This window comes from Vicia villosa, linkage group LG7 (assembly GCF_029867415.1).
Source record: "Vicia villosa cultivar HV-30 ecotype Madison, WI linkage group LG7, Vvil1.0, whole genome shotgun sequence".
Classification (NCBI taxonomy): Eukaryota; Viridiplantae; Streptophyta; class Magnoliopsida; order Fabales; family Fabaceae; genus Vicia; species Vicia villosa.
Genome location: NC_081186.1, coordinates 44268202 through 44340290, shown reverse-complemented (window position 1 = coordinate 44340290; position 72089 = coordinate 44268202). Strand labels below are relative to the sequence as shown.

Here is a 72089-nt window from a genome sequence, read left to right as displayed (position 1 = left end):
GCCATGGGACCAATTGCATTTGAAAGATAATTGAATTTCCTTCAAAATAAGCTTTGGTTTAAATTTTTTGGATGAAGGATGAGAGAGTTATGACCAGTCAAAGTTCAGTTGACTTTTTAGAAGAAAACCCTAATTTTGAATCTTAGGGTTTTGTTGATTTTTGATCTTTCCTTGATGAATTATGATCATCCAATGATCAAATGATGAATCCTTTGACAAAATATGGATGTTGACAAAAAATTTCATTTTTGACTGTCTGTTGACTTTTTTGGTCAAACGGGTCGTCTGTTGACTGTTTGAGCTGCTGACGGTGCGTCTGAGCGAATTGAAGTTTGAAAATTTGTATGATGGTGCCTTGAGATATATGGAGGTCCATGAAATCCATTTGAGGTCTCAAGAACTTGTTTCTCCTGAAAAAAACAATAATCCCTAATTAGGGATTGTTTGTGTAGGAGACAGTTAAGCGTACCTGATTTTTGTGCAGTGCTGAGTCTTTGCTAATCATGTGATATTCAGAAGACTTCTAGAAAAAAAATCTTGGAATTTTTGAAATGCAAAAAGTTTGATTTGATTGATGGTACAAAATACGGAGAATTGTACTGTCAGCAGTTTGACTGTCAACTGACTGTTCAGGTATTAATGTGGCAGTTAGAGTGAAAAAATCAACAGTCAAAGTTAATTTTCTTTTTGTTGTTTTTGCTTTATAATTTATTTACATGACTTGTTAAAAAACACAGACATAATAAATAACTAATATTTACTGTACGCGAGCAAAATTACCGATAATAACCCTGAAAATCATTTAATGCACAGAAAAATAAATATTTAACTGGCAGAAAACACAAAATATTATCTGAATAATTAAGCAACAATATGACAAATAGTACAACATTTAATACTGACAGTACAAATATTACATACTATAACGAACAGTACGACGAATAAACGGTACATTTAAGAAAGTAATAGATACGACAAACTTTAAGAATGACGATTAATAACCCAAGCTACAAACAATAACATGTAGATGATTGGGAATACAAGCATCCCAGGTCCACAGTTTTCAGGGCTATGTAGACAGAAGAAAGACATGATTACCACCACAACGGTGATGATCATAAGAAAACACGTTTCTATCCGCTTCGCCATTTTGTCGGGGAAGAAGAAAGAATGAATATGAAGTAGAAATTTGAGAAATGATTTGGAATTTGATGTGAGATTTTATGGAAAAAATGAGAGGTATTTATAGAATGAAAAGAGGGATAGAGACGTTGGGGAATGAAGTGATTCCGTACAAAAGGAAGATTTGAGTGGAAGTAAGATTTGAAAGAAAGTGTATGATAGTGTTGGAAAAAGAGAGAGATGTGTAGAATAAAGTTAAGATTTGATTTTTGAAAAAGAGATTTGAAAAGAGATTTTGAAAATAATGGAATATAGTACAAAAGTTATTGAGAAACAAAAAAATTAATAATAATTTACTTGTTACCAGTACAGTCTGAATCCCGGACTCTGTGCCTGCAAAAGATTTATCTCTGTACCAATTGTGTCAGTACTACTTATCTGTAAATAAATATCAAATAAATAGCGTGTGTGTAGTGATAAATAGTACTTGGCGTTTGCGTAAGAGTAAATCCAACAGCGAGCCAAAATACTGTATTAGAAAAATTCTAAAAAAACTAAGTTTTTCATATGTCAGGATATTTATGAAATAAAAATCCATGATTATATGAAACTCCTAATTTTTAGATTGGAGTTTTCTTGAAAAAATATGCGGGCAAATTTTGGGGTATAACAGACGCCCTAAGTCATTGATATTAGAGAGAAATTAGGCCTCTAACTTGTGATTCAAAGAAAATATTAAAAGAAAGGAGTAGAAGATGAGTTAGAACCAAGAACAAGTCAAAAAAGGCCAAAAACCACATTTTGCTCATATGTAAATCGATTTGCACAGAGTGTAAATCGATTTACATAACTCTGTTTTCAAATCTACGCAGTTTTCTAGTTATGTAAATCGATTTGCACCAGATGCAAATCGATTTGCACAACACAGTTTTTCAAAAAAACAACAAATAAAGAAAAGAAAACTTGTTTAAACATAAAACCAAACACCATGTGATCTTGGATCAATTTGTGCACGAAAATGTATCAATTAAGGAAGCCAAATTCAACAATGTAGCACCAAAGGTGCATCAAACATAAACAATAATGGATCACATCTTGAATTATGGAAAGGATCTAGAATTTTACCAAATCTTTCACAAACTTTGAATCTTCTTCAAGAACACACAACCACAAGCCTTGATCTCTCACAATTGATGAAGAAAATAGTGTTTAGATGGAGGTTTAGCTCTAAGTTAGTGAGGTTTAAGATGTAACTAACTAACTTTTATGGAAGAAAAGAGCTTTGAGTGAGGGGTTTGGGAGAGATGAGGAGAGAAAGAGAAAGAGTTTCTTTGGCTTTCAAAGCTTGAGAAATGAAGAGGGGAAAGCCTCTATTTATAGGATTTAGGCTTGGGATTATTGGTGGTTTGGAGTTAGGATTGGAAAATAGATTTAGGTTTGGTAAATGAATTTGGAGCCAAAATTATGATCCAATGGTATTGATGTGATCACATGAGGGTTTATGATAAAATGATGTAGGAAATCAAATGTAAGAACTAAGTCATGCTTCCCACACTTGAAAATGATGTCATAACCTTCAAAAGCTGAAATTTGCCTTCATTCTTCAAAATTCGCACTGGTGCAATTGATTTACATCTTGTGTAAATCGATTTGCACTGCTGAAAAAGGCAAAATCTGGGGCAAAAACAGCTATGCAAATCGATTGTTGTCTTGTGCAAATCGATTTGCACTGATGGCAGAAACAAATCTGGTGCAGAAACAGTTGTGTAAATCGATTTACACCTTATGCAAATCGATTTGCACAGTGAAATTGTTGAAAAATGCTCCTTTGATGGATATTTTGACTTGGTACCTACAAAACACAAACATACAAAAGCACAAGGCAATATTTTTGGTATTTTTGTTAGTAAAACAATATATACAAACTAAAACATGGGTGCTCGATGATTCCTTTGCCGATGAATTGAGCACAACTCCAAAAATAGATTTTTAAGTCGAAACTTCTTGATTGATGATTGATATGCGAATGATGTATGATCTTAGGGTCAAAAATTGGGGTATGGCAGATACAAATAAACTTTGAGCCATTATCCTTTATTTCTTATACCGTGAACCAAGCCACGTCAGAACCCTTGAAAGTCCTAACTGAAGCATGGTTAGTTCGAAAGCATATTGTCACCCAAAGGGTATCCTGACTCCTTAAGGTTTACCCTAAATGCTAAGTTGATATCACGTTCTTACAAATTTCACGCTTTTACCTCTTTTGTTTTAATGTTTTCAAAAAATCTCAAGACAGACGTATGCATTGCATCTTATGAATTCATTATTAAACATATTCTGCTACATAATTTCAAATGTTAGCATCAAGAAGAATCTGCACAGGGTTCGACTAATGACTAAAAGTCATCCCGATAGATGAAACCACTTCAGCAGCAACATCTCCTACGTCTGACTCAATGAATACAAGGGGCTTGACATGCTTTGTCCAATCAATCCGGGGCAATCATGTCAAGATTCAAAGAATCTCTCAGGAACGCCAAACAATCAGGGGCATACACCCAAGTTGGTCTGAAGTTTCTTCCCGATCAGTCAGGGGCATCATACTATGTTTATGAGTACTAGGGGCATGTCACTAATAGTACACATCTCATAAAGTCCTCACGAGGAGAATCTATTCAAAGTCCCTACTAGTTGGGGCAAAGCTATGCAAGTCTTGTTTGACACTTCAATCAATACTCATTGGTGTGTCCCAATCAATACAAGTCTAGGAATGACAGTTACTATAACCACTGGGGGCAATGTTCAAGGTATCCGTGTCTTCCCACAAAGCCGGTTTCACAAGATCATATCCCCACAGGGTATTCCTCAAATAGCTATCTTCAATCCCTCCTCCAACAGGATTTATTCATCTCTTTTATCCACAGTCAAGGTGCATCATAGATCAATCATTCAAATTGCTTTCGTCCCCAAGCAAAAATCATAAATCCCCAGCTGTATATCTTTAAGACAAGATCAGGCATCAGAACCACAATACATCAGATACAGTCTAATGTATGACTCATTCTGGCCTTCATATTATCCAAATCAGATGGCATCTTTAAGACCATCTCATACATTTTTCTGTCAACATCTGATGGCATCTTTAAGCCCATCCCCAGAAAGAGTTCCTACATCAGCAAGGGCAAATTTCTAGGTATTCTATTATTCAATCCTCTTTCACCTTCAGATTTCGACAAGCACACAAGCCAATCTACATCCTCAGGTTTAAGAAGATAGAACAGGGGCAGCTGTCATACCCCAAAATTTACCTCTCATTTTTAAAGACAAAAATCTTCAAATGCGGAAATAATTGAAGAGGACACCCATGTTTACCAACACGAAAGGGCTTCCACCTCTTGCTAGTAACCTCATGCTTAATTAAGTGGGAAAGTTTATCCATACATAAGACAAAAATATAAGGTGATATAGGATCTTCTTGACGAGTGCCTCGTTGAGGCTGAAAAAACTCATTTCTATTACCATTCCAGTCCAAACTAGTAACTCCATGCATGATGAGGTGAATCATATTCTTAGGCAACTTAATTTCCTCAAAATTATCCAAATAAACTCCCAATTAAGTTTATCATAAGTGTAGCTACCTGCCCTAAAAATTAAATTTAGAGTCGCCACCTATTCTGAAGGGCGAATAGGAAACCCTACGCAATATAGAGATCAGGGTAAGATACTATATTCAGGTCGAGGGAAGGTGTTAGGCACCCTCAACCCTTTCCAAAAGGCTAACATGTCAAAGATAAAGGTTTATGGCAAGGTTTATAAAGAAAGGTGACAGAGAGTAATTATAAGGCTAATTATATTGACATGATTAGAATTTAGAGGAAGGGGACTCGCCTTGGTTATCCAAGTGCCTACGTATCTCCTTATGGAGAATCAGAGTCAACGTAGTTCGGGCACAAGGTTGTACGCCTTAGAATTGATTATGGAATGGTTTGAAGGCTTTTTGAATGGCCTATCGTAGTTTTGAATGAGGATGAAAATCCGCAGTTTGATTTGAAATGTTTTGAATGTTTTAGATTTGGGAAGTGTTTTAGGATTTGGGCGTACAACCCTGATTTTAATTTGTACTATTAACCGCGATGATCGATTGATTCAATTACCATAGTTAACAGATTAATAGTTGTATCATTACCAATTCTAATTGATTGATTCAATTGTCACTAATAATGAATTATAGTATTTTTTAATAGTTTTTATGATTTAATTTGTATCATTATCCCTCGTAATCGATTGATTCGATTGAAAATGATAATGAATTAGAATAAGGAGAATAGGCTAATCATCGCAACCAATAAAAATGGTTGAAACCCTTTAGCCAAATAAATGTTATTTTAATTTATTACATTGGATTTGATTAATTAAATTAATCGATTATTAATCATTGCGACCAATAGGTTTAGCCGGAACGAATAACAAATTAAATCCTAAAACTTTGGCTAGAAAACTAATGGGATTGGACAAACCCTAATGCCTTGATAACAATTTTCTAGGTTTTTATGGTTTTTATAATTAAATAAATTAATAATAATCGGGGAAATAGTCCTAATATTAATTATATCTAATTATATTATTAATATGATTTTAAAACCAAATTATATATATAATAAAAATAACCAAAACCAATTATAGTTATATAAATAAATAACAAATAACTTAAAGGATTAATTCTAACAATTTAAAAAAAAACAATAAAAAGAAACCTGGTTATGATACTGTATGTTGAAGCCATGAGGTTCCATGGTATGCCTCCAGTTTTGTGTACGTTAGATCAGGCTTGTAGGAGATCGTGTGATGAGTAGGCGAGGGTGCATCATAGAAGCACATGATATGGCACGCACCGGATCCCAGATTTGTAAATCATAATAAAAATATGTCTTGTGCCAGGATCGATCCCAGCACCCTCGGCTTAGGAGCAATTGATCACACCACCACGCTGCAATTGGCTAGTTGTTAGGATAATCACATGAAATCAATAAATAATAAAAAACCTGGTGGTCGGTTGAAGTCAAACGCAAGCTTCAAGGTGTTCACATGCGGCCAATTAAAGAGGAGAGAGAATCCATTATTTATGACTTGCGAATCATGCATAGACACGCAGATGGTCAAAGGTCAGCATCCACCTCATCATCTCCTACCTCCAGCCTTGCGGAATTTGCTGCGGAATTCCCCATGGAATTTGCTGCGGAATTCCCCATGGAATTTCCTGCGGAATTCCTCACATGCGCGCAGCCACCTCCGGCCACCATGGTTTTCTTGCGAAAACGATCGTAACACCCATACAAACTGCCCAGATCTTCTTAATATTGTCTCCTGATTCAGAATATGTCCATGGTTTGGCCTAAAAGCGCCTTCAAGCATGAACACGAAGGAAGAGAGAACTCTTGCCCTAACAATGGTGGAGATTGCCCCGGCCACCAGTAGTTGCGAATCGACGGTCAATTTGACTCTAAAACACTATATAAGCATGTTAGCGGCATTAGTTTTAATTGAACACATCTGTAGAACAGAAAACGAATCATGAACATAATTCTTCAAAATATGAACGTATGCATGGTTATATAGGGTGCATGGGGCTCTACCAATGGTCCTCCTTACCTTCACTTACCTCCAGAACAAGACTCTATCCTTGAATGGCTCTGAGAACGTCTCCAAATTAGGATTTCGAAATCACAAGTTTATGTCTAATTTTGAGTTTTGAAACCCTAGCTCCTTTGGCCCCTATTTTCGTCCTCCCCTTCTTTTTGAGTATTTTTAGAATATATATCTGTCTCTTAGGGTTTCTTTGGGCTTGGATCTTAAGAGAAAGAATTTCATTAAAAAAAAAATCATGAAACTTACTATTTTGATACCCTCCTCTTTCTCAACCAAATACCAATAACTTTGGACCCTTTCACAATGTCATTTGGGCCTTTAGATGATTAAAAATGGAAACCCTATGATTTAATTCATATATCTTGTATTTTATTTAATTTATTTTGCATTTATATGAATAAAATTCAAATAAAATATAAATAAAATACCTAAAAGGATGAGAATGGTTTTATAGGCCCTTATATATACCATGGATGTGTTTGAAATATAAATTCTAGGCCCATTGGTTAAAAAACCAAGTTTTGAACACTTAAGGTTTCATGCACATTTTGAAAATTGCCCAACTTTAACCATGCGTATTTCTCTCAATTTTAACCCTATGGAGGTGTTTTTAATCAATTTAGAAAGCTTAGAGAGTCCTCTAAATGATGTCTTTGGTTTCATCTCAATTAAAGTTTCCATGCTCAAGTTATGAGCTTTGACCCAAAAGGTATATTTCATTGACTTTTTGGAAGACCTATAATGTTTTGCACCATATCTGCCAAATGAAGCATTTCTAGCCTTGGCATGTGAGAGACAAAATTGTAGAGGAATCAATTTCCTTCAACATAGGCTTTGAGTGAGGAATTTCTGATACTCCATGTAGAAGTTATGGCCAGTCAAAGTTGAGTTAACTTTTCCTATGAAAAACCCTAATTTGAACCTTTGCATTTGTTCATCTCTGAGTTTTTTATTAATGGATCATGATCAACCTTTGATCAAATGATGGATATGACCTCACATACTTGATGTTGACCAAAAATCTTGAAGTTTGATTGTATTTTGACTATAGTTGACTTTCAGGTCAACACAGTCGATTATTGGTCATCTGAGCCATTGAGTGGGAAATCCTTGGGATTAAAGCTTAATAATTGTCATGGAGATACATTGAGACATATGAGACATCTTGAGATCCATTTGAGGCCTTTAAAAATTCAAAATCCTTTGATAAAGTGCAAACCCTAGCTTTGAGAGACCCTCGATTAGGAGAGTGTTGTTTTGAACAGTCCCTTGAACTTTGAGCCATCGAAGATGCATAGAGGAACCTTTGATTGAACATAGGAGGGCAAATTTTGGGGTATGACAGTAAGCTTTAAATAAATCAATTTTCACTGCAAAGAAGCCTTTCTTCCCTTTCTTTTGATTCATATTGTGCATGACTTCATTGGGAATAATAATATTCTCATGTATTGCTCTGCCAAGAACATTATTCATCTCCAATCTAGAATCGATGAAATCCATCGAAGGAAATTCTTTCATTGGAGATTTTATCGTCGAACCAATCTCTACAATTGATGGTGACCAAAAAGCATCGATTCTAAAGAAAAAGAAGAACCACCGACCTTCTTCTTCACCTCTTGCCTAAATCACAAATTTGGTATCTTTAACAAATCCCATGGTCAAACCTTGTTCCAATAATGGATATTGTCACAAAATTCCACCAGAACCCCTTAATGCTATTTTAAAGATAAAAAGAACACACACCTGAAACATTTACGAAATTATGTGTAATACCCCGTTATTTCCGAGTATGCATGACGCCTTACTGGACGAGAAATTAATGGAATTATATTAATCTAATGGTGATTAAGATAATTGATTCCAATCCCTTATTAGTTGGACTAAGTGGTGGATTAAGAAGTTATTAGAGATAATAACTCTAATTATCTAAGAGTGGCATCATTAGTAAATATGTATTAGAGGCAAGGGCAATTGAGTATTTGAGCATGGAATTATATAAACCGAAAACAAGACCAAGTCTCAATATATTTTCTCATTCTCTTACTCACCAAAATTCAGAATTTGGAGGAAGGGTTGGAGGAGAAGAGAGAAAATCAGAATAGAGCAAGAGAAAGAGGGAAAGAGAGCTCGTGGAAGAGGGAAAGGAAGAGAGAAGTGAAGAATCTTCATCAACCTTGTCTTGCATGCAAGAGATTGGTGCTTTTGGAAGGAGGACAAAGAATTAAGCTTGGATTCATCATCATCTTCATCACTCAAGTCAGAATCTTCATCATCAATAAGGTGAGTTCCATTAGTTAGGAACTTGGGGTAGGGTTTGGGAACCTTGCATGAATAAGGGTTTATACTGTTATTAATGTCTTGCATGATGATTTAATCGGTCAAATATTTGTTCTTTTGATGCAATTGTATGATATGGAATGTTGAAATAGGATGGGATTCGTATTTGGATTGTTGGGGAACCTATGGATGAGTTAGAACACTTTTGGAACTGGTTTTATGCAAGAAAAATGTGATTTTTGCTTCTGGTTCAGTAAGCAATCGATTGCAGGGGTCAAGCAATCGATTGCACTGTGAAAAATTGACTTTCTGCGCTTCTGGTTCAGCGAGCAATCGATTGCACACCAGTGCAAATCGATTGCACCTGACAGAAAATCATCCTTTTACTGTTTCGACCATAACTGGAGTTCCGTAACTCAGAATTGGGCGCCGTCGGAGGCATTGGAAAGCTAACGGAAAGGGCTACGAGATGTCTAAGCTTCCACAACCTTAGCATACTTTTAAGTACTAATTAAACACATGTGAATATTCTTGTATCGTGGTTACTAAACGATAATGCTCGAATAATTGATTTGTTAATCATTCTAAGGGCCTTGCTGCCCAAGTATTCCTTCAATTGGGTTGTAGGGATCATGGAATGAGTGGTAATGTAAATCAAGTCATCCACGTACACTAAAGATGTTGAGGTCTTAGAGCTTGTGAAGCTAAGCATGTGAACCAAGAGGCGAGGAGGCCTTACAACTTGGTGAAACTTTTGTACGTCGATAAACAAAATATGGATATGGTAAGCTGAGTCTTAGGATACCTAAACTAAGATATATGAACATATTCTAACCTGATATTCCTTTTTCCTATCAAGCGACTTCTTCTGAAATTCTACAATCTAATGGTGTAGTAAGTATGTGACGAGGGGTTAGAGGACATACAAAAGGACAGTAACTGCGAGTAGGCACGTTACATATATGTTGGCTACTTCTTGTGAAGAAATTCCAAGGATGCCCCTGTGCCACATATATTGCAGGCATTCTCGGGCTTTGGTCTCGGGAATGGGTCGACTCCTTAGTTCAGGAGTTATTCTTCGGGGATGAACTCCCGGGGATGTGTACCCCACCTTCTCCTTTTGTTGTTTCCTTATGGGTGAATTTCTATGTGAGATTTGGACCCAGGAAATTGGACGAGTTGAATCGTTGTAGCGATTCAATGTCGGTTCCATGGTTCTCTATAGTCATATGAGTTACTTACCATGTAGATTGAAAAGGTATGTTTTGGGGTCTTGTTTCGAGGGCAGATAGGCAGGTAAACCCGGAAGACCAGACCTTGAGGGTAGCTCCCGACAGAAGGTTGGCAGGTAAACCCGGAAGACCTATTCTGGAGGAAACATGTACCTAATATCCGAACATGTGATATGTTCTCAGAATATCTAATCGGATGGTCAGTGGACATTCAATCGTAGTGCTACGAGTTGACATGCTTCCCTGTACTGGATAGTGAGGAAACCTTAGGATCTGTCATGGATCTGTAGTTGATGTATGTACCCTGTAGAGCCGAGAGAACCCATAAGATAGGGGAACTCACTGAGATTTAGTAATCTCACCCCATTCATCTTATTATTTTTCAGGTACCGTGCAAGATCGAGTTTTGCTAGATGCTTGGATCAAGAGCTTTTGACTAGATGCCGTGAAGACTGTGCCTGATCTTTTCTTCCGCTGTGTATTATTATCATTGTGTAGATATATTCATTGTATCCATCTTCAAGATGATTTTAAATGTATACATCTTATGTTATTATTCCTGACTTTTGTATGTACTCAGTACCAGTTATTAGTAGGGTGTTAAAATTGGTATCAGAGCAGGTCGACCCTCGACCTAGCTGTGAGGCATCATTAACAAACTTCTTTCTTCCTCACAAGTGTGCGTTGCTGGCTCGATTCTATTGTCATGTTATTCAGTTGTTGAACTTGATCAACTCACCAACTGGATACGTGATAGGCAGGATCGCGGCAGAGCCGCCACGAGGACGCGTTATCCCTAAAGTGACTCGTGTGGCAACAGAATTCCAGTAGTAATTATGGAGAAATGTTGGACTTGGATAGTGTCACGTATGTAAGGTAGATGCGATGACAGTCTACACGGGAGAAGCTAAGGAAGTTGGTAATTTCCAAAACACCTTTTGGGACAAAGTGATCCTTTCAGAGAGAGTGTATGTTAGAGGAGTTTGTTGAAGTGGTAGAAGTCGGTTAAGTTGGGAGTATGTTAGGATTGTCAGATGTAAGAGGAGAAATTGTCACAGAATAGTTGACAACCCAACTGTCGTGATATGGTCTAAGACGACTGGAAGTTCCAAGACTTCGAATTGATGTAGTGAACCTACTCTGGAATCTCGATAGTAGTAAAGTAGATCCATGAAGCACCTGAGTAGGAATGGAGTAAGGGAATTCTGTGATGGAGCTGAGCTTGAAGCTGCTAGGAATTCGTTACTCGAACATGGTGCCAGTAGCAGATATGGACAGAGAAACAGTTGGATGGAAGACCTTGGGAGTTGAACCGAGATATTGGATCTTTCTAAATACACTTGCCTAGGAAGTACGTGAAGGGGCAAGATTATTACCTCCGACTTGTTCTGGTATACCTTAAGATATGAGTAGTTATCTAGTGAAGGGTTGGTAGAACGAGTGGGAGTAGTGACCTCCAATTTGGAAATCTGGGATATCTGATTGGGTGAAAAGAAACTATTGCATCTCGTTGTGTATTCTGAAATGCGTGAGTCCTAGAACTACGCTAGGCGGAAACTGAATGGAGGGATATGCAAAGGGCATCAATCCATGTTCCCTGCTAGTTATGAATCATTTAATCCCGAGTGAAGCCATCAAGCTACGATATGCATTGGGTACTTAGGTGAACTACACTAGTGGTTGTCTGAAGCATCGGTGAGTTGACCGCAGTAAGTGACTTTTATTTGTAACCATGATATTCCTATATGGTGGGAGTTAACATTGAGAATCTCTCGTGAGTTCCCTGTGTGAGTGAGTACACACCTGGCATAGGAACTCGAACTGGATTTGTAGTGAGTCAGATCTAATTTGTTATGTTCAGTGGAGGTTAACCTTAAACGTGTGACTAGAAGGATCTGAGTAGAGATGACCTCAGTTGAGACATGTTTGATTAGTCGTTCATGGCTATAGGATACAGGTGGAGATTGTTATACGCTACTGGGTAGGTTACTTGAGTGCATGGCCTCGGATTTGGACCACCATGTTAGTACTACCAGACAGGTATATCGCCACAGTATCGCTATCTTGCACGAGGCGCGTGAGTCGACCTTTCCTGACAGATGTGGGACATGATGATCTGGAACTCAAGGTAGGATGATATTGGTATTCGTGAGACGTGGATCCAGATTCTCATAAGGTAGGTGGGATAAGAATCCACATGTTGCACTCGATGATTAAGGATTATGCGAGTAGGCGACGACAAGGTGGATTAGATTTTAATGCTACACTTATGAGGAGAACTTGGGTGGTCGAGACCACTTGAGAATTTTTTGGATTCTACAATGTGGACGCCCCTTGTTTTGTTTTAGTTAGTTAACCTTTATGCGTAATATTCGAGATGGATGTGTGTGTGATCGTCATATTCCGACCAGCGCATTATGCGACTATTCTTTAACATTGATGATTAATGTTAGAATGGATTAAGTATGTCTTGGGTTATCTCGATATGAGAAGTATCGAGGGGGAGTATCTGTAGATCCTAAGAAGATAAATAAGGCCAGTCTCGGTAAGCAGAGACATATTGGTTTTGGAAGTGTCATGGAATTTTAAAGGAGAATGTCCAAGGCACGAAGTATGATTCCTTGCATGGTAACTACACTTTTTCCGTTAGAAACGCTACATTGGGTAATACAACCAAGGAAGTTAGTTTAGTGTCAGATTCGGAAACGAAAAAGGCACTAGATTACTTTGTGAGAAGTGCGGCTATGAAAGGATTGTTATATCGGTTAAGCCATATGAACTATTGGGAGTGTTGTCACACCAACGGTATGAAGTCGTATGGTTGAGAAGAAACTGTGGAGAAGTTGGGAAGAGTTATCGTAGTTGTAAGATGTGGAAGTTGGTAAGGAAAGACAAACTTCTGTTCATTAAGTATCCAGGTGTAGATGTTCTGTAACCGAAGTGTGCGACCAAGTTATGTTTAAATGGACCTAACACAGAATAATGAGGCAGTTACTGATCTGATTTTGGGAAATTACTCAACCTCGAGGAGTAGCTGGCGATTACTCTGTTGAGGACTGAGCGTGCGTGGTTTGGATGGACATCGTGGAAAGATAATTGATATTGAGAGAGTAAGGGTAAGAAAGACTATCATTTGAGTCTATCAGGGAGACTAAGATGACACTCGTATTGGTTTAACCATAGCTTAATTTTTGGCGACCTAACCTTGGGGAAGACTTGATCAAAGTTGTTCGGTGGATAAAGCATTAAGTATGAACTATCGGTATCAAAAGGAACAACTAAGACCAGTAATGGAGCGTAATGGTTATAGAGAGTAGACTCATTATTGTTATATCTTGTGCACTTATCGGTGTGCATGAGGACTTGGACGGTCATAGCAGGTTAATTGTTTGAGTTCGCCTTTCGGCGGAAGGAAATTTTTTTGTAAAGTTGTTGGATATAAAGACTATTGTTGTAGAATTGTATACCCTTGTGGATTGCGATGGCATTTATGTCATTTGAGACTGAAGGACAAATCGAAGTAAGAAGTCTGATAGTACAAGAAGGTAGACATGGAACAAGTCAATTTGAGCATCAGGGAATTAGAAGTTAGGGCCAAGGAATTCAACGAGCCTTGTATGATACTGTATGGGATCGTGTACAAGCGAATCTGGAGTGTCGTCATTAAAGAGAGACATTGCAGTAGAAATGTATGAGTTTGAGATAATGCAAGGAGAACTTCTCAAGTATGTCGAGACAGAATATCAAAAGGAGTATATGCTTGGAAAAGTGGTCGAGCTTGTATTATGTGAGTGTTAAGGTTTTCGGTCAAGAACGTTAGAACACAAGTAAAATTTCATCCCTCGTTGGAAGAGATATGAAGAGTTTTATTTCTTGGTGATTGGAAGGAATTCGAGGGCGAATTCTATTTAAGGGGGGGAGAATGTAATACCCCGTTATTTCCGAGTATGCATGACGCCTTACTGGACGAGAAATTAATGGAATTATATTAATCTAATGGTGATTAAGATAATTGATTCCAATCCCTTATTAGTTGGACTAAGTGGTGGATTAAGAAGTTATTAGAGATAATAACTCTAATTATCTAAGAGTGGCATCATTAGTAAATATGTATTAGAGGCAAGGGCAATTGAGTATTTGAGCATGGAATTATATAAACCCAAAACAAGACCAAGTCTCAATATATTTTCTCATTCTCTTACTCACCAAAATTCAGAATTTGGAGGAAGGGTTGGAGGAGAAGAGAGAAAATCAGAATAGAGCAAGAGAAAGAGGGAAAGAGAGCTCGTGGAAGAGGGAAAGGAAGAGAGAAGTGCAGAATCTTCATCAACCTTGTCTTGCATGCAAGAGATTGGTGCTTTTGGAAGGAGGACAAAGAATTAAGCTTGGATTCATCATCATCTTCATCACTCAAGTCAGAATCTTCATCATCAATAAGGTGAGTTCCATTAGTTAGGAACTTGGGGTAGGGTTTGGGAACCTTGCATGAATAAGGGTTTATACTGTTATTAATGTCTTGCATGATGATTTAATCGGTCAAATATTTGTTCTTTTGATTCAATTGTATGATATGGAATGTTGAAATAGGATGGGATTCGTATTTGGATTGTTGGGGAACCTATGGATGAGTTAGAACACTTTTGGAACTGGTTTTATGCAAGAAAAATGTGATTTTTGCTTCTGGTTCAGTAAGCAATCGATTGCAGGGGTCAAGCAATCGATTGCACTGTGAAAAATTGACTTTCTGCGCTTCTGGTTCAGCGAGCAATCGATTGCACACCAGTGCAAATCGATTGCACCTGACAGAAAATCATCCTTTTACTGTTTCGACCATAACTGGAGTTCCGTAACTCAGAATTGGGCGCCGTCGGAGGCATTGGAAAGCTAACGGAAAGGGCTACGAGATGTCTAAGCTTCCACAACCTTAGCATACTTTTAAGTACTAATTAAACACATGTGAATATTCTTGTATCGTGGTTACTAAACGATAATGCTCGAATAATTGATTTGTTAATCATTCTAAGGGCCTTGCTGCCCAAGTATTCCTTCAATTGGGTTGTAGGGATCATGGAATGAGTGGTAATGTAAATCAAGTCATCCACGTACACTAAAGATGTTGAGGTCTTAGAGCTTGTGAAGCTAAGCATGTGAACCAAGAGGCGAGGAGGCCTTACAACTTGGTGAAACTTTTGTACGTCGATAAACAAAATATGGATATGGTAAGCTGAGTCTTAGGATACCTAAACTAAGATATATGAACATATTCTAACCTGATATTCCTTTTTCCTATCAAGCGACTTCTTCTGAAATTCTACAATCTAATGGTGTAGTAAGTATGTGACGAGGGGTTAGAGGACATACAAAAGGACAGTAACTGCGAGTAGGCACGTTACATATATGTTGGCTACTTCTTGTGAAGAAATTCCAAGGATGCCCCTGTGCCACATATATTGCAGGCATTCTCGGGCTTTGGTCTCGGGAATGGGTCGACTCCTTAGTTCAGGAGTTATTCTTCGGGGATGAACTCCCGGGGATGTGTACCTCACCTTCTCCTTTTGTTGTTTCCTTATGGGTGAATTTCTATGTGAGATTTGGACCCAGGAAATTGGACGAGTTGAATCGTTATAGCGATTCAATGTCGGTTCCATGGTTCTCTATAGTCATATGAGTTACTTACCATGTAGATTGAAAAGGTATGTTTTGGGGTCTTGTTTCGAGGGCAGATAGGCAGGTAAACCCGGAAGACCAGACCTTGAGGGTAGCTCCCGACAGAAGGTTGGCAGGTAAACCCGGAAGACCTATTCTGGAGGAAACATGTACCTTATATCCGAACATGTGATATGTTCTCAGAATATCTAATCGGATGGTCAGTGGACATTCAATCGTAGTGCTACGAGTTGACATGCTTCCCTGTACTGGATAGTGAGGAAACCTTAGGATCTGTCATGGATCTGTAGTTGATGTATGTACCCTGTAGAGCCGAGAGAACCCATAAGATAGGGGAACTCACTGAGATTTAGTAATCTCACCCCATTCATCTTATTATTTTTCAGGTACCGTGCAAGATCGAGTTTTGCTAGATGCTTGGATCAAGAGCTTTTGACTAGATGTCGTGAAGACTGTGCCTGATCTTTTCTTCCGCTGTGTATTATTATCATTGTGTAGATATATTCATTGTATCCATCTTCAAGATGATTTTAAATGTATACATCTTATGTTATTATTCCTGACTTTTGTATGTACTCAGTACCAGTTATTAGTAGGGTGTTACATTATGCGAATTCACCATTTCCCTACCGCCACCGAAACCTTCTTTCACATCCATAACAGTGATTCCCACAAGGGTTTATTAGGATTTTGATTTGGGAAATATCACACTTGAGGAAGTGTTTGCAGAATCAAAATACTCCAGATAAGACCTTTCTCCTAAGACAAAGGTTGTTAAAGATGGCAAATGGAGTGAGAAAGAAGCTGGCAATTCTAGTTGGGCTTTGTTTACTCAAATATTTTATGTTCATGGGACTGATATCTTCAACATATCTTGTCAAAAGAATTGCTCGAATAATGCAAGTAAGGTGTTTGATACAATGCTAAAGATGGCTGTCAATTTCATCTATCCTCCTAGAGAGGATGTTATCACATTAAGCACAAATACATGGATCCATAATCAAAGGAAATTTTGTTGGCACCTTATCTTTTCCTAGCTATTCTTGGTAAGTTGTTTATTGTGAGTGATGTTGGTGATGCTTCTTGGAATTTTTGTTTATTTTGCGAGGACAGGGAGCACTTTTATATATCCCAGGAAACTTATGTTGCTTACAAGATTTATACTTATTGTGTTTCTTGGTTATCAACTATTGAAAAAGTGTGTACTTTTTACTTTTATTTATGGATTCTCCACCCAAAAGGCCACGAGATAGATAGTGATATTTCATGTGTTGTGATGTTCACCTCTACTGCTAGTGATGCAATTATGTGGAAGAAGCTACAATTGTTGGCACCTAAACAAAATTGTGTCCATATTTTACACTATTTATATGACTTTTATCATGGTGCAGCCAAGGAACTTGGAGAATTTTTCATTGTTACTTTTAAATTGATATCACGCAGCCGTATTACATATCCTGGGTTTCCTACTCAGAAGGTGATATTAGAAGGAGGTATGCACTACAAACAATGGGATCCAAGGGGTTATTTTCATAAAAGACTTCATGTTCAATGTGTTGAAATAATTGGTGCAATGTTGTCTTCAATTGATCAATCTAAAGAAAATGTTGGTATTTTTTGGACTTTTGCATCATCTCTTTGGTTGAGATGGAAGCAACCATCAATATTAAGTTCAAATATAGCCTCACTCATAATTGGAGGGTAACCGTGTGGGTTACTTCTAATTCCTTAGTAGAAGTAACCCACACGGTTACTTTCTCCTAATGAGTTGGAAGGTAACAGTGTGGGTTACTTCTAGTTCCTTAGTAATGTGCTCCATTCATAACCAAATGGAGTAAGTTTATATGCAGTTAAAGAATAGGAACTCAGAGTAAAACTGCAAGTTAAGATACTATCATGAAGTTGTCCCCATGTTGTTTGAGTATTGAGTTTCCTGCTACCGCTATTATGAAGTTGTCCCACTTATATTAAAATAATCTCTAAATTTTTTTTCTGTACCTTGAGGACAAGGTTTAAGTAAATCCGATAGCAATGATAGAGCGGTATAATATAGTTCTAGTTTATAATATTAGTTATTAGTATTATTATTGGAATATAGTTATATTTGGACTTTTAATAGTTGTTGGGCTTTTAGGTTTATCATCCCTTAATAGTACTATATAATGTAGTGTCTTTGACACATTTGGAGTATAAAAAGAAATCAATGAAGTTTATCTTTTTAATTAGTTTATCTCCTCTAGTGTAGGGTTCTAAATTTAGCATCCTATCAATATAAGTCACTTTTTCAAAGATCAACTAAGTATACAATTTATCAGAAATGATATGTTTACACTATAAATGACACTTACGCCGTATTTCTATACGATTTTGTTTTATTAAAATGTTTAATAATTATTTTTACTTTTCATGACACACACATCAAGCCATGCACGTGTTATATACTATACGATGTAGCTGTAATTTGTTTGATTTTCTGTGTATAGATAGCAAACAATTTATAGGCTATTTTGGACGTTTCTTTATCGTGCATGTTAATAGTTATTTTTCACGTCCAACGACGTCAAGTGCAACTTATTCACAGTTTTCACTTCAAGCTACTTTAAATTAATTTCTCAAAAACCTCTCTCTCCCTCACGTTTAAAGAAAAGAAGGTAAATTGAGCTGCAACGCCCATTTATTCTTTAATATATCAAATCACTAATAAAGGAAAGAAACCCATAGTATTTTAGAATCTGTTTATTTTAATAATATTTTTCTTTTATACATGGGTTACCTAAATCACTAATAAAAGAAAAGAAACCCATAGTATTTTAGAATCTGTTTATTTTAATAATACTTTTCTTTTATATATGGGTTACCTAAATCACTAATAAAGGAAAGAAACCCGTAGTATTTTAGAATCTCTTTATTTTAATAATACTTTTCTTTTACATATGGGTTACCAACACATATAAAAATATACTTTAGCTAGGGCAGAAGTATTGGTTATTCATTTTTGCAGACAACATGGCATGTGAACCAAGTAAAGAATATTGAAATCAAATCTATTAAATACCACACATGTTAAATTTATTAACCATATTTGCATAGAACCCCATATCTGTCACACTTCACTCAAAACTTATAGTATCAAACATGACCACAGAAAACCTTGACCAAGTGACGGGTTCAGCTTGTTTAGGCAGAATAGGTGCACTCTATGCCGTAATTAAAGTGGATCCATCTATTTTGGAAAACATAGATAAAAACCAATTTGTACAAACTCCTTTGCATATCGCTGCCGTTATGGGTCAACTCGAGTATGCCATTGAAATTATGAATTTGAAACCTTCATTTGCTACGAAGTTAAATAATCAAGGATTTAGTCCCATCCATTATGCTATGCTCCGCCAATATAGGGAAAGCACCACTCCTCTTCCTATGGATAATCGCCAAATACTGATGGTGTCTTACTTGGTTGGCATCAATAAAGATCTTGTTAGAGTTAAAGGAAGAGAAGGCTTGACTCCACTTCATTTAGCAGGTAAAATGGGGGAGGTTGAACTTGTAGCTAAATTCCTCACTGTTTGTCCGGATTCCATTAAAGATGTAACTGTGAAAGGTGAATCTGCATTGCATATTGCTGCCAGGATGAAACAATATAAGGCCCTTGAATTTCTTCTTACGTGGCTCCAAGAAAATTGTGGAAGAGGTGCTAAAAAGCTGAAATGGGAAATACTGAACCTGAAAGACTACAACGGCAACACTGCTTTGCACATTTCAGCCCTTAGTAATGAACCAAAGGTATTCTCTTGATTAAATTCACATGTCTCCTTCATATATGTAACGGGTTAAAAAATCCTTTTATAATGAGACTAAAATATATTATTTGAGTATGTTTTTTAATTATTAAATAATTTTTTTTATAATATTTATTATAAAAATTCTATTATTTTAATTATAATACTTTTTTTTATTCATACTATATTTTTTAATATGTTTTTTAAAAATTAGTACAATGCAGGTTTAAAATTGTTTGAGCAATTTTTTATAAAATTGTCCACTTGTTTTTAAAATACATTGTAACTGCAGTTTGATTCATGGTGGAGGACACCACATTAGCAATAGTGTGGTTGGAAGTTGGAACTGGGTATGAAGAGTGCAATTTAAAACAAAGAATGTTACATTTAAAAAACAAAGTGTCGCTAACTTTTAAAATATTTTTAAAAAATATATATGTGATAATTAATATGGGATGGAGAAGTAATTGTAACATGAACTATCTCTAACAAGTTGTATTATTCATTTATAATTACTTGGTAGCACAGTCTCTTGAATATCTGGCAAACACTGGGATGAGCTTGGATGAAATGAACTCCGAGAAGAAAAAAGCAATTGATTTTGCAAGTACTCCAGAGATGAAGAAAATATTAACAAGTGCTAAAAAAAGACGTCTCTCAATAATGACTAAGGTCGGCATTCTTGATGCCATAACTTGGATAAGTAGAATTAGAAGTGATATAACAGAGGAGCAGCGTAACACTTGGTTGATAATTGCAACTCTTGTTGCAACTATAACCTATGAATCAGCATTGAGTCCTCCAGGTGGAGTTTTCCAGGTAAGTGCAACTGATGACCACAATATGAAAATCAAGTCTGCAGATATGTATTATTCTACCCGAGGAAATGCTGGAAAATCGATCTTGTCAAAAACTAGTTTCATGGGTTTTTCATTAGCGAATATGCTTTCCTTTTCTTTATCAATTATAGCAATAGTAATTATGACCCCAGGGGGAGTACTAAGGCCCCTCGTGTTAGCTCCGGTCACTTTTTTTACTCTTTGCTATCTAATTGCTATGCCAGCAATATCTCCTACTCATACCAACACTATTATTCTCAGCATCCCTATGTATTCAATTTTTTTATTGGCGGGTTTTATGTTTTATTTCTTTGGGGACCTTATTATTATAAAAAAGAGAATAATCTCTTGTTACAAATGCATGAGAGCAACTCAAAGTCAAACCTGCATGAGAGCAACTCAAAGTCAAACCTCTATAACCCGTGTTTAGACAATATAATTTCATTGTCTATTTGAAGTTTCCAATATATTATTTGGTTCAATATTAGCAAATTATGAATAAATGTATGTGTACAAGTATGGAACCCATGTGTTCCCGATATATTTAATATGTAATTGATTGTTTTTTTCTTCGATAAGCACTTGTATTAAACGCACAAGGGGTGCAACCCAATACAATAGGAAACGGATAAGAACAACAACAACAACGACAAAAGAGAAAATAAAACTATCCTACACGCCAACATAAGCACAAGGATTGATAAGCCAAACCTCCTTCGTGCTATTTCCCCTACCTTTAGCAAGGATAGAAAATCAATCCCACCCCAAATTCTTAATGACAATCAAAATTTCGGTAGGATTCCAAATACAATCATTAAAAACCACTTTATTTCTTTCCAACCAAATGCACCAACAAACCAAAAGCCAAAGAAAAGCAAAAAAGCACGGTTTGATCAACCCCCTTAACATCGCACCAATATGCTCCACCACACCGAACCCCATCTCATCCTCCAATGCATCATCCATCGCCCCCACATCCAACTCCAAATCGGAACCCAACCAATTAAACACCTCCTTACAAACATTTCTCGTATGGATACACACAATAAAAAGATGACCCGCCGATTCTTCCTTCAAACCACACAGAGGACATAAAGTATCACTAAGAATTCTTTCCATACCACGTAAACAAAGAGCCCGACGAGTAGGTAAAGAATTAAACAACAAACTCCACCCGAAAACTTGCACTTTACTAGGAACTCTAGCTTCCCATAATCTTTTTAACTCTACTTTGCTCCCATCATTCAAAACAACTTCCAAAGTCCTTAACGAATAAATCCACCGAAAACAATCTTTAAACTAAAAACCATTGACATGCCTCCACCAAATCCACTTATCTTTCACCCCCGAATTTGGCGCCACCCCTTCCAAAAGGTTCATCAAATTACTCCAATCACAAGCTACCTCCCCCTCCAAAACCTCCTCCAAAAACCCAGATCCCACTTCCAAACATTATCCACCCAACCACCCATATTAGCAACACAAGAAGAAGAGGAAGAAGAAAAAGAGATAGCGGAGGAACTAATATTAGACATAGAATAAAAACTAAAGAGATGAGGAAAAAGCACCTTAAAAGGCGTAGGCCCCAACCAAGCTTATTCCCAAAAGCGAGTTCCTTCACCATCCCCAAGTCTCCTTGAAATGCAATTAGAAAACCACGGCATATCGTTAACTTCAAACCCGTAAACATTACGGACGTCCCTCCACCACAACGAAGATTTCAATAACATTCTATCTGGCATCACCCCACAAAGAGCCTTCATCCCCACACCATACCTAAACTCCATAAATTTGCTCCAAACCGCCACCCTATCCGACAAAAAACGCCAACCCCATTTACTCATCAAGGCAAGATTGAAAATCTCAATATTCTTCACTCCTACCCCCCCCCCCCCCTTTTTACACGGATGACAAATCTTCTCCCAACTAACCCAACACACCTTCCGGCATCCTTCACTTCTTCCCCATAAAAAGTCCATTTGAATTTTTACAATCTCATCCAAAACATTCCTCGGAGCTTTAAAGAAAGATAGCATAAAAATAGGGATACTATTAAGAACCGAATTAAGTAAAGTAACTTTACCTCCCAACGAAAGGTGCTTGCCATTCCAACCACTCAACCTCTTTTTAAGCTTAGAAATTAAACAAGACCACAAATCCTTCCTTCGATATGGTTACCGCCAACTGGAATGCCCAAGAACAAAAAAGGAAACTTCCCCACTTGACACCCCAAGAATAAAGAAGCCGCTTCAAGAACCTGCTCCTCCAAATGCACACCAAAAAGCTTACTTTTATTCAGATTAATGCACAACCCTGATACCAACTCAAACCCACGTAACAAAGCCTTGACACACCATAAATTTTCCTTAGAACCATCTCAAATAAGAACAATATCGTCCGCAAACTGCAGCATCTCAAAGGATATATCAGAAGAAACCTGAAAACCTTTGAAACTACCTTCGACCACCGCATTACGCATCATACCTGCTAAACCTTCTGCCACCAACAGAAAAAGGAACGGGGAAAGAGGATCCCCTTGACGTAATCCTCTAGAAGCCTCAAATTCCCTCATAGGAGAACCATTAACCAAAATAGAAATAGAACTAGAAAAGGCCGTACCTTCCATCCAAGATAACCACCTAGGACCAAAACCCATGCGCTTCAAAACATATCTAAGAAACCCCCAAGACACATAATCATATGCCTTTTGAAAATCCACCTTCAACACAAAACACTTTTTCTTACTCCTCTTAGCAAAATCCATCACCTAATTGAGCACTAGAACCCCATCAAACATTTGCCTTCCTTCAATGAACGCCGATTGAGACTTAGAGATCAACTTCCCCATCACAACCTTCAATCTAGCTGCCAACAACTTTGAAATTTACCGATACAAACAACCGACCAAACAAATTGGTCTAAACTCATCAATTCTTTGAGGACAATCCACTTTAGGAATAAGCGCCAAAAATGAAGCCGTAGCCGCTCTAGGAAGAGAACCCCGTTTATAAAACTCCTGAACAAAGTAAAACAACTCCTTATTGACAAATCTCCAAGTCTTCTTAAAGAACCCCAACCGAAAACCATCCGGACCCGGACTTTTCTCACAATCACTAAGCCAAATGATGTTCTTTATTTCCTCCATGGAAAACAGCTCCTCAAGAATCTTACTTTCCTCCATCGACAAAGCATTAAAACCAACTCCATCCAACACCGGCCTACCCATACAGGGCTCCGAAAACCGATGTTTAAAATGGTCAAACACCTCATCTTTGATCACATCGACATCCTCTAAAAGGCCACCATCCGAATTAAGACTCACAATATTATTCCTCCTAAATCTTCCACATTTAAATCGAGAACACCAAACACCTCCCTATTCCAAGATTTCAACTTAGCTTTAAGAATACAGAGCTTCTCCTTAAGAATGAACCCATATTTTCCACAGATGTCCATGGCCTTCCACTCCTTCTCCACAAAGGGAAGAAACTCCTCATGATCGAACCAACACTTGAACATCTTAAAAGGTTTTGGCCCCCAATCCACAAAATTACCCGCCAACCAACTCAGACAATGATCCGACAACGACCTCTCACCTACCATAATACCTTTTACTTTCCACAAATCAAGATGGGAATCCGAAATCAAAAAAAGATCCAACCTACTACAAGCACTCCCATTAAGATTGAACCAAGTAAATTTATTTCCCATGAGAGGAATATCAACTAAATCCATCCTTGTCAAGAAAGAATGAAATTCATCCGCTTCCCTTAGATTAAAGGAATTTGACCTTCCTTTTCTCTCCTCCACACAATGAATAGCGTTGAAATTACCCCCCACACACCAATAACCATCCGAAAACGATTCCTTCACACGACAAAGATTGGACCAAAAAACTCTCTTTTTATCAATCATACAAGATCAAAAATGACATGAACACCCACAAAAACCTCCCCCACGAAGCTTGAAATAAGATCAAAAAGACCTAATTTCCAGAAAATAAGAAGCCCACCCGACCTCCCCACCGCCCACTTAGCACTCCACCCCACCAATTCACCCATCCATAAAGACTCCAACCCAAACGAATCAAGATTATGCAATTTTGTTTCTTGAACAAAACACACATCGGCATTAGCCACCTTTAACGTATTTTGCAAACATTTCCATTTGTCCCTCCCATCACACCCACGTAAATTGAAAGAAACAATAATCATTGAGAACCAAGTAGAGAAGCATCCTTCAAACCATTGTTCCTTTTATCTTGATTTTCCTTCAATCTAATTGCTTCAATTTGTTGAGAAACCGAACCGCCTCTTGACATGCCCAAACGTCTAGCTCTCGACCAAATTTCCTCAGCATTAAACCCAAGATCTTTGTTCTTTCAAAACCTCTTGTTGGATTGCACAACACCAGAATCGGAGTTGACATTACCACACATGACAGAACCACCAGAAAATTTATTAGACATTGAATCCTCTTCCTCCAGTAAATTAACGTTGACATTCTGATTTGGCTTATCAAACAAAACACTACTGTAACCACAAATAGCATCTTTTAAAGCTACCACATCACCAGAATTACAAACCTTATATTCATTACTACCATTCACCCTGGGCCCCTCGGTATCAACACAAGGAACATTTGTAAAGTCTACCTTTTTACTATTGACAAAAATAGTAGATAAATCTTTCACCTTTTGGACCTTTATATTCTTTCTAACATCACACTCCCCTCCCGCATCTATCTCCACGCGCCTACACCCATCCATCATATCCAACTTCCTATTCCCCACCTCCTTACCAAAAGAACCTGTCTCCATCACATAAGACGTGTCAGACTCCACCTCTATTGAGTTTTCACAAGAATTATGATTAAAAAAACCACCAGGCTGTGTCTTTTTCTCAAAAACTCCAAAAAGTTGCTTTTTAAATATACCCAAAACAGAGTCATCTTTCTCTCCCTCCGACACGTCTTCCTCAAAAAGCATGTCCCCATCAAACCAGCAACCTAGCCATGTCCAAGTTCTTCTTTTTTCCCGTTGCATCATCGCTACAAATCAACACTCCAAATAGAGATGCTATAACCTCTAAGAATTCGTAAGATCAAGCGTGGCAAGGAATACCGTAGCAACGTACCCAGGTAACTCGTTCAAGGTCGACATCCTACAGTTGCTACCGCTTGATACTTGTAAACCACTATTTCCACCAATCCACCGCTCCCTCCACCAACGCATCAACATCATCATCCTCTGAACCCTCCAACAGACATAGGTTAGGGCCTAAAGGGGACACTTTAACATCAAAATAACCCTCCACAAAAAACTGGTTTTGGATATTATATGATTGTTATAATATATAAGTTATCTTTAGTCATATTTTTTATGTGATTGGTTATTATAATTTGTAGGTCATTTTTACTTATATTTTGTTATATATGCACTAAACATTTTTCCTCTTCAACAATAATTAAAATTGTTGTCGTTATTGTGAAAACTGTTGTCTTAAAGAATATGGGAATTTTTTTAGCTTTATTTTGTGTGAGCATTTCTTTTTAGTTAAGGCATTTCTTAAAAAAACGCCTTAACATGTTAGAGCTATTAAAGCAGTGCTTCGCGCTTTCGAAATTGTGTCGCGACTTGGAATCAATTTTCACAAAAGCAAGTTGATAGGAATAAATTCTAACGATCTTTTTTTGGACGCGGTTTCTCACTTTCTTTCTTGTAAAAAAGAAGAAAGTAATTTTTATTTTCATGGTATTCCGGTAGGTTTCAATCCAAGGAAGGAAGCTACTTAGGATCCTCTTGTGCTTAAAATGAAGAATCGTTTGGAAGGATGGACAAATCGCTTCTTGAACTTGGGAGGTAGAATTACCCTTTCGAAATCCGTGCTTAGTTCTTTAGCCATTTTTACTCTGTCTTTTTTCAAGATGCCGAGGATGGTGGTCAAGAGAATTTCTAGCATTCAAAAGAAATTCCTTTGGGGGGGGGGGGGGAGTGGAGGAAAAGAAAAGAATTCATTGGGTGATGTGGGAGTATGTTACTTTACCTTTGGAGGAAAGGGGATTAGGAGTAAAAAATATTGAGATGTTTAATTCTCCTTAACAAATGGATGTGGAGAATAATGGAAGGACAAGATTCTTTATGGTATAATATTTTGAAGACGCGTTATGGTGATCTAACTTATAGTGTGTTTGGGAGGGGGAAAGACTTCAAAGTATCCTCCTCTTTAAAATCCCCTTTCCCCAAACCTCAATAGGTTTAAGGTTTTATCCTTAATCACTTAGAAAACCTTAAGGAAGGGTTAAGAGTGTCTATCACCTTGCCTTACCCCTAATTTCTCAACTTACCTAATTTCTCTAACATTAGGTTTTTCTCCCGTGTTTACCCTTATCTTTAGGTAATATAAAAACATAGGTGGCGACTCTGTATTTTAAGTTAGAAACTTAAATTTAAAAGTCGTTCGTAAAAATTATGAAGGTTGAATTAATGTGTTTAATAATCATGAAAAATGGATGAATAAATACAAGTGGAGAGGAATATTGACTTGTTATTTCATGTGTGTTTGGCAGAAGGTGTTGTTATCATCTCAACTTTAACATTGATATTGTTAACTCTGTGAATTGGAGTTTTAATGTTTAATAGGGAATTTTCTATAATAACATCGACATGCTCATCCAGAATCTCTCTTATTTTAATTCAAATACATCAAGTTTAATTCTAAGATGGGGTATGTGTTACACCAATATTTTGCAATTGGTTTGCTGCCTTATCATGTGATTGAAAGGTATACTATTATATTTTACTTTTGGAGTTCATATTTCAAATATTCTAAAAATATTTATTAAGTTGAGTTTGTAACTTATTTTATTTTCAATAGACTACAGATGCTTTTAGTGTCTCAAACCAGACAAATTCTTGAAGTTCACACACTAATGAAGAAGGAAGAGAGGAAATTAAAAACCACTTGTATCTTAGATATGTTTTTTGTATTTTTTTATTGTTGTAGCATCTATTTTGATAGTTATTAAATAATTTTCATTACTTTGATATTTTGGTATGTTTGTAAGAATTGCTATTTTAAAAACATAGTTAAAATTTTCTTTCACGTTGTTTAAAATTTTTTATGGCGCATATAAAAAGTATTGTCAAAATTTGATTATTAAAAAAAATTAATTATAGGAAATAATTATTTATAAAAAAAAAGACATATAGCAACGAAAATACGTGGTGGATAAAGTTATTAAATAGTGTAGTTAATCGTTGCTATAGCCCTGATAAAGTTATTAGATAGGTGTGTGTTTTTCGGAATATTAGTTATTAGCATTATTATTGGACTATAGTTGTATTTGGACTTTTAATAGTTGTTGCGCTTTTAGGTTTATCATCCTTTAAGCGTATTATATAAAGTAGTGTCTTTGACACATTTGGGGTATCAAAACAAATCAATGAAGTTTATCTTTTTAATTAGTTTATCTCCTCTAGTGTAGGATTTACAGCTTTTAGTAGTTTTGTAAGGGTTCTAGATTTAGCATCCTATGGGCTCTTAATTGCATAGTTCACTTGTTTTTGTTTGACTTATTTTAAAGTGCAGTGTTTTAACTTTGTAATGATCTTCGTACGGATGTATACAAAGTGTAGTCTTTGAAATTTATTTTTGAAAAAGGAGGTCTATGAAGTAATTTGAAATGTTTTGAATTGAGCAAGCAATTGAGAACTACCTACCCTAAGTGTAAAGTCTTTCTTATTCTTAAAGTCCTTCGTCGAGGGAAAGAGACTGTCCACACCATTAGTTAGTGGAAAGTCCTTTCATTGGATGTAAATGGTCATCGAAAAGTCATCGAATAGTCATACGGATTATCCATACCATAAAGAGGGTAGGAAGTCTTTTGCATTGGATGTGAATAGTCATAAAAGGCAACAAGTAAGTATATCTTAGCATTTGGATGAACTATCATCATTCAGTCGAGGGATGAGATTATTTATATCGTAGGCAACATCGAAATGACAATGATCTTTAAATTGGAGGGACTATCATGATTTAAATCGGAGGTAATATTTGCTAAGGTATCCCTACGCTCGAGGGACTTGACTATTATTCGTCGAAAGGCAACATAAGAGAGGATTACCCTAAAGATGCGTGTGTTAACAAAAGTGGTTGATTTATTTAATCCTGAAAACTAGGGTTATTCTAGTTTGATTTAATCTTGCCATACAATCCTATTATCATCTAACAGTTATATAGTGCAGAAAATAAAAGCATAAAAATAAAGTCCTACGCTATTACAACGCTTCGGGGAGGGGGATTACATAACCAAAATTGGGGGATGCGGAAAACTAAAGTGCGGAAATTAAAGATCCTAATTACTATTACATCAAAAAATTGGCAACCTATACACCTTCTAGAATCTAAATGAACAATTAAATAAATAATTAAATGAATAAAAATTATAAGTAATTAAATGAATAAAAATTAACACACATGCGACAATCATAGAGTATGAGATGAGAAGAGAAGGTCGCGAATTGAAAAAAATTGATGTTTGAAAATAGGTGAGATAAAAACCTAAGTCTAAAGGTTATTACTAAATTAATTATAAACCTAAAATTAAATCAAAGTTAAATTAATAAAACCTAATTACTAAGTTAATCATAATCCTAAAATTAAATCAAAGTTAAATTAATGAAACCTAATGACTAAGTTAATTATAAACCTAAAATTAAATCAAAGTTAAATTAATAAAACCTAATTACTATATTTTTTGTTGATTTTAAGGTTTTCCTAAAATAGGGTTTATGGCTAAAAAATAGAGATTTTTCCAAGGTTATCAAGGAAGTGGCAAGTGATTAGAAAAGACAATGGAGTGATGGGAAATAGAATTTACATCTGCTCCCCTTTGGCCAAAGGAATTACCTGCACAAATAGGGTAATAATAATAAGAATCACTACAACAAATATAATCTTTAGCAGCACCCCTACGAGAGCGCTTTTAGGAAAAAGCACTCTTATAGATTTCGCTAAAAACAAAAAATAAACAAGGGAAAAAAGCGCTGGTAAATGGTGGGGGTACGAGAGCGCTTTCTAGAAAGCGCTGGTAAAGGGTGGGGGTACAAGAGCGCTTTCAAAAAGCGCTGGTAAAGGGGGGGGGTAAGAGAGCGCTTTCAAAAAGCGTCGGTAAAGGGGGGGGGGGTACGAAAGCGCTTTCTAAAACAAAATTAACAAAACACGCTATTTGCCTTCAGTACTGTTCTTCTCTAAGCTAACGAAACCCATATCTCCCTTTGCTCTGCTACTGTTCTCACGCGAAATCGCCACCGTAGAGCCCTACGTTCATCTCCTTCTCTTCACTGCAACCACATTCATCCTACAATCATCTTCTTCTCTTTGCCACCGTAGCTCAGCAACAAAGTTCACACGCGAAGATAACAAATCTTGTTCGCCACCGTATCTTCCCATATCTTCCCATTCTTCCCACTCTGCAACCCATATCTTCCCATTCTGCATAGCTGAGTTCGAATCAATTTTGATTTTCACATCAGGTATCTTTGATTTTGATTCTGCATAGTTGGGTTTTATATATGCTCGGCTTTGATTTTGAATACAGTCATTGCAATTGGCATTAGGGTTTGTTTAATCAGCAAAGGTTTTATCAGTCATTGCAATTGGCGTTAGGGTTTGTCAAATAGCAATGGTACAGAGCTATAGTGTTGCGAAATTTGAACTGCACATTGTTGCTTTCTGATACGGATGATTGTTATTTGTCACATTTAATTTGCAGTAGAAAAATAAGCTTCTATTACTTGTCACATTTGCAGTAGAAAATATATAAAAGAAATAAAGGAGAAATATAAAACCCACCAAAGCATATATTAAGCAGCCAGTGTTTTTACTTATTCTATGTGGACTTTACTTTTCTAATTCATAATATGCTCTTGTAGAATTTGTTAGATAATTTTAAATGATGAGTTGTCATATTAACTTGGAATATACTTGAGAGTTGAGAGATATACAAAAGAAAGGGATATAATCTTAACTTTCTTTATGCATTCATTCTGCTGAAGTTATCAAAAGTAAATAATTTAATTAAAAAGTTTACCAAAAAGAAAAATATCACAAACAAGTAGAGTTGAATATCAATAAAAAAGAAGAGTTAGAAGTGAAAAACAATAGTTACCAACTTATCTGCCTTGGATGTGTCATACTGGTTTCATTGGTTTTAACCATTTGATATAGGTACATGTGGTCTCCCTTATTGTTTTACTTTTGTGTTGCAAATGTTAGGAGTTCCTAAATAGTTTATTCAGTAAATTCCTAAATTGTTGAATCTGGCTTATTAGTAAATTTCTTTATCCAATTACTGGTATTATGATGAATTTTGCAGTATAGAAACTAACTTTAATATGTTCAATTTAGATTGGGGTTTTTTTGATATTGTGTTAGTAGTGGTGTATTTAACTGCATCGTGTGTGTTTAATTTTACAGTTACTTTGAAGGCTCTGGTTTCTACTTGTACAACGCCGATTCAAACCTACCCTGTCTCCCACATCAAGTCCAACTCAGGTTACTAGCTCTTTCTTCTTGCTCATAGTTTGTTGTTTTCTGCTTATAGTTTATTGTTTATGGTTCTATTTAATTTCAATTTAGTGTCTCTCAACCAGTTTTTTGGATCTCATTAGGTATTGCTTAAGTGTTGCTTATTCACAGTAGTATATTTTTGTACTATAGTTGCATAACATTATATTTCAAGACTTGAGTGGTTTGACAAGATTTATTTCTATTATTCACACTTTAAAAGTTCTAAAGATCTTAAGAAGGATATTTGCAAAGAAATCTAGTTGAATTTGCCATGTTAGAATTTCCCCTAGTTTTTGTGTTTGCCTTTGCTATGCTAATCTACTATTGTTTCGTGTGTAGTGATGTATTTGTTAGTAGTGGTGTATTTAACTGCATCGTGTGTGTTTAATTTTACAATTACTTTGAATCCTCTGGTTTCTACTTGTACAACGCCGATTCAAACCTACCCGTCTCCCACATCAAGTCTAACTCAGGTTACTATCCCTTTCTTCTTGCTTATAGTTTGTTGTTTTCTGCTTGTAGTTTATTGTTTATGGTTCTATTTAATTTCAATTTAGTGTCTCTCAGTCCATTTTTTGGTTTGTGGACTTATATTACCTTGAAATAAGGTAATGTCTTCTTTAAGAAATCGGGTATTCTGATTAGGTATTCTGATTAGGTATTCTATTATTCACACTTTATAGGATCTCATTAGGTATTCTGATCAAAACATAATGATGATAGCTATTTGTTAGACGCTGGCCTTAGGATCTAGAGGGGGGGTGAATAGATCGTTCACAGTTTTACGGATTTAAACGACTTTTCAGCAGAAGTGATTCTGAATCGACTCGCGTCTATTCCGAACCACTATCGAAACGATTATATATGTGTTTAAAAACCAGTCAAAGACTTGAGTTGAATGATAAGAGTATATGTTGCAGAATCAAAGCGTTTCTCTTATTGAAAATCAGATTAACTTTTTGTATGATGGACAATGTTTGCAATGCAGTAAGAGTGATAGAAACAAATATACAAACACTTGGTGATAATGATCAAATTGAAGGTAATTCAATGTGTGGTGGATTGTGATGTTTATGTAAGTACTTAATTCACAATCTTAACACTCGAATCGTTGATCAATTTGCTATTATAACCAAATATGAACAGAAAGTAAATGAAAAGGTAAAAACGACAAGAACACGATATTTGTTTAGGCAGTTCGTCGATCGTCCTCGCTACGACTACGTCTGCCCCCAATTCCAAATTGAAATTGGGTAATCTTTCATTAATGTTGAAAGTAGTATATACAAAGAAGATAACAAAGCGATAAACGATAAACCAATTATGTTGATCCTTTGAATCTTCTTCCTCCTTAATCTTGAGCAAGATCAAGGTTATCCAAGAGCTTCACTTTAATTCCCTTCTGCAGTGTCTTGATTCCTTGAACTCCCCGTTCCTCAATCGTTACACTCAGCCGAATCCTCAATGAACGCCTCTTGATAAAAACCCCCAAGAACCACCCGTCGTGGAGGACAAAACCCGCAGATTTTATTCACCAACAAACCCCACAAACCTTCACCCACTAGGAATCTTCAATTCCGTTCCATGGACGTTATCGAACTCATCACTAACCCGCAACGCAAGAATGATTATGTGTAATTGTGTTGGAGATGATGAAGAACGAAGATGAGAAGCGTTTGTGTATCTTTCAGTCGTTGGTGTTGTGTTGAATAATGAACCTTTGATAATATATAAGATAGCTTAGCAGTTGGAGATGAGAAAAACAGAATTTTTGGCATTCTTGATCAGTTAGGTCGACCTCTTGTAGAGCTTAGGTCGACCTAGCAGTGCTTGCAGAATTTTGCTCCCAGTTAGGTCGACCTGTTTAAGGAGTAGGTCGACCAGAATCCTCTCAAAATGCATTCTGGGGACATTTTCACAGATTAGGTCGACCTAGTCGTTGTGTAGGTCGACCTAGCAGACTGGTATGTAAATTTCATCAATTTAGGTCGACCTGGATGATGTGTGAGTCGACCTAGCAGAAGTATGTGGATTTTTCTCCATTTTAGGTCGACCTGGGTTGACAGTAGGTCGACCTAACTGCTGGTTTTCTGCATTCTTCTTGATCTGCTTGTGTTGAGTCGACCTAAAGTATAATAGATCAACCTGTACTTGTCATGAGTGATCAATGCTTGCTTTTCTTTGAGTTTTCTGCTTCCGCCTTGTTGTTTGAATGCTCATTTGAGTTTGCCATAAATCAAAAACATCTTTGAGTGTAATCTTGTATTCACATGCTCCCCCTTTTTGATGATGGCAAACCATTAGTCGAAGCTTTGGTGGTAAGTGATAAAGACTCAACAAAGCTCCCCCGTACATCCAGCATCTATCTCTCAACAAGTCAATCTCTCAACACAGCTCCCCCGTACACTCAGCATCTATCTCCCCCTTTGTCAACATCAAAAAGAGATACAACGAAAATAGAAGAGTAACGAGAGAACCATAGATAAAATTCTAGCATTCATAAAAAGGTAGTCAGTTATAGCATGAGAGTCAGATGAGCAAGAGCGATATATGTATGAAGTCACTATAAGCATGTTAATTGATAGCATATTATAGTATCAATAATATTTTTGGAAGTGAACAACAATAACGTTACCGCTTTCTCAACTTTAATGGCAGCCTTTAATCAATGTGGAATGACGCCTGGCTAGATGATGAACTACCTTTACGCTAAGAAAAATGTTAGCAAGAGAGAACATATATATATATATAAAGTAAAGGAAGAATATTAAGAGAGAACAAAAGTAATTAGCCCAAATTAGAGATATCGAGTATCCCTAATTCCCTACGAATGTTGAAGTATTGCTCCGTTGCTAGAGGTTTGGTGAATATGTCAGCTAGTTACTTCTTGCTTTCTACATGTTCAAATGTAACGTCTCCTTTTTCTACATGATCTCGTAGAAAGTGATGTCTTATTTCAATATGCTTGGTACGTGAGTGTAAGACAGGATTTTTACTCAAGTTTATGGCACTTGTGTTATCGCACATGATAGGTATGCGATCAAGCTTAATACCAAAGTCAAGAAGTTGTTGCTTGAGCCATAATATTTGTGCACAACAGCTTCCAGCAGCTACATATTCTACCTCAGCAGTAGATAATGCAACCGATACTTGTTTCTTGCTATGCCAACTTATCAATGAATTTGAGAATAGATGACACGTTCCACTGGTGCTTTTTCTATCGGATTTGCAGCCAGCAAAATCTGAATCAGAGAATCCTGCCAAATGACACTCATTTCCCTTTGGATACCATAGGCCATATGTAGTAGTTCCACGTAAGTATCACAGAATTCTTTTGACGGCTTTCAAGTGAGATTCTTTTGGACAAGATTGATATCTTGCACACATACACACACTAAACATGATGTCTGGTCTTGAGGCAGTAAGATACAATAGTGAACCTATCATACCTCGGTATAATTTTACGTCAACCTCTTTACCTTTCTCATCTTTGTCTAGATTAGTATTTGTTGCCATAGGTGTGTCAATTTCTTTTGCTTCACTCATTCCAAATCTTTTGAGCAGCTCCGTACAGTATTTAGTTTGATTCACAAACGTTCCATGACTGAGTTGCTTGATTTGTAGGCCAAGGAAGAAATTTAGCTCACCCATGAGACTCATCTCAAATTCACTCTGCATAAGCTTAGAAAAATCTTTGACATGTTTTGCATTAGTCGACCCAAATATAATGTCATCTACATAAATTTGGACTAAGAGAATATCTTTATCTTTTCTTTTAATAAAGAGAGTAGTGTCAACTTTACCCCTAGAGTACCCTTGACTAAGGAGAAACTTGCTCAAACGTTCGTACCAAGCCCGAGGGGCTTGTTTAAGACCGTATAGAGCACGTTTCAGCTTATAGACATGAGTTGGGTACATGTAATTCTCAAAGCCGGGTGGCTGAGCAACATAGACTTCTTCATTTATATAGCCATTTAGAAAGGCACTTTTAACATCCATTTGGAATAGTTTGAAGTCTTTAGAACAAGCATAAGCAAGTAAGAGACGAATAGCTTCGAGACGTGCTACAGGAGCGTATGTCTCTTCATAATCAATACCTTCCTCTTGATTATAACCTTGGGCAACTAATCTAGCTTTGTTTCTAGTAATAACGCCGTTTTCATCAAGTTTGTTACGAAAAACCCATCTAGTGCCTATTACTTGATGATCTCCCGGATGAGGGACTAAGTCCCAAACATCATTCCGTTTAAATTGGTTTAATTCTTCTTGCATGGCCATTAGCCAATGCTCATCAAGTAATGCATCCTTAGCGTTTTTCGGCTCAACTTGTGAAACAAAAGCAAAATGATGACAGAAGTTACTTATCTTTGAGCGTGTTGTAACGCCCCTTGAGATGTCTCCTATTATATTGTCAATTGGATGGTCTTTCACGTTTGTCCAGGACTTGGGAAGTTCTTCATTGTTTGAGATGCTTTCTTTTTCATTTTCATTGTGAGACTCATCTTTCTCTCTCTCAGCATCTTTCTTTACAATACTTTCATCCTCATCTTCCTTATCCTTGACAATGTCTTCAGTGGATGGACCTGCACCATTAAATGAAAGACCTTTCTCGACATATTTTGCATAAGATTCATCAAAAGAAACGTGTACTGACTCTTCTACTATAAGTAATCTCTTATTATATATTCGATATGCTTTGCTAGATTGTGAGTAACCAAGGAATATGCCCTCATCAGCTTTAGCATCGAATTTGCCAAGATTATCCTTACCATTGTTCAAAACAAAACACTTGCAACCGAATACATGGAGATGAGATACATTTGGTTTTCTACCTTTTAGTAATTCATAGGGAGTTTTGTTCAGTATAGGACGTATTGTTATCCTATTCAAAACATAACATGCTGTACTAATCGCGTCAGCCCAGAAATACTTTGGTAGATTACCCTCATTCAGCATTGTTCTTGCCAGCTCCTCTAGAACCCGATTTTTACGTTCAACTACTCCATTTTGTTGAGGTGTTCTAGGAGCTGAAAAGTTATGCTCAATTCCATGTTTATCACAGTATTTTTCAAAAAGAATGTTTTCAAACTCTCCACCGTGATCACTTCGAATTGCAACTATTTTGTTGTTTATTTTGTTTTGACATAATCTTGCAAATTGTGTGAAAGCTGGAAAAGTTTGATCCTTACTAGGTAGAAAGATTGTCCAACAAAATCTCGAGTAATCATCGACAATGACAAAACCATAGGTGTTTCCACCTATGCTTTTAGTCCTTGAAGGGCCAAAGAGATCCATGTGAAGTAGTTCAAGAGGGCGTGATGTTGAAACCACGTTCTTTGATTTAAAAGAGATTTTTGTTTGCTTTCCCTTTTGACAAGCATCACATAGATGATCTTTTGAAAACTTCATTTTAGGTAAGCCGATTACTAAATCTTTTGAGACAACTTTATTAAGTAAGTCAAAATTTATGTGGGCGAGACGTCTATGCCACAGCCATGAGTCATCGCCTAGAGCAACTAGACACTTGGTACTAGACTTAGATACCTCATCCATGTTTAGCATGTAGATGTTGTTTACTCTTAAGCCCTTAAACATAATGTCTCTTTTCTTAGTATGTTCTATTGTGCAGCCAGAATTTGTAAACATTACTTTAAATTCTTTGTCACACAATTGACTTATACTTAAAAGATTATGTTTAAGACCTTCTACTAGCAGCACATCAGTTATAGTAGTGGTAGAAGGGTTACCTACACTTCCTTTACCAAGTATGGCTCCCCGATTGTTATCTCCATAGGTGACATACCCCTTTTTCTTTGCTTGAAACTCAACGAAAAGAGATAGGTCTCCAGTCATGTGTCTTGAACATCCGCTATCAAGGAACCACAACCTTTCGGCAATGTCAAGACACTTTTCCTGCAAGATTAATTTAAAGAGGGGGGTCCCCAATTTTCATTGGGTCCTTGGTAGTGAGTACACAATTTGTTGCACTTAGGCAACCATTGAAATACTCCTTTAGGAACTAAAATTCTCCTAAATTTGCATTTTTCAATGGTATGTCCCTTTTTGCAACAATAATGACAGGTAATATGATGAGAATATGGAGTTTTGCTAGTTGATATTTTTGGTACAAAAGTGTATTTGCTATATAAAGGAGTATACGATCTTTTGAACTTGTTTGGATCAACCGCAAAAGTCACTTTTGGTTGTAGAGCCTTGTCTAACTTGGCTTTTAGATCTCTTACTTCTTTTTGCCAAATGTGACATGTCTCATAACCAAACCATGATGTAGGATCTATTTCAACTTTGTCCTTTTGAATGTCTAGCATAGATTGTTTTAAAGCTTCCATATCCTTTTCGGTTTTCTCAACTTTTGATTCAAGATATGAAAATATTTTCTTATTTGAGGCCAAAAGTTTGAAAGCTTTAATTGCATCTCTATGTAATTCTTCAAAAGCAAGTTTTAGTTGAGAATGAGATACCTTATCTACGAGTTCAGGTTTAAGATGACTTACATCTTTCTTTTTCTTGTTTTGATGAGCCATGAAACATAGGTTTGCTGATTCTTCTTCATCGCTTGATGAGCTTTCACTAGATGAATCACTTTCCCATGCTATGTAAGCTCTTTTAGATTTGTTATGACCTTTGCTTTGGTTCTTCTCCTTTTCTTTCTTAAGGTATGGACAATCCGGTTTGTAGTGACCGGCTTTCCCACAATTGAAGCAAAGACCTTTGATCTTTCCTTTGTTGTCGTCATCTTATTTGAACATGTTTGATTGCTTTCTATAGTTGATCAAGCCTTTGTCGGAATGTTTTGCTCCATTTTTCTTTAGATATTTGTTGTATCTTCGCACAAACAGTCCCATTTCCTCATCATCGGAGTCTTCGTCATCACTTGTGTCACTATCCTTTGGCTCTCGTTTTGAGGTCTTGGAGCTCGAAGCTTTTAGAGCTATTGACTTCTTCTCTACCTCTTTCTCCATGTTCTTTTCTTTCTTTGTCCTTTTCTCATGCATGTCAAGGCATTTAAGGTGTTGTTCATGTTCCTCTAGTTTACCAAATAGAGTTGTGATGTCTAAAGTGTTTAGATCATTTGCTTCCTTTATTGCTGTAACTTTGGGTTGCCATTCCCTGTTCAAGCATCTTAAGATTTTGTTAGTAGCAACTGCATTGGAAACAGGTCTATCAAGTGAATTTAACCGATTTTTCAGATGAACGAATCTCTTCTGCATGTTTTCGATGGATTCACCATCTTCCATGTGGAAGAGTTCGAACTCTTGAGTTAACGTATTGATCCTAGCTAGTTTGACATCATCCGTTCCCTCGTGGGCAACTTGCAATGTGTCCCACATAGCTTTAGCTGATCTACAATGGGAAACGTGATAGTATTCATCAACTCCTAGAGCTGAGATTAGAATGTTTCTCGCTTTCCAATCGTATGCATATCTCTTTTCATCTTCAGCATCCCAAGTATTTTCTGGTTTTGGAACAACTGCACCAGCTGCATTTGTCATGGTGATCTGAAAGGGACCATTGACAATAGCTGTCCAGATGTTCCTATCAATTGCATTGATGTGGACACACATACAATCCTTCCAATAGCCATAGTTTTCACCGTTGAAAACTGGAGCTCTATTATGAGCCCCTTTAGGTCCAGAAGCCATCTTTCCAATAAGTGTTTCACGTAGCACGGAATAAACCAGAGCTCTTGATGCCACTTGTTAGACGCTGGCCTTAGGATCTAGAGGGGGGGTGAATAGATCGTTCACAGTTTTACGGATTTAAACGACTTTTCAGCGGAAGTGATTCTGAATCGACTCGCGTCTATTCCGAACCACTATCGAAACGATTATATATGTGTTTAAAAACCAGTCAAAGACTTGAGTTGAATGATAAGAGTATATGTTGCAGAATCAAAGCGTTTCTCTTATTGAAAATCAGATTAACATTTTGTATGATGGACAATGTTTGCAATGCAGTAAGAGTGATAGAAACAAATATACAAACACTTGGTGATAATGATCAAATTGAAGGTAATTCAATGTGTGGTGGATTGTGATGTTTATGTAAGTACTTAATTCACAATCTTAACACTCGAATCGTTGATCAATTTGCTATTATAACCAAATATGAATAGAAAGTAAATGAAAAGGTAAAAACGACAAGAACACGATATTTGTTTAGGCAGTTCGTCGATCGTCCTCGCTACGACTACGTCTGCCCCCAATTCCAAATTGAAATTGGGTAATCTTTCATTAATGTTGAAAGTAGTATATACAAAGAAGATAACAAAGCGATAAACGATAAACCAATTATGTCGATCCTTTGAATCTTCTTCCCCCTTAATCTTGAGCAAGATCAAGGTTATCCAAGAGCTTCACTTTGATTCCCTTCTGCAGTGTCTTGATTCCTTGAACTCCCCGTTCCTCAATCGTTACACTCAGCCGAATCCTAAATGAACGCCTCTTGATAAAAACCCCCAAGAACCACCCGTCGTGGAGGACAAAACCCGCAGATTTTATTCACCAACAAACCCCACAAACCTTCACCCACTAGGAATCTTCAATTCCGTTCCATGGACGTTATCGAACTCATCACTAACCCGCAACGCAAGAATGATTATGTGTAATTGTGTTGGAGATGATGAAGAACGAAGATGAGAAGCGTTTGTGTATCTTTCAGTCGTTGGTGTTGTGTTGAATAATGAACCTTTGATAATATATAAGATAGCTTAGCAGTTGGAGATGAGAAAAACAGAATTTTTGGCATTCTTGATCAGTTAGGTCGACCTCTTGTAGAGCTTAGGTTGACCTAGCAGTGCTTGCAGAATTTTGCTCCCAGTTAGGTCGACCTGTTTAAGGAGTAGGTCGACCAAAATCCTCTCAAAATGCATTCTGGGGATATTTTCACAGATTAGGTCGACCTAGTCGTTGTGTAGGTCGACCTAGCAGACTGGTATGTAAATTTCATCAATTTAGGTCGACCTGGATGATGTGTGAGTCGACCTAGCAGAAGTATGTGGATTTTTCTCCATTTTAGGTCGTCCTGGGTTGACAGTAGGTCGACCTAACTGCTGGTTTTCTGCATTCTTCTTGATCTGCTTGTGTTGAGTCGACCTAAAGTATAATAGATCAACCTGTATTTGTCATGAGTGATCAATGCTTGCTTTTCTTTGAGTTTTCTGCTTCCGCCTTGTTGTTTGAATGCTCATTTGAGTTTGCCATAAATCAAAAACATCTTTGAGTGTAATCTTGTATTCACACTATTTATTATCTTGACAGAATTCCTTAGTACCTGATAGAGAAACCAAGAAGCATTTGTTTAGCGTAATTAAGACATGTATAAGACATGGATGAAATCAAACCGATTATCGAAAGAGTACGAGAAAGGGGTATGGGAATTCGTTGAGTTTGCGGGTGCGCACTCCGAAGACCCGCTTCGAATGCCGTGTCCTTGCTTGGGTTGCTGTTATGGGGGTAAGTTTGACGGGAATCAGTTGGCATCCCATTTACTACGGTTTGGAATTGATAGAAGTTATACATGTTGGACAATGCATGGTGAGAAAAGTAACGGGAATGCTGAGTCGAGGTGTAATAGAAAGTATGCTTCAAACGACGATTGCACAGACACATACGATTGCGATCGAGTCGAAGAGATTGCAGAAGCGCTTGAAGAAGATCTTGAGGATTGTCCCAAAATGTTTGAGAGGTTGGTAAGCGATGCAGAGAAACCGTTGTATGATGGTTGTTCAAAATTCACAAGATTGTCTGCGGTGTTAAAGTTGTACAACTTAAAGGCGGACAATGGATGGTCGGATAAAAGTTTCACAGAGTTATTAGCCCTTATGAAAGATATGCTACCAGAGGATAATGTTCTTCCCAATCGAACGTATGAAGCCAAAAAGATGTTGTCCTCTATTGGCATGAGCTATGATAAGATACATGCATGTCCAAACGATTGCGTTTTGTTTCGAAACGAGTATGCAGTGTTGAATGAGTGTCCTAAATGTGGTGCCCCTCGATATAAGAAAAAGTTGAATTATGGTCAAAATTACGAATAGCCTTGATTTGACCAAATACCAAAAGGTTTTTGGCCAAATACGAATAATCTTGATTTGCCCAAAAACCAAATAGTTTTTGCCCAAAAAAAACAATTGGGATACCCCTTGAGGTCAAGGGGTAAAGCTCCATCTACTTGGCCAATCCATAGGAAACCTGTTCATAAACCACTGCAATGTTCCGGTTAAGAAAACAAATGGAGAAAATAGAAAAGTGATTAAAATAAAATCAAAAAATATATAAATCAAATAAAAACCTGATTATAAATCGAATAAAATAAGATCACAAACCTACAAATTTTTTGATATTTTTTGAAAATATGAAAATAGAAATTAAATCAAATAAAATAGAAAAAAATCTCCTTGTTCCTTTTGATCTTTCAATCTACAAGCCTTACCTTCTTACCAATTGGGCTATGTTATTTGTTTGAAATGAAAAGCCAATGGAAGGTATATGAAGCATAGGCAAACATATTTCTATTTATTAAAATATAACAATTTAAGAGTAAACGGTTATATTTTAAATAGACTTTAAATCAAATATTTATAAAAATAGGATATCAATGTAAATTAACCCTAAATTTTTATAAAACTCAATTTTTGAAATAGCTTCGAATTTTTGAAAAGTGTGGGCAAATTTTGGGGTACGACACCTGCTACCGCAATTATGAAGTTGTCCCTCTCATATTAAAATAATCTATAAAATTTGTTTTCTGAACCTTGAGGACAAGGTTTAAGTAAATTCGGCGGCAATGATATAGGCGTATAATATAGTTCTAGTTTATAATAGTAGTTATTAATATTATTATTGGAATATAGTTATAGTTGGACTTTTAATAGTTGTTGAGCTTTTAGGTGTATCATCCCTTAAGAGTATTATATAATGTAGTGTCTTTGACACATTTGGAGTATCAAAAGAAATCAATGAAGTTTATCTTTTTAATTAGTTTATCTTTCTAGTGTAGGATTTATAGCTTTTAGTAGTTTTGTTAGGGTTCTAGATTTAGCATCCTATCAATATAAGCCACTTTTTCAAAGATTAACTAAGTATACAATTTATCAGAAATGACATGTTTACACTATAAATGACACTTACACCATATTTCTATACGGTTTTGTTTTATTAAAATGTTTAATAATTATTTTTACTTTTCATGACACACACATCAAGTCATGCACATGTTATATTCTATACGGTGTAGGTGTAATTTGTTTGATTTTCAGTGTACATATAGCAAAAAATTTATAGGCTATTTTGGACGTTTCTTTATCATGCATGTTAATAGTTATTTTTCAGATCCAACGACGTCAAGTGCAACTTATTCACAATTTTCACTTCAAGCTACTTTGAATTAATTTCTCAAAAACCTCTCTCTCCCTCACGGTTAAAGAAAAGAAGGTAAATTGAGCTGCAATGCCCATTTCTTCTTTAATATATTAAATCACTAATAAAGGAAAGAAACATGTAGTATTTTAGAATCTGTTTATTTTAATAATACTTTTCTTTTATATATGGGTTACCTAAATCACTAATAAAGGAAAGAAACCCGTAGTATTTTAGAATCTGTTGATTTCAATAATACTTTTCTTTTATATATTGGCTACCTAAATCACTAATAAAGGAAAGAAACCTATAGTATTTTAGAATCTGTTTATTTTATTAATACTTTTCTTTAATATATGGGCTACCTAAATCACTAATAAAGAAATGAAACCCGTAGTATTTTAGAATCTGTTTATTTTAATAATACTTTTCTTTTATATATGGGCTACCTAAATCACTAATAAAGGAAAGAAACCCGTAGTATTTTAGAATCTGTTTATTTTAATAATACTTTTCTTTTATATATGGGTTACCTAAATCACTAATAAAGAAAAGAAACTCATAGTATTTTAGAATGTGTTTATTTTAATAATACTTTTCTTTTATATATGGGTTACTTAAATCACTAATAAAGGAAAGAAACCCATTGTATTTTAGAATCTGTTTATTTTAATAATACTTTTCTTTTGCATATGGGTTACCAACACATGTAAAAATATACTTTAGCTAGGGCAGAAGTATTGGTTATTCATTTTTGCAGACCACATGGCATGTGAACCAAGTAAAGAATATTGAAATCAAATCTATTAAATACCACACATGTTAAATTTATTAACCATATTTGCAGAGAACCCCATATCTTTCACACTTCACTCAAAACTTATATTATCAAACATGAACACAGAAAACCTTGCCCAAGTGATAGGTTCAGCTTATTTAAATAGAATAGGTGTAGTCTATGCCGTAATTAAAGAGGATCCATCTATTTTGGAAAACATAGATAAAATCCAATTTGTACAAACTCCTTTGCATATCGCTGCCTTGATGGGTCATCTCGAATATGCCATTGAAATTATGAATTTGAAACCTTCATTTGCTACGAAGCTAAATTTGGAAGGTTACACTCCCATTCATTTTGCTATGCTCCACAATACTGATGTTGTTAGGGAAATGATCCCCGCTTCTCTTCTTAGGGATAACAGCCAAATGGAGATGGTGTCTTACTTGGTTGGTATCAATAAAGATCTTGTTAGAGTTAAAGCAAGAGAAGGCTTGACTCCACTTCATTTAGCAAGTAAATTAGGGGAGGTTGAACTTTTAGCTAAATTCCTCACTGTTTGTCCGGATTCCATTAAAGATGTAACTGTGAAAGGTGAATCTGCATTGCATATTGCTGCCAGGATGAAACAATATAAGGCCCTTGAATTTCTTCTTACGTGGCTCCAAGAAAATTGTGGAAGAGGTGCTAAAAAGCTGAAATGGGAAATACTGAATCTGAAAGACTACAATGGCAACACTGCTTTGCACATTTCAGCCCTTAGTAGTGAACCAAAGGTATTCTCTTGATTAAATTCACATGTCTCCTTCATATATGTAACGGGTTAAAAAATCCTTTTGTAATGTGACTAAAAATATATTATTTGAGTATGTTTTTTAATTAATAATTAATATTTTTTATAATATTTATTATAAAAATTCTATTATTTTAATTATAATACTTTTTTTATTCATACTATATTTTTTAATATGTTTACTTAAAAATTAGTACAATGCAGGTTTAAAATTGTTTGAGCATTTTTTTATAAAATTGTCCACTGGTTTTTAAAATACACTATAACTGCAGTTTGATTCATGGTGGAGGACACCACATTAGCAATAGTGTGGTTGAATGTTAGAACTGGGTATGAAGAGTTCAATTTAAAACAAAGAATGTTACATTCAAAAAACAAAGTGTCCCTTACTTTTAAAATATTTTAAAAAAAATATATGTGATAATTAATATGGGATGGAAAAGTAGTTGTAACATGAACAATCTCTAACAAGTTGTATTATTCAATTATAATTATTTGGTAGCACAGTCTCTTGAATATCTGGCAAACACTGGAATGAGCTTTGATGGAATGAACTCCGACAAGAAAAAAGCAATTGATTTAGCAAGTACTCCAGAGATGAAGAAAATATTAACAAGTGCTAAAGAAAAACGTCTCTCAATAATGACTAAGGTCGGCATTCTTGATGCCATGACTTGGATAAGTAGAATTAGAAGTGATATAACAGAGGAACAGCGTAACACTTGGTTGATAATTGCAACTCTTGTTGCAACTGTAACCTATGAATCAACAGTGAATCCTCCGGGTGGAGTTTTCCAGGTTAGTGCAAGTGATGACAACAATATGAAAATCAAGTCTGGAGATATGTATTATTCTACCCGAGGAAATGCTGGGAAATCGATCTTGTCAAAAACTAGTTTCATGGGTTTTTCATTAGCGAATATGCTTTCCTTTTCTTTATCAATTGTAGCAATAGTAATTATGACCCCAGGGGGAGTACTAAGGCCCCTCGTGTTAGCTCCGGTCACTTTTTTTACTCTTTGCTATCTAATTGCTATGCCAGCAATATCTCCTACTCATACCAACACTATTATTCTCAGCATCCCTATGTATTCAATTTTTTTATTGGCGGGTTTTATGTTTTATTTCTTTGGGGACCTTATTATTATAAAAAAGAGAATAATCTCTTGTTACAAATGCATGAGAGCAACTCAAAGTCAAACCTGCATGAGAGCAACTCAAAGTCAAACCTGCATGAGAGCAACTCAAAGTCAAACCTCTGAAACCCGTGTTTAGACAATATAGTTTCATTGTCTATTTGAAGTTTTCAATATATTATTTGGTTCAATCTTAGAAAATTATGAACAAATGTATGTGTACAAGTATGAAATCCATGTGGTCCCGATATATTTAATATGTAATTGATTGTTATAATACATAAGTTATCTTTAGTCATATTTTTTTTATGAGATTGGTTATTATAATTTGTAGGTCACATTTAGTTATATTTTGTTATATGTGCACTAAACATTTTTCCTCTACGACAATATTTAAAATTGTTGTCGTTATTGTGAAAATTGTTGCCTTAAAGAATATGGAAAAATTTTTAGCTGTATTTTGTGCGAGCGTTTCTTTTTGTTTAAGTCATTTCTTAAAACAATAAAAGGGGTTTTTTTTCCTAAGTACCTAAGGCAATATTTGGTGATGAAGTTCCTACCTAATAACAATGTTGTAAATTATTAAAAATTAATAACAATTAATCACCATTAATGTGTTACAAAATGGCAAGAAAAAAACATGTGAAATTTATATTTTGAACAGTTAAATATATTTTTGATCTCTATAAAATATACAATTTTATTTTTGGTCAGTATAAAAAAAATAACTTGATCCTACAAAATTATTATACACGTAGTTTTAGTCCCAATTCTTAAACTAGTGAGCATTTTTTGAATGATTATTTTGCAGATATTTTTGGAACGTTTTAAAAATTTTCTTGAAAAAAAAAACTCAAAATTTGATTTCTAAGTTGAGATTTTTCATTATTTTTTGAAATTTAATATATTCATATTTAATCCTTCTCATTTTAAAAAAATTCTAAAGTATGATAGATAAATATTTTACAGTATCCTAAACATGTATGAACAAATTTATTCAAAAACTTAAAAGTTAAAGTGTAATTAAATAATTTTCAAAAAGTTAGAAAATAGTCGGGACTAAAACTGCATGCATAAAATTTTGTAGACTAAGATATGTCAATTTTTAATAGGGATTAAAAATAAAATTTAAGATATTTATAAGGACCAAGAACTTATTTAACCCTATTTTAAATATTGAAAATAGGAAACACTTCGTGAAGAATTAGGCAACACTTCGTGAAGTGTGGCAGAATGCGAAAGAGTACAATCTTTGAAAAATGTTGTTGTAGGCGTAACCGTGTGCCAGTTGGTAAAAGTGTTACCGTAGGCGAAACAATGTAAGATTTGGTAAAAATGTTGTTTAAAGTATGTGTTTCATCAAGGGTCGCAATCTTGTGAAACAACGCCACTTTGGCTTATAAATTGAGCATTCCGGATTCAGAAAAAAAACATGAGAAAAACTTATTTTTTTCACATCAAATTCCAGACACTCTTCACTACATTTGTGTTTTCGTCTGTTTTGCGCAAATTCGATAAAATACTGAATTATCCTGGATATTCATGCGTTCCAACTCAAAGACATATTTGAGAGTGTTTGAAATACTTATAAGAAAAGTGATTCTGTTTCCGATTTTAGCCTCGATCCATTTGAGTTAACTTAATTTTTCTAATAATCTTATAAGTATTGCAAATAATGGCAACCGAAATTTATATTTCAAGTGTTAAATAGAATGAAGAGAGAAGTGAAGAATTTAAATCAAGAACTCAAGAACCGAACGAAAATTTTCGTAATTGATCCACATATTTTTTCTTATTCATATAAGAGTATGGAGAAAATCATAATCAATGAAGTTTTTCTCATAATTGGTATCAAAACAATAGTAACTGATATTGATTGATATCGAATTATTTTAATCCAAGATAATCAAAATTAGATATGTATATTATTGCACATCCATTTTATTTTACATTTCTGGTTGAAAATAATAATACCGAATCAAATTGTTTTTAATATTAAAAAATATATATGAAAATTTCTACACTTTGTTAGAGTACATTGTGTTACAATTTAATTAAAATGCTCCATGTGTTTCATGTAACACCCCAAATTCTACCCAAATATATAATTCGAGAAATATCAGAGGATTTTAAAATTTCAAACAACACATTGAGAGTGTCACATATCAACTTAAAACTTCAACTTGTATTTCATTCAAAAATGATACATAGCATTCGAATTAACAGTCAACTATCAGCTTATCTCAACTCAAACAACTTGGAAGTATAATAAGTACTTCATATTATTCAACTTGGATTCAACGGTTATAATAACAACAACTAAAAACATCGACAACATAGAAATAACGATATAAACGACCCCCCCTGAGTGCTACGTATCAGAGCGACACACTAACTGGACTCGATGAAGCTACAAACTTCCACAGCTATACTTGAGTACCTGCTCATTTCCCATGTTAGGTGATTGGTCACCATTTCTATCTAATTTCCGTCATGTATTCGGTTTAAATCTGTCAATTCGGTAACACTTTGATCTTAGTTTGATTGTTTTTGTTTAATTATCTCAAATTTGTTTGCTTTTATATTTTCTTTGCTTTATGTTTAAATTGAAGTTAACTAGATACTTTTGATGCCGTTTTGTTAGTTTTGTTCATGTTTCAGGTTTGGTTGATGCTCTAAGGCACGGACGCAATGATGAATGAAGATGGGAGAGGTCGGAAGTTGAAAAAAGGAAAAACTGGACTCCAACATGGCCTGTGTCTCCTGACACGGCCCGTGCTAGAAGATTGAAGTCTCTCATACAAAAAACCAGGGGGCTGACACAGGTGGCCGTGTTGCTTGGCACGGCCCGTGTCAGCAGTGCTGTGCAAAAAGAAAGATTTTCACCTGGAAGCGACCACGGCTGGTCGTGTTGCTTGGCACAGCCCGTATTGGTAGGCGCGTTAAAGTTCATATTCTTGGGTTGTTGCCTTGGAACTGAAGTAAGAGGGTATTTTTGACATTCAACTGGGCTGTGATGTGTTCGGAAACTATTTAGGTTAATTTTTTAGAAGAATTAAGGACTTTTTGGCAACACACGATAGAAAATCACACAAGAGAGAAGATAACTTCATCAAGAGTTTTGGAGACGGAGGGATTCAAGGGTTTCCACTATTGAAGATCAAAGTCACCATTATTTTTTAGTAATGTCTAAATTCTTTATTGTGTCTTTCTTGAATATTATGAGAGGCTAAACCCCCCAATGCTAGGGGGTGGTCCTGATTTGGTTATTGTAATAACTCTGAATTTCTGATTTCATCAATACATTACTTGTTATTATTCAGTTAAATTATGTACTATGCTTAATTTTTTCTTTATCGGTCAAGTAAAGATTAATCTAAGGCTAACAGGTACAGGACTATAGTTGTTAGGGTTTGTGCATGATTTGATTATACTAGATATCACCAAGGACTAGGGATACCCTATAATCACCTGTTACATCTTGATAAAATCAAGGCTTAGTTTCATCCTATGTCTCTAAGGACTTAGGTATTAGGTTGAATGATCAAAGGGTTCCTCTATGGACTTGGGGGAAACATCCTAAAGATAGGGTAATTGGATACCATGAACTTCTTGAAGAGATCTGAATTCAGGGTTATTGCAAGCCAAATCAACCACTCATCCTAGCATGTCTTTTACATTAAAAAGAACCTAAGTTTTTGTTCAATTGAATCAATATAAAAAATGGTATTTCCTACGTATTCCTCGAGATCGATATTTGGGGTTAAGCCAATTATAACTACATCGGTGAAAATAGTACACTTGCTATTTTTCCGATCAAGTTTTTGGCGCCGTTGCCGGGTACTGCCAAAATACAGATTTTTAATCTTAATTCGATTGAAATTTTGTTGCTCGTAAACTAAAATTTTATTTTTAGCTTGTTATTGTTGATTTATTTTATATAACTAATCTTTGTCTAATTTGATTATGCGAGGTAAGGCCTCAGCTGATTTTCCTTTTGACGCAGAACCAGAAAGAATGTTGCACGCTAGACTTAGTCAAGCAAAAAGAGAAAGACTGGAAGCATCAGAAGGTGAACAGATCAGAAGAGATAAAGAAGAAGAAGAAGAAGAAGAAGAAGAAGTTTCAGTTAATTCGGAAAATTCTGCTTCAGATACTGAGACAATTCCCGAAATGATAGTAGCTGACCCACCTCCACCTGTTGAAAGACTTCTTGGAGATTATAGAGGAAATAATTTACCGGCTGGTCGAATGACAATTGTGAACCAACCGGTGAATGCGGCACAATTTCAGCTGCATCCAAGCACGATAAATCAACTTGAAAGGCATTCTTTTTATGGAAGGGTGAACGAAGATGCAAATAAACATCTTCAACGGTTTCTCACTATGAGTACCACTCTGAAGATAGATGGACATACAGAGGAAGCAAAGAGGTTACGCATGTTCCCGTTCACTTTAACTAATGAGTCAGAAGAATGGTTCTATTCCTTACCTGCAGGTAGCATTACTACTTGGGCAGAGATGGAGACAACATTTCTGAATGAATATTTGAGAAAAAGATACGACATTCTCACTTTTAAATAGAAAGAAGGTGAAGCACTGGGGGAGGCATATAAAAGATCCAAGAGATTACTAGTGGCTTGTCCTACTCACAATATGGACGATACTGCACAAATGCAGATGCTCGTAAATGGTTTAAGACTCAAGATAAGGCAAATTCTTGATTCAACTGCAGGTGGCTCATCAAATGATGCAACAGCCTCTGGCATGAAAAAGATCATTGAAGCAATATCTGCAAACGAACATTTGGAGCTATATGACATAGCCACTAGTAAGCCAGAGGGAGCAATTAATTTAAAGCTATAGACCAACAAGCAAGTGAAGATTGAAGAAATAGTTGCTGCAGAGGTAGAAAAGAGGTTGAAAGCGCTGAACATATGTACTCAGAAAGTGGCTCAAGTCCAACAAACACCAAGAAACACTTGTGAAATTTTTATTGGACCACACATAACCGTTCAATATCTTGCATCTGCACAACAGATTGAAGAAATTAAATTTTTGAAGCAAAATAATCCCTACTCTAACACTTTAAACCCATGATGGAAAAATTATCCAAACTTTACGTGGAGAGATCAAAAAGGGAATATGCAACAACAAGGGCAGAGTCAATATCAGAATCAATACCAGCAGCAACCTCAACAACAGGTACAGAAGAAGGAAGATTGGGAATTGGCAATTGAAAAAATGGCAACTCACCAAATGCAGTTTCAAGAGGAAACTAGAAACAATCAGAAGAATACTTCAGCCTCTATAATAAATTTAGAAGTTCAGATGGGTGAAATAGCTCAACAATTGGCAACTGCTCAAGGACCAGATGGCCTACCAAGTGCAACCATAGCAAACCCAAGAAACAACCGCATTGTGAAAGCTATAGTAACAAGAAGTGGTAAAACTGTGGGGAATGTTGAAGAAGATGAGATTGAAGATGAAGGATTACTCGAGGTAGACTTAGAAATCAGAGATGAACAAAGACAAACTGAGCAAGTTGTGGTCCCTCTGATGGATGAGAAAAAGAAAAAAAGTGAACCTCAGCAAAAGTTTGTTCTTCCGTATCCTTAAAGAACGAAGAAGAAAGACCTTAGTGAGAAAAGTTTTGAGAAATTCTTGGAATTGTTCAAGAAGCTTGAAATTAACATTCCATTTGCTGAAGCTTTGGAGAAAATGCCTATATATGCTAAATTCATGAAAGACATCATCTCTAAACAGAGGTCCATTAACACGGAGCCGATATTGCTAACTGAAACATGTAGTGCTATTTTGCCGGGTCTTAAGGATCCGATAAAGAAGAAAGATAGAGGTGCTGTTATAATTCCTTGCACTATCGGGGATAGATCATTCAAAAAGGCACTTATTGATTTAGGTGCTAGTGTGAGCTTGATGCCTCTTTCTATATACAAAAAGCTTGAGCTGGGTGAGGTACAAGATACTCGTATGACACTTCAATTTGCAGATCATTCAATGAAATGTCATTATGGTATTGCAACTGCTATCCTTGTGGAGATTGACAAGTTTGTGTTTCTAGTCTATTTTGTGGTCCTTGAAATGCCAGAAGACGAAGAAATTCCTTTAATCTTAGGAAGACCTTTTCTAGAGACAGGAAGGTGTATGATAGACATTGAGGAAGGCACCATGACACTCAAGGTCTATGATGAAGAGTTGAAAATTAATGTGAGGGATGCTATGAAATTTACAGATGAAGACGGTGTAAGTAAAAGTATTGAAGTACTAGATACAGTCTTTATTCAATCTGTTGAGAGCAAAATGCCTGAATTACCATTGGAGAGAGTGTTGAGCTTGTCAATTTTTGAAAATAATTCGGAGATAGATGAGAAAAAATCAGAAGTACTGGGAATGTTAGAAGTTCAACCTCAATGGCAAAAATCTAAACCATACCGATGAAAAGAGTTGAAGCCACATCAATGTCTTAAAGAGAAACAAGAAAAAAAGAAGGGGACATAATTGAAACAGTTGCCTAAAAATCTCAAGTACATTTTTCTTGATTCTGATGATAGATGCCCAACTATTATCAACTCAGGTTTGAAAGAAGGAGAAGAAGAAAATCTCATAAAGGTACTCAAGAGATATAAGGGTGCAATTGGTTGGTCAATTGAAGATTTAAAAGGTATCAGTCCCATAGTATGCATGCACAAGATCTTAAAGGAAGATGATCAGAAGCCAGTAGTTCAGCCTCAGAGAATACTTAATCCAACTATGAAGGAGGTAGTGCGCAAAGAAGTAGTCAAGCTTTTGGATGCAGGTCTGATTTATCCCATCTTTGACCGTTCATGGGTGAGTCCTGTTCACGTGGTACCAAAAAAAAGGGAGGACAGCAGTCATTATGAACGAAAAGAACGAGTTGATTCCAACTAGGACAGTCATTGGTTGGAGAGTCTGCATTGACTACAGAAGACTGAACACATCCACAAGAAAGGATCACTTTCCCCTACCTTTAATTGACCAAATGTTGGAAAGATTGGCCGGCCATGACTACTACTGCTTCTTAGATGGTTATTTGGGCTATAATCAAATTGCGGTATCCCCAGAAGATCAAGAGAAAATAGCCTTTACTTGTCCCAATGGTATCTTTGCATATTGAAGGATGCCATTCGGGTTGTGCAATGCCCCAACAACTTTTCAAAGGTGTATGACATCCATTTTTGCTGACATGCTTGAAAAAACATATGGAGGTGTTTATGGATGATTTTTATGTATTCGGTCCACCGTTTGATGATTGTTTGACTAATTTGTCTCTTGTTCTAGAAAGGTGCCAACAAACAAATCTGATTCTCAACAAGGAGAAATGTCACTTTATGGTGAGATAAGGAATAGTGCTAGGCCACAAGATTTCTCATAAAGGAATTGAGGTGGACAAGGCTAAGGTGGAGGTGATCGCAAATTTACCACGACCAGTGAATGAAAAAGGTATCAGAATCTTTTTAGGATATGTGGGATTTTACTAAAGGTTCATAAAAGACTTCTCCAAGATTGCTAAACCTCTAACCTGCTTACTTGTGAAAGATACTCCGTTTCTTTTTGACAAAAAGTGCAGGGAGGCGTTTAAAACTTTGAAGAATAGGTTGGTTTTTGCTCCCATCGTTATTTCTCCTGATTGGTCTCTACCACTTGAGATCCTGTGTGATGCAAGTGACATAGCAATAGGGGAAGTCCTTGGCCAAAGAAAGGAAAATCTCTTGCATGTAATTTATTATGCAAGTCATGTGTCGAATCTTTCTCAAATAAATTATGCCACCACAGAAAAAGAGTTGTTGGCAGTTGTGTATGCTTTTGATAAATTCAGGTCCTATTTGTTCGGGACAAAGGTAATTGTTTATACTGATCATGATGCCTTGAAATATCTTTTTTCGAAACAGGAATCAAAACCAAGGCTGCTGAGACGGATTTTACACTTGCAAGAGTTCTATTTGGAGATTCGGGACAAAAAAGGGTGTGAAAACACTGTTGCAGATCACATATCCAGGATGTCTCCGATTGAAGAAACAGACGAGATACACCCAATCAAGGATGAATTTGCTGACGAACCAATCCTCGCTGTAGTTGGTGTTCCATGGTTTGCAGATTATGCAAACTACGTGGTAGGTTGCGTTATCCCAGATGATTTTGACTATAACAAAAAGAAAAAGTTTTTGCATGATTGCAGGCTCTATCTATGGGATGAGCCATTTTTATACAAGAAGGGAATTGAAGGATTGGTGAGAATATGCGTTCCAGAGGAAGAACAAAAAGATGTGCTTATCGCATGCCATAATTCAGAATATAAGGGACACTTTAGCGAAGATCGAACTGCTGCAAAAGTCCTCCAATCTGGGTTATTTTGGCCTACCTTGTTCAGAGATGCTCAGGGCATTGTGAAAGAATGCGACAGATGTCAGAGAACCGGAAATATATTTAAGATAAATCAGATGCCTCAGAAAGGTATGATTGAGGTCGAACTGTTTGATGTATGGGGCATTGATTTCATGGGCCCGTTTCCACCATCCTTAGGAAAAAACTACATCCTTGTGGCGGTAGACTATGTCTCAAAGTGGGTTGAAGCAGTAGCTCTTCCTACCAATGATGCAAGAGTAGTAGTAAACTTACTCAAGAACAACATTTTTTCAATATTTGGGGTTCCCAGAGCATTGATAAGCGATTAAGGAACTCATTTTTTGAATAAGTTGATGGAAAATCTATTGAAGAAGAACAATGTGAAAAACAAAATTGCCACGCCATATCATCCGCAGATGAGTGGCCAAGTCAAAGTGTCTAATAGGCAAATAAAGCAGATTCTTTAAAATACGGTAAGAGCATCTCGGAAGGATTGGTCAGTGAAACTGGATGGTGCACTTTGGGCATACAGAATAGCATTCAAAACTCCGATAGGTATGTCTCTTTATCAATTAGTTTATGGTAAAGCTTGTCATTTGCCGCTCGAACTTGAGCACAAGGCATTTTGGGCCTCCAAATTCCTGAACTATGATCTTCTAAAAACTGGTGAGTCCCGAGTCCTTCAACTCCATGAGTTAGAAGAATTCAGGAATCAAGCTTATGAGAATGCCAAGATTTATAAAGAAACAACATAAAAATGGCATGATCAAAAGATTCAAAAAAAGGAATTTTGGGAAGGGAAATTGGTATTACTTTTTAATTCCAGGTTAAAGCTGTTTCCCGGAAAATTAAAGTGAAGATGGTATGGATCGTTCGTAGTAAACAAAGTATTAACTCATGGGGCAATAGATCTAAAGAATGACATGAATGGATATACTTTCAAAGTCAATGGGCAAAGATTGAAACCATATTGTACTGGACAAGAATCAAGGACTGTGGATCATGTTCGTCTCAATTGAGGAGATGAACGACCGTCGAGCCATGCGACGTTAAACGAAGCGCTTCGTGGGAGGCAACCCATGAGTTTTTATTAATGTTTATCTTTGTTTTGTTAGTGTGTGTTGGTGTTTTGCCGGAATAGGTAATATAGGAGAATGGAGCAGAGTATTAATGAGCAAAGAAAGAAGGAAAAATAAAAGAAGGAAACAAAGCAACACGGCCCACCGTGCAAGAAAGCACGACCCGTGTTTGTCCATAGCTCTCCTTCTATACATTTTCCAGAGGCGCAACACGGCCCCCCGTGCAACCAAGCACGGCCCGTGTTGTAGCGTACCTCCCTCTGCATACATTTTCCAGAGGCGCAACACGGCCCCCCGTGCCGGAAAACACGACCCGTGTTGGGCACACTGAAGCTTCCCGTACTTTTTCCATAGATGCAACACGGCCGGCCGTGTAGGCTGACACGACTTGTGTTGCTGTGCGTGACAGAATTTTTTATTTTAATTTGTGGGAAATCTGATGGGGCCCACACGATTTAATTGTTTTTTTATACACTTTTAATCTTTCCCCACTCACTTTTTACCTTTCTTCTTCATCCCTAACCCTATTTCTCTCTTAAATCTTCAAACCACCATCACCTTCAACCTCTCTTTTCACCATCATCCAAACTCCAACTTTCAAAGTTCCTTCACGAAAGTTGGGTCGTTTGCATCCTCTACACAGTGACGGTGTTTATTTGCTCTATCTCTTTCGTTTTTTTTCTCTATTTTTTTCAGGTATCAAGAATGGGTCCCAAAAGAGCGGAGAAAAGGAAGGCGGTTGTTGAGTCTTCACGGTCAACACAAAGAGCCCGTCGAAATCCCAATGCCACAACATCATTTTTAAGAAGGATGTGCATATCCAACGGTATAAATCTCACCTTAAGAGGAAGATTGTCCCCACCCGGTATGTCTGTGACACAACTGTGAGTGCACTAGGAATTTTAGATGATGTTTCCCAAATGTTTAGCAATTTAGGAATTCTTGAATTTATGCACAATGATGCACCCACCTATGAGTGCATTACATTAGAATTCCTAAGCACTATGCAGTTTAAGTTGGAAAAACATTGGATCGGGCACTCATATGAATATTTTGGTACATTGACTTTTCGTTTATATAATGAGGATTACTCTATGTCTGTTATTCAACTTGGGAAATGCCTCCATTTACCATTGGTGGGACCCGGGGCAGTGCCATCTGAATTTTCTGTAGGTACATTTTTGTCAACGATTACAGGTTTACCTCAATACAACCCCCATAGTGCTAAAGCCACTTGGATTCAAAACCCATGCTTCCGGTATGCGCAAAAAGGGTTAGCTTTCTCTTTGTTCGGAAGAGGAGATAGTATAGGTGTGAGCGCAAAAAGGGAGTTTTTTATGATGCATGCCGTGGTCAATGAAGAATCGGTTAATGTGGTAGCATTTGTATGTGACCATCTAGGTACTATGGGGCGTGCAAGCTCGGGTGCTATTTCAGTGGGGGGCATAATCACACAAATTTCTAAATGGTGTGGTTGTAGGCAGGCAACGGATGGAGAAACCCCGATACCACCATTGAGCAAGGTTGACCTCAATGCTCTGTGCATACAGGGGATGTTAAAAATCAGTCGTCAAGGTTATGTGTTGATAAGTAGAACACGCAGGTTGATGTTATTACCTAACACTAACAAAACTAACATTGAAAATAATGCGAACTGGTTATATGTTGCTGTTGACCCCGAGGATGGGGTAGAAACTGATGTTCTTGCAGGAGATACAATGGAAGAGGATGCACCTCAAAGGGAGCGGAGTATCCCTCACTCTCGGTCCACACACCAACATGGTTAAGAACCCTTCTATGCTGGACAGGATCGGTGGGGGCAGATTCACACGGAGATGGACCATTTTCGTACCGAGCAAACCTGTAACACCCCGATATCCGCTGCACGCATCAACCGTGTCGGCCAACCGAGCATGTCACCGGCTTAATCAATAATCCCCCTAGGTCCGCTTATCGGCTGCCCAGGAAATATTGTTTTTGCCTCCCGCAGGAATCGAACCATGTACCTAGGGGTTAAGTACATATTCATAGCAATTCCTGCTACCACTTGAGCTACTAACTCAATTGGTAGCAGGAATTGCTATGAATATGTACTTAACCCCTAGGTACATGGTTCGATTCCTGCGGGAGGCAAAAACAATATTTCTTGGGCAGCCGGTAAGCGGACCTAGGGGGGATTATTGATTAAGCCGGTGACATGCTCGGTTGGCCGACACGGTTGATGCGTGCAGCGGATATCGGGGTGTTACAAAACCCGCCAAGGAGTAGAGTTATTTCGACAAGGTGTGGAAATTGATAGGATGGTTGCAGAGCAGCTCCACCAAGGGGCTGCCATTACTGACATATAGACTATGATGCAGCAGCCTATGTTGCATTTTCCTCATCCACCACCTCCTCCATCTCAGTAGGAACTGTGAGTCTTTTCCACATATGAGATTAAACATTGAGGTCAATGTTTAGTTCAAGTGTGGGAGGGGTTCTTTTCATTTTTTGTTTATCTTTTCATTTTCTATTTATCTTTTCATTTACATTTTATATTTTTGGTGTTTTGTGTTTTCTTTTATTTTGAAATTGCAATTTGATTTGAGTTGTTAGTGTCTGCTGTTGACATCGTGTTACAGATTGGTAGATGAATACCGGATAAATGGAATGATAGTTAGTGGAGGAAAGACACAACCCGAACTCACTCTCCCGAGGCACCCTGGAAGTTGATGCAACCGAAAGAAAATATTGTTGGACCCACTTTAGTGATACCGAACAAAGAAGGTTGTATGGTACACCCGAGCCGAAAAGGAAACTGCACAACACGAGGAGTGTGTGGAAATCTGTAAGCTTAACCAACATGGTGAAAGCAATAAAAGCCAAATACAAGAAAATTGTCATCATGAGAGTTCCTTCAGGTATGACTTTATCACTCTGATTTTGCATCTATTCTATTGACACAGTACCATGAGGACACACTAAGGCATGTTTTTTTTGTGTTACCCCTGAGCCTTTTTAGCCATCCATTATGTTATGATTATCCTTTGCTAACCACCGTTGAGCCTTTTATACTATTTTTTTTATTATAACCCATGTGTTAACCCTAGACCAAACACACCCTACCCTTGCTCAACATGAGTGCTATAGATTTTGAAATTGTGTGGAAAAAGCTAAGTTTCGGGTGATTGACCTTAGAAATTAGGCAAGTGCATACAAAATAAGAGACAATAGAAAGAGAAAAAATTTAGGAGACATATGAATGTGTCCCGAAGAAAAAAGGGATATAAAAGAAATATAAAAAGAGAAAGAAGAAAAAGAAAAGCGCTAGCCCATGCCAAAGAATCAGAGAAGCACTTACAAGGTTAAATAAGACCCGAGTGGAACGATAGAAGCACAAAGAGAAATAGCATGAAAGTTGAGCTCAGAAATATTAACCTGTTATTTATCCTTTTTGTTTGTTCATCCCATCGTACCTATGCCCCGTTACAACCCAAAAGTCCTAAAATGTGTGTGAACAAAGTGTGTGTAATGAAGATATAATTTATTCAAAGTTAAGACTCGGTATTGCATACGTTAAATTTTGAGTGCAAAACACTTTAACCCCGAGAGATTTGGTGAGAAGTGTGAAAAAGCTTGCAGGTGAAATGATGCTCTGATGTGGAAGTGCAGTGGAAAGTTAGGTTTGGCAAATCTTAGACTTGCTCAAAGAGGTAGAAGCAAAGTGCGAATAACATCGGCGGCATTGTGGAAAGACGAATCGAGGGGGACCTTGGCTTGGTCTCTTACATCACTTGAGGACAAGCAATGAGATAAGTTTGGGGTTGTGATCGGCCACTATTTCTATCCAATTTCCGTCATGTATTCGGTTTAAATCTGTCAATTCGGTAACACTTTGATCATAGTTTGATTGTTTTTGTTTAATTATCTCAGGTTTGGTTTCTTTTATATTTTCTTTGCTTTATGTTTAAATTGATGTTAACTAGATACTTTTAATGCCGTTTGGTTATTTTTGTTCATGTTTCAGTTTTGGTTGAATGGTCTAAGGCACAGGCGCAATGATGAATGAAGACGAGAGAGGTCGGAAGTTGAAAAAAGGAAAAATTGGAGTCCAACACGGCCCGTGTCTCCTGACACGGCCCGTGCTAGAAGATTGAAGTCTCTCATACAAAAAACCAGGGGGCTGACACGGGTGGCCGTGTTGCTTGGCACGGCCCGTGTCAGCAGTGCTGTGCAAAAAGAAAAATTTTCACTTGGAAGCCAACACGGCCGACCATGTTGCGTGGCATGGCCCGTGTTGGTTGGCGCGTTAAAGTTCATATTCTTGGTTTTTTGCCTTTGAACAGAAGTAAGAGGTACTTTAGACATTCTACTGGGCTGTGATGTGTTCGGAAACTATTTAGGTTAATTTTTGAGAAGGATTAAGGACTTTTTGGCATAATACGATAGAAAATCACACAAGAGAGAAGATAGCTTCATCAAGAGTTTTGGAGACGGAGGGATTCAAGGGTTTCCACTATTGAAGATCAAATTCACCATTATTTTTTAGTAATATCTAAATACTTTATTGTGTCTTTCTTGAATATTATGAAAGGCTAAACCCCCCAATGCTAGGGGGTGGTCCTGATTTGGTTATTGTAATGACTCTGAATTTATGATTTCATCAATACATTTCTTTTTATTATTCAGTTAAATTATGTACTATGCTTAATGTTTTCTTTATCGGTCAAATAAAGATTAATCTATGGCTAACAGGTACATGATTGTAGTTGTTAGGGTTTGTGCATAATTTGATTATAGTAGATATCACCTAGAACTAGGGATACCATATAATCACCTGTTACATCTAGATAAAATCAAGGCTTGGTTTCATCCTATGTCTCTAAGGACTTAGGTATTAGGTTGAATGATCAAAGGTTTCCTCTAAGGACTTGGGGGAAAACATCCTAAAGATAGGGTAACTGGATACCATGAACTTGTTGAAGAGATCTGAATTCAGGGTTGTTGCAAGCCAAATCAACCACTCATCCTAGCATGTCTTTTACATTAAAAAGAACCACCGTTATAATTCTGTCTTTATTTTTGTCCAAGGATTTAATCCAACAAAACCAAAACCTCAATTTTTGTTCAATTGAATCAATATAAAAATCGGTATTTCCTACGTAGTCTTCGAGATCGATACTTGGGGTTAAACCCATTATAACTACATCGGTGAAAATAATACACTTGATATTTTTCCGATCAGTAGGGGAAACATAAGTAGAAGGGATGAGATATCAAATAGTATAAAAGAATGCATGATAATACTTATAGCAAAGATAAGATCATACACTATTTTGCACTTCTCATCTCAAAGACACTTGCATCACAACAACAATGTTAATAATCAATCATAATAACATATTCAAATTCACAACTAAGTCATCAACAACTATAACATTTCCTTCATAATCATAACGAGAATCAACGTAACTATCATCACGACAAAAGTCAACAAAACATAGCAATGAATTCACAACCACGAATCTAACTTAAACAACAACATAATAAACTTGATCAAACTTAAACAACAACATAATCAACTTAATCCTACTTAAACAACAACATAATTAACTAAACATAACAATCATTCATCAACACAGCAACTCAATATACGACTCATTATGTAACTCAAACTATGCAAATGCATGTGGTACCATTCGGAGTAAACTCCCAACTCTATCAATTGCCAGTAATTCTGAGGCATCAACGCAACAACTCTATCATCTTTGCAATTAAAGGCCAACTCTAACAATATTATGCTATGCGACACAATGATGCAACATCCACAAGTAAAACAACAACAACTTAAACACACTATAACAACAATAAGTTAATCATGCATCAATTGCATCAACTTAAATCAACGCTGGTCATTTGACTTACAACTCAAACATGTCCATATATTGGGATGATTCAACTTATTCAACATTGGCCATAGGCCTACAACTTCATCAATGCATCAACAACAAGTTATAATAACAACAGCTCAACAATAACAACATATTCAACTTCACAATACATCATCATTAAATAATCATCCTCGTCATAACAATAACTATTCATCATAAAGAGCATACATCATGTTATTTAAGACATAATCATTTCCAACTGTACAACAATATTCACTTCATGCTTATCCACACAATACAACTAATCATCTTTGACCATAGGGTCTACAACAACAACAACAAATTCAACATACTAACAACAAACATAATTACATGTTATCCACAATTCATCAATACATAATGCACACAAACATGATTACATGTTATCAACAGTTCCTCACATAGCTCGCACAAACATAATTACATGTTATCGACAATTCATCAATACATAACGTACACAAACATGGTTACATATTGTCAATAAATCAACATATAATGCACATAAACATAGTTACATGTCATCAACAATTCATCACAAAACACATAAGATTAATCATAAGTTATTCACACAACATCATAATTAATTCATATCAAAACATGATTAGAGTCAATTTCATGAGAATCTAACATAAACCATAACATTTTCAATTCCACAACTAAACCCATTATTTCACTATAAATGGTTTACCCACAACAAGCACAACAATGTAATGCACATAGATTACCAATTGCACACAACTTATCACATTTATATCATCACATTCCATCAAACCATCAAATACCCAAAATTGCACATAGAATAACATGGATATGAAGTATAGAATCTACCCACCATAACATACTATCATACACCCCTTTATCATGAAAGAACTCCACCCTTACCTTGGTAAATATGGACTCTTTCACCATAGCTCTAAGCTTTTCTCCAAAATAAATCCTTTCTAACATCATCTGGAGACACACCTAAAACCCAGTTCGGGAATCAGCTTATCAGACGAACTTAAAACCCTCAGAATCAAAATCGCTCTGGTCAGAACTTATCTCTATAGGTCAGGAACATTGTGTACAAGTACCACAATGATTCAACGATTGGATTGAGAGGATACGCCCGTTTTGCCAAGGTGACTCTATGCTGATATTTGCTGCAAAAATTGAGGCTTCCTCCATAATTTTTCTTCTTCTTCTCTCAAGTGCTCCTCCCTTCTTTCTCTTCTCTCTTCTTTCTCCCCTAAAATGAGTTATGAGACTCCAACTCTAAAACCCTAACTTTCTACTCTTACTATCTCTCTTATGTCAATTGGGCCTAACCCATCAATCCATCCATTATGTTTCTATCACTTAGGCCCATTTTGTTATATCTCTCTAATAACTCAATTAAGTCAAACAACACAAACACTCACATAATTAAGTACTTAAATAATTATTATATCACATAATAACTAAATAAATAAGTAATTAATAAAAACACCAAATAATATAATTACTAATATAATTAATAAAAATATTAATAAAAATCGGGATGTTATAACTCTCCCCCACTTAGAATATTTTCATCCTCGAAAATACAATCGACACAATCATCTCATCGCCAAAACTACACTTACTCTCTCCAGACTCACACCAACACAAAGGCGTTCCACACCTTCGACCATGCAAAGCTTCAAAATACAAGCTCTTAAAAGATCCTCAAGCTACTGAATCATCTTTTCCATTTGACCATCAGCTCACAGATGATAAATAGAATTCAAGCACAACTTATTAATCAGCGCACTTTGCAAACCTTTCCAAAATCTAGATGTAAACTTCGCATCTCTATCAGACACAACACTCGACGAAATACCATGCTTTCGTCCTCGGTTTTTTGTGGGATGCAAACTGACTCTTCTTTTTATTTTTGAGTTGTGAAAATCAGAGAGTCGCCACCGACTTTTATTTTATCCAATTAAGGAAAGGTTTATAAGAGAAACAGAAAAAGACCTTAAAGAGATTTTGGGTTCGGGGGTAGGTTATACAAAGGAAAGGTGTTAGCACCCCTTTGTATCCATGGTTATCCACGGGCTCTTAATTGCTTAGCTCACTTGTTTTAATCGTTTGTCTTGCTTTGAAATGCTTGTATGTGGTTTTAAATACTTTTGTAAAGAATTAACTTTGTATTGATCCTTGTGCGGATGTATACAAAGTGTTTTATCTTTCGAAAGATGTTTTGATGGTTCAAAATGATTTTTAACTTCGTAATGATCCTTGTTTGGATATATACAAAGTATTGTCTTTTGAAAGTTTTGTTTTGTTTTGGAAAAACAGTGATATGTGAAACATTTGTTGTTTTGTTTGATTTGAGCAAGCAATTAAGAGATCTACCCTAAGTTCGTAAGGTCCTTTCTTATTTCTTTTAGAAAATTTTCTTTGATTGGATACAGAAAGAAATTATTTGAATCGCCTTTGAAACAGTAGAATTGATTTTGAAAAGAGTAACAGAGGGATTACCCTAAGAGGTGCAAGTGTGATTGTATTTTATTTTCAGATATGTTATCTTTGAAATTAGTGATCTAGCGTTTCAGTTATTATCTTTGCCATACACACAATTTTATATGTACAGAAATTAAAGTGCGGAAATGTAAAATGCGGAAAATAAATCTATGCTATTACATCGATTGTGTGAGAAATGTAAACTACGCTATTTACATGAATTTGACAACCTATACACTTATCTATGAATTTAAATTGCAATAAGATAAAAGGAGAATATTTTTTGGATTTTTGGATGGTTGATTTTAATTAAAATTAATGCATAATTAATTTAATTAAAAAGTTAGGAATTAGAAATAAAATTTAAACCTAAAAAATTAAGTCTAAAATACATCCAAATTGTGTGTCAATTAATTTTAAAATAAAATTTATTTTTTGGGATTTTTTTAAATTGTTTTGGAGATTATTAAATTAATTAACATATAATTATACAAATAATTATACACATAACTTAAACTTAAAGAGAAAAATATTCTAAATATGTGCAAAATTAGTTTATAATATATTAACTTAATTTAATAAAAAGAAAATATTTTTTTCTGATTTTTTTTGATAGGTTAGAAATTAATTAAAAGATAAATATATAAATTCTCATTAATTAAACAAAATATTTTAATTATGAAGAAAAATAAAATATTTTTGTGTCAAAAAATAATATATTATTTTATCAACCTAAAAATATTTTTATTATATTTTTCTGATTTTTAAAACTATTTTCGAATAATTTTGCAAAGAAAATAAAATAAAATAGAAAATATATTAAAGATATGAACTGGTGTGGTTGGCTGGAAGGTCTATGGTAAGGATGAGTATTCAGGCGCGTTGGATATTGAATTAATGAGATCTGATGGCTGTAATCATAAGGCACATGATATGATAGTGGAACGCAAAGCATATGATTGGTCTGAAACTTAAAACACACGCGCGCGCAAACTGACCAACCAGAAGACGCCACTTCTTCGTCTTCTTCATTTCAAATACCTTCAACCGTAGGTAAAGGCTTTACCAACGGTTTTTTCCGTCACTTAAGCTCCTGCAAATCAAAAATCTCATACAAGCATGATAAATCTAATATGAGACCATGGTTGAGTTCGTATGGACCTCACGAATTCACTAGAACCATTAGTTTCCTAAAATTTTGCCTAAAACGAAGACCCCTCTTTTTGAACTCAAAAACCCTAAAATGGTGTATACTTCGTTTTGCACTCAAACTTTAATTAAACCACCTAGAAAGCATCTATGCTCCATCATAAACACAAATACAAGGTTAAATTCAATTAAATAAGCATGTAAGTATGTGTTAGAACTTGGTTTAGTTCTTGACAAACAGTGGCTTGTATGGCTCGATTTATGAAGCTTTGAGGCTTGAAAATGATTGGAATAGGTTCAGTGATACTTGAGGAAGATGTTTGAATGTTTAGTTTGGATTGAAATTAGCTTAAACTAAAAATTCGAAATTCAAATTTCTTTGAAAATTTCAAGTTGATACAAGAGTGATACAAGCATGCTATTGATTCTGAATTTGTGTCTCTATCCTTACTGAAGTATGCTAAGCTATTTATGAGCAATAGATCAAGTGCTGCAATCTTAATCTAACAATTATTGATTGCTTTTGAATTTTTGAATTTTTTAATATATAAAGCTTTGAATTCTTTGGCCATGGCTTCATTTTTCTTCACCCTCTTGCTCTAGGCCTGCTGTACAATCTCTATGTTGCAGAAGTTAAGCTATCATGGTGACTCAAGCTAAGGACAAAAGCTTTGGATATATGTCTTGAACCATTTCTTTTTTAATTTAATTTTAAATGAAATAAAATTAAATTAAAAAAGAAACAAAAATGTCATGGGCCTAATGTTGGTCATGGGAGCCCTTTAACATCATTAGAAACATATTTGGATCATGAATGCTTGGCCACTTTTGGAAAAAAAAAACATTTTTGATCAATGTTGGTTTCATGCATTTTTCAAAAAAATAGCCAACTTCAACAAGGCATATCTCCCTCAATTTTGATCATATGAAGGAGTTCTTGTACTTTTTAGAAACCTCAAGATGTCTTTTACAAGCTACTTTGGAAGCTTTTTTGCATTTGGAGAAGTTATCTTGATGTTATGGCCTTTGACAAAAAACCACTTTTTGTTGACTTTGAAAATGACCTGTAATGTCCTGGCTCATATTTTACAAATGGTAAATCCAATGACCATGGGATCAATTTCATTTGAAAGATAATTGAATTTCCTTCAAAACAAGATTTGGTTGGAATTTTTTGAATGAACGAGGAGAGAGTTATGGCCGGTCAAAGTTCAGTTGACTTTTTAGGAAAAAACCGTAATTTTGAAACTTAGGGTTTTGTTGATTTCTGAACTTTTCTTGATGAATTATGATCAACCATTGATCAAATGATGAATATTTTGACAAAATATGGATGTTGACAAAAAATTTCATTTTTGACTGTCTGTTGACTTTTCGGTCAAACTGGTCGTCTGTTGACTGTTTGAGCTACTGACAGTGCGTCCGAGCGAATCGAAGTTTGAAAATTTAACTGGTGGTACTTTGAGACATATGGAGATCCATGAAATCCATTTGAGGTCTCATAAAACTTGTTTTCCTGAAGAAAAAAAAACAAAAACCCTAGTTAGGGACTGTTTGTGTAGGAGACAGTTAAGCGTACCTGATTTTTGTGCAGTGTTGAGTCTCTGCTGATCATGTGATTATCAGAAGACTTCTAGAACAAAAGTCTTGGAATTTTGAAATATGAAAGATTGATTTGAATGATAGTACAAACACGGAGAATCTTGCTGTCGGCGGGTTTGACTGTAACTAGATGTCCGGGAATTACCATAATAGTTAAAGTAAAAACTTTAACAGTTAAAGTTAATTTTTTTTTATTGTGTTAATGGTGAAAATTTATTTACCTGAGTTGTTTGAAAAACACATAATAATAAATAAAATATACCGTACGCGAACGAAATTACCGATAATAATCTTGAAAAAAGTATTTAATACACAGAAAAATAAATATTTAACTAGCAATAAACACACATAATACTATCTTGATAATTAATCAACGGTACGACAGACAATACAATATTTAATACTGACAGTACAAATATTACATAATAATATAGCGTACGTTACGACAAATATAATGAACGGTACATTATTTGAAAGCGAAAGATACGAAAAACTTTAAATATGACGATTAAAAACCCATGCTATAAATAACAACATATAGATGCACGGGAGTGTAAGCATCCCAGGTCCGCATTTTTCAGGACTATGCAGACAGAAAAAGAACATGATCACCACCAAAACAGTGATGACCATAAGAAAAAACGTATCCATCCATTTTGCCATTTTTGCCGGGGAAGAAGAGAAAATAATTATGAGATAGAAATTTGGGAAATGAGTGAAATTTGATGTGAGAATTTATGAAAAAAATGAGGGGTATTTATAGAGTGAAAAGAAGGATGGAGACGTTGGGGAATGAAGTGATACCGTACAAAAAAGGAAAATTTGAGTGGTAGTAGGATTTGAAAGAAAGTGTATGGTAGGGTTTGAAAAGAAAGATGTATGGAATAAAGTTAGGATTTGATTTGAAAGAAAGATATTTGAAAAGAAAGGAAAAGATTTGAAAACAATAGTATAGTACAAAAATTAGTGGGAATCAAAAACTAATAATAATTTAATTGTTACCAGTATAGTCTGAATCCCCGGACTCTACGCCTGCAAAAATTTAATTCTGTACCAATTGCGTCAGTACTATTTATCTTCAAATAAATCTCAAATAAACAGCGTGTGTGAAGTGATAAACAGTATTTGGCGTTTGTGTAAGAATAAATTCAACAGCGAACCAAAATACCGTATAAAACCTTCTAAAAACTGAGTATTCATAAAATCAGGATATTTACGAAATAAAATCCAAGATTATATGAAACTCCCAATTTTTAGACAGAAGTCTGTTGTCTTCTCTCTGAAAAAGATGCGGGCAAATTTTGGGGTATAACAGTTGCCCCTATTCAATCTTCTTAAACCTGAAGAGACCGATTGAAATCTGAAGGTAGAAGATGATTGAATATTTAGATGCCCTGAAAATTTGCACTTACCTCCACTGGAAGTGATGCTGGAATTTGTATTGAATGTGGCTTGATAAATATTGTTGGCGGATCAAAACATTACCTGAGATGGGCTTTCAGATGCCATCTAGTGAATGTGTTGATGGTTTGTTCATCAGAATGAATCCATTAATTATATCTTGATGAAGGATTTGAAAAACCTCTGCGTTGACCGTTACGGAACCGTCCGAGGTTACCACTTTAAATCTTGGAGGCTGATCATTACAGAACTGTCCAAAGTTTTTCCGATTTAGATTTCGAATGTTGATCGTTGTGGAACTGTCTAAGGTATCCGCTTTAGATCTTGGAAGGTTGATCGTTACAGAACCATCCGAGGTGTCCGCTTTGAAAGTTGATCGTTATGGAACCGTCCGAGGTGTCCGCATTAGATTTTGAAAGTTGATTTTTGTGAAACCGTCTGAGGTATCCGCTTTTAGATCTTGAAGGTTGATTGCTTTAAGGAACCGTCTGAGGTATCGACTTAGTTCTGAAGGCAGATCATTAAGGAACCATCCAAGGTATCGACTTAGATCTGAAGGTAGATCATTAAGGAATCGTCCAAGGTATCGACTTAGATCTGTGTTGCTTGTTTTGAGTTGATAGGTGGTTTGAAAAGAGAGAACTCTTCAGTTTGAATCTTTGGTTCTAAGAAGAATGCTTGTCTGAATAGAACCCAGGAGAATATTGCATGTGATTGAGAATAACTTGCTGAGGATATTCGTTTACATGAAAACCAAGTTAGTGACATGCAATACCATGATGTATGTAATGTATATGTTGAAATTCTCAAACTAAGTTAGAATCATGCATGTTATGTATGCGTTTGTCATGAAACATTATATGCTATGTATGAATATGCGTATGATGTATGATGTATGGACATGACTTATGCAGTTTAGAGTGTATCAAACTTCTAGTTGGGTAAATAAATCCCTGTTTGTTATTTCGGAAACAATGACATTATGACTGTTGATGATCTTTGCTATCTTGTTCGAGTATACTCGGCTGGGGAACTTCCTTACGGACCAGGGTGCTCTGTTGAGGGTTCTTTGACTACCACTTGAGGATGAAGGTAATTTGAAAGTTCTGATTTTGATGCACTTTGAATGGGAATAAGATAGATGTGTAATCCTCCGATGCACTATTTGATCAAACCTTGGTGTGGAGGATCATGCCTTCTAGGGATAGTGATTTTGAACAGCCCTGTTGGGGAATAAGGTTTCTCGAATCACTTTGTTGGAGAGAAAAATCTCATTGAGGAATCTGCTGAGAAACGTATCTCTGTTGGGGAACTTTTCTTCTGATGCTAGTTTCGGGATGATGTCCAGATGATTGGGACATTACCTGACTGCTATTCCTGTTTTTCTTATAAACATCAATCATATTCCAATGCATATGTTCATTCAAAACTATCATTGGGACGTTTACACGTTCAAAACAGAAAAATTGAAAACATTGATTTTGAGCATGAGCTGTATTGATTTTAAAGAGAGCCATAATAGGCTAATTAGTACAAGGAGACGAAAATCCTAGTAGTAGGAAGTTATCATAAAACTTTGAAAAGTACTTATAAAGGAAAATAGTTATGTGAAAAAAATCCAGTCAAGTTTCAACTCTGCTATTGCCAATCTGTCTTTGAGTATCTCATCCTCTCTTGTTGGAAGAAAATGATTGAACTGATTGGTGCCTTTGATGTGTTGGACCTTGAAAGTAAGTAGGTAGCCAAACGGGACATAGTCGTACGCTTTTATTCCCTAACTTTTGCCTAGGCTGCCTTTTCAGGTTTTCAGCCTAACGGGATAATTATTATTTTTTAGTCTCTAATTTTTGCCTGGATTGCCCTTTCAGGTTTTCAATCCACCGAGACGCTCTTTTTTGCGTAAGTTGCCCTTTCAGGTTTTCAACTTAGCGGGCTTTTTCTTTAAGCGAAGTACTTTTTGACTATGTCCGCATTTACAGGGTGTGGGAAATCCTCGCCGTCCATAGTGGTAAGCAACATGGCTCCGCCGGAGAATACTTTCTTGATTACAAATGGTCCCTCATAAGTGGGAGTCCACTTGCCCCTGGGGTCACCTTGTGGTAAGATGATGCGTTTTACAACCAAATCACCGGTTTGATATGACTGACTTTTGACTTTCTTGTTGAAGGCTTTGATCATACGTTTCTGGTACAACTGACCATGACAAATAGCTGCGAGCCTCTTCTCATCGATTAAATTTATCTGGTCCAACTGAGTCTGAATCCAATCGTCTTCGTCTAGATCGGCTTATTTCATAATCCTTAGGGAAGGAATATGAATTTCAATTGGAAGAACTACCTCCATACCATAGACTAAGGAGAATGGAGTTGCCCCTGTTGAGGTACGTGCTGAGGTGCGATAACCATGAAGAGCAAAAGGTAACATCTCATGCCAGTCTTTGTAGGTTACTGTCATCTTCTGTATGATCTTCTTAATGTTCTTGTTGGCAGCTTCCACGACACCATTCATCTTTGGTCGATATGGGGATGAATTATGATGTTTGATCTGGAACTGCGTGCAGAGTTCAGTAATCATCCTGTTATTTAAATTCGTGCCATTGTCTGTGATGATCCTTTCAGGGATGCCATACCGACAAATGAGATTATGCTTGATAAACCGGCCACCACATTCTTGGTGACAGAAGCAAACGAGGCTGCCTCTATCCATTTGGTGAAGTAATCAATAGCGACCAGGATAAAACGATGTCCGTTGGAAGCAGTAGGCTTGATTTCTCCAATCATATCGATTCCCCACATTGCAAAAGGCCTAGGAGTTGTCAGGACGTTTAATGGGACTGGAGGTACATGTACTTTGTCGGCATGTATCTGGCATTTGTGACAAGTTCTGGAGTAATGGTGGCAGTCTGTCTCCATGGTAGACCAATAATAACCTGCTCTTTAGATATTTTTAGCCATTGTATGTCCACTTGAATGAGTACCAAAGGCACCATCGTGTATGTCTTCCATAATCTGTTCCGCTTCCTTCTTGTTCACACAACGAAGCAGAGTCGAGTCATGGTTGCGTTTGTACAGGATTCCATTACTTAGAAAGAATTTAGCAGCAAATCTTCTTAGAAACTTTCTATCATTAATGGATGCCCCTTCAGGGTATTCTTGGGCTTCGAGATATCTTTTTACTTCATGGAACCATGGTTTTTCTTCCACTCCTTCAGTATCAATCTCATTGCAATAGGCTGGTTCATCATTGGTGCCTCATTGTCCCACCTGACTTTGAACATGGATGACATGGTGGCCAGGGCAACAGCTAGTTGATTTTCTTCTCGCGGGATATGTTCAAAAGTAATTTCTTCAAAGTAAGGAATCAAACTCAGCACATATTCTTTGTAAGGAATTAAATTCGGGTGCTTCGTGTCCCATTGTCGACCTCGGTTTTTTACCATACCTCTCGCGGAGAGATACGCGAACTGACTCTTTTTCTTTCTGCTTTTGTATTTTTGAAAATCAGAGAGTCGCCACCGACTTTTATTTTATCCTATTAAGGAAAGGTTTATAAAAGAAACATAAAAAAGACCTTTAAGAAATTCTGGGTAAGGGGGTAGGTTATACAAAGGGAAGGTGTTAGCACCCTTTATATCCATGGTTATCCATGGGCTCTTTAATTTGCTTAGCTCACTTGTTTTCAATCACTTTTCTATTGCCTTGAAATGCCCGCATGTGGTTTCAAATACCTTTGTAAATTGACTTTGTAATGATCCTTGTGTGGATGTATACAAAGTGTTTTTATCTTTCAAAATATGTTTTTGAAAAAAGAACGTTAACTTCGTAATGATCCTCGTTTGGATATATACAAAGTATTGTCTTTTTTGAAAGTTTTTTATTTTGAAAAACAATGATATATGAGAGATTTGTTTGTTTTGATTTGAGCAAGCAAATTAGGAGGTCTACCCTAAGTTATAAGGTCTTTATCCTATTTCCTTTAGAAAACTATCCTTTCACCGGATGTAAACGAAAGTTCGATTTTGCATTTGAAACAATAGAATTTGACTTTGATTTTGAAAAGAGTAAAAAGAGGGATTACCCTAAGAGGTGCAAGTGTGATTGTGTTTTGATTCAGATATTTTATCTTTGAAGTTAGTGATCTAACGATTCAATTTTTATCTTTGGCATACACGCAGTTTTATATGTGCTGGAATTTAAAATGCGGAAATGTAAAATGCGGAAAGTAAATCTACGCTATTACATCGATTGTGCAGGAAATGTAAACTACGCTATTTACATGAATTTGAGAACCTATACATTTATCTTGGAATTTAAATTGCAAGAAAATAAAGAAATATTTTTGGATTTTTTGATGATTTATTTTAATTAGAATTAATGCATGATTAATTTAATTAAAATGAGAAAAGGATGAAAATAAATTTAAACCTAAAAATTAAGCTTAAAATATGTTCAAAATGCTTGTTAATTAATTTTAAAACAAAACTATTTTTTTTGGAATTTTTGAAATTGATTTGAAATTATTAAGTTAAATAATCATATAATTATACAAATAATTACACAAATAATTAAAACTTAAAGAGAAAATTATTCTAAATATGTACAAAATTAGTCTATAATATATACACTATATTTAATATAAAGAACAAATTTTTTTATGATTTTTTGATTGGTTGAAATAATTAAAAAGCAAATATATAAATATATACTAATTAATTATGCAAAATATTTAAATTAAGAAAAAAAATAAAATATTTTTATATCAGAAAATAAAGTATTATTTTAGAAGCCTAAAAATATTTTTTGTGTATTTTTTGGATTTTTAAAACTATTTAAATTAATTTTAGAAGTTAAATTAAAATAAAATAGAAAATATAAAAAGAT

General features: G+C 35.9%; 3 protein-coding genes across 3 annotated transcripts; all 3 read left to right on the top strand.

Moving 5' to 3' along the window:
• Positions 1-19058: 19058 nt before the first annotated feature.
• On the top strand, positions 19059-19739 carry LOC131618959 (ankyrin repeat-containing protein BDA1-like). The gene has a single exon (XM_058890107.1). It carries the CDS (start codon positions 19080-19082, stop codon positions 19737-19739), a length of 660 nt encoding a protein of 219 aa, XP_058746090.1. The 5' UTR covers positions 19059-19079.
• Positions 19740-20260: 521 nt separating this feature from the next.
• Positions 20261-21065, top strand: LOC131617160 (uncharacterized). Its single transcript, XM_058888514.1, has one exon. It carries the CDS (start codon positions 20279-20281, stop codon positions 20990-20992), a length of 714 nt encoding a protein of 237 aa, XP_058744497.1. The 5' UTR covers positions 20261-20278; the 3' UTR covers positions 20993-21065.
• A 22304-nt stretch (positions 21066-43369) lies between these two features.
• On the top strand, positions 43370-45465 carry LOC131617159 (ankyrin repeat-containing protein BDA1-like). The gene is made up of 2 exons (XM_058888513.1): positions 43370-44065; positions 44590-45465. The coding sequence occupies exons 1-2, from the start codon at positions 43406-43408 to the stop codon at positions 45355-45357; spliced, it is 1428 nt and encodes a 475-aa protein (XP_058744496.1). The 5' UTR covers positions 43370-43405; the 3' UTR covers positions 45358-45465.
• Positions 45466-72089: the final 26624 nt, after the last annotated feature.

Coding starts and splice junctions, on each gene's coding strand:
- LOC131618959 (XM_058890107.1), top strand. CDS start 19,080: ATGACCACAGAAAACCTTGACCAAGTGACGGGTTCAGCTTGTTTAGGC.
- LOC131617160 (XM_058888514.1), top strand. CDS start 20,279: ATGAGCTTGGATGAAATGAACTCCGAGAAGAAAAAAGCAATTGATTTT.
- LOC131617159 (XM_058888513.1), top strand. CDS start 43,406: ATGAACACAGAAAACCTTGCCCAAGTGATAGGTTCAGCTTATTTAAAT. Junction 44,066..44,589: donor CCCTTAGTAGTGAACCAAAG/GTATTCTCTTGA, acceptor TTGGTAGCACAG/TCTCTTGAATATCTGGCAAA.